The sequence below is a fragment of the Ahaetulla prasina genome, chromosome 4, assembly GCF_028640845.1.
Source record: "Ahaetulla prasina isolate Xishuangbanna chromosome 4, ASM2864084v1, whole genome shotgun sequence".
In the NCBI taxonomy this organism is placed as follows: Eukaryota; Metazoa; Chordata; class Lepidosauria; order Squamata; family Colubridae; genus Ahaetulla; species Ahaetulla prasina.
Window position 1 is genome coordinate 36632223 of NC_080542.1, and position 72089 is coordinate 36704311.

The following is a 72089-nucleotide window of genomic DNA, read 5'->3' on the forward strand; positions in this document are numbered from 1 at the left end:
TTACTCACCCTTTCCCAGGGGAGTGGTCAGCTGTTTTGGTTTGTTGCTCTTTCTTTTTCTAGATGTAAAGATAAGGTTGCCCGCTGGCTTATCTACTGGCTGCTTTTGTGGCAAACTTTATACAGGAGATCCATGCTTTGGCTCAGGGGTATCAAACTGGCAGCCTGCAGGTGTCAAGCTCAGGCCATGCCCACCCCAGCTCCGAGAAGGGAAAAATGTCACAAAACGCCACGTGACTGCAACTGACGGCGTGAGTTTGACACCTGTGCTTTAGCTAGTTGTCATTTGACTGGTTTTACAAAGACCTCTTTCAAAGAGTCCAATTTGATTTTAAGTGTTAGCCAACAAGTCAAAGATAGAACTGTTTGAGCTGCCAGAACAGCTGGTTAGAAAACCAGTTACATTTTTGTTCTTTTAGTTTATCAGGTAGGTATTCACACCCTCATCCTGTAATAACCACCAGTATGCTTGATGGGCGAGAGTTCTCTTCCACTGAAGAGGAGTGGTCTGTAAGCTGTTGACTTTCAATCTCTGCTTCTAAAGCATCATATCCAATGGAGGAATTTGAGGGAGTAAGAATACCTAGAGGAGTTGACTTTCAACCTATTGACTTTCAACTGTTTTGTCAGCTTGGCTCTAGCTTGCCTTGCAGAATGTGTACAGTATCTCTTCTTTCTTTTTCGCATGAGGATTAGTAAAGTCCTGGAGTTTTCTCAGCTCTTTTTAAATGTTGAGGCTTTCCATAAGGCAGCAGAAGTGTGGTATTTACAACAATAGATTAAAAATATGGTGATAAAAGAGATACTTTTCCAGAAAAGCTTTCTGCCATTTTAGCTTCTTCCTCATGGGTAAGGAATGATCCAGCCCTGAGGTTTACAAGAGATGGCAAGCTGGCTGGAGATTGTTGCATTCAGAATGCATCACATCTGAGAAGTGCTAAGTTGGAGGAAGTTGTTCTAGCATCTGATGGCTGCCCAGGCACTGAGAGTTCATCTCTGTTTAAAAAGTCAAAATATTTCACCGTTTTTATTGTGATAGAAAAATTCAACTCCTCCTGCTGCACATGTTTTTTATTAGGATTTGGCAAGTCAGTTTCAATGAATAGAGGCAGATGGGTCCTTCTTTTTGCCGTGTGATTTTCTTAGGCACAAGACGCTGCATTTTCAGGTTGATGGGGGAAATTAAAATATTCATCTCTTCAGCTCTGCAGCTAATTGAACCGTGCTAAGGAGAGGCTCTTATGCAGTCTTGTACTTGGTGAGGAATTGTGAAGCAAGCAATATGGGAAGTCCTCGACTTACATCCACAATTGAGCCCAAAATTTCTATTGCTAAGCAAGACAGTTGTTAAGTGAGTTTTGCCCCATTTTATGACTTTCCTGCCACAGTTGTTAAGTGAATCACTGTAGCTGCAAAGATAGCAATGCAGTTGTTAAGTGAATCTAGCTTCCCCATTGACTTTGTTTGTCAGACGGTCACAGAAGTTGATCACATGACCCCCTGAAACCATCATAAACACATGCAAGTTACTTAGCACCCAAATTTTGATCACATGACCATGAATGCTGCAACAATTGTAATTGTGAAAAACAGTCATGTCACTTTTTCAGTGCTGTTGTAATTTTGAACAGTCACTAAATGAATGGTTGTAAGTCAAGGACTACCTGTAATTATCAAAGTCATTTTGGAAAACAGACTGTGGAGTTTATTTTCAATATGGGGCAAAATCTAAAGTGAGCAGGACAAGCTGAGCAAAGTTGGCATTTATAAAATCTGTGATCTCTGGTTTCTTCGGCAGCAAAGGGAGTGTATACACTGGGGGATGCATCACGTTGGAAACTAAAGATTGAAGAAGATGAAAAGGTGTTTCGAAGGTATCGGGCTGCAATGCTTTCTTAAGGTGAGCACTATTCTTAGAAAACTTGGGGTAGAAAAGAAAATCCTCAGAATCATCGGATACTGTATTGACGTACTGTGAAATAACACTGTGGAACAGGGTGGCCACAGGCTCTGTGGTTCAGTTTAACTACACACCCTTGCCACTTAAAAGCTATAGGCCACGCCACTTCATTGATTAGACCTCATCAACCAATGGGAAGCAGCAGAGGTAAGAAAATCAAGAGGGACGTGTTTGGAGGTGATGTGGAAGGCGGCGCAGCCCATCTGGCAAGTCATAAAAATTCCACCTACATCAGGCAGAAAACTTGCAAATGCAAAACCTTCTTCTAAAATTAAACTGAAACTTCAAAATCTCAGGCAATCCATATTCAATATCAGTGCAAATAACTGCTTAAAGTTGCCCATTATCCTAACCACCTTTCCTCCAATCCTCCATATATTCCAAAATTCGCTGGTACCCTATCACTGCCTCTTTGTTACAAGCAAGAATTCCAAGGACATAAATTGCCTTGATCAGGAAAGGATGTGACCAGGATTAAAAGAAACTTAAACACTGATCCCCTGTGCTGAATACTTAAGCCTCTTAAGGTCAAGAACTGAAGATACGTGAGGAGAAAACATGATGTCCTACTTGGACTTAGAGTGGGCACAAAACAGTAATAGGCAATGATGAAGTAGTTCACTTGGAATTACTTGAAATCTCAATTTTATTACAACAGAGCTAAGCGACTTCATCATAAATGTGAAAATCATTAATAATTACAGATCTTAATGGCATTGGACAGGGAGGTAAAAATCATCACATCTTCAAAAAGTTGTAATGCACCAAAGTTACTAGTCTTTGTGAATGCAAACACCTCAAAGCATTCTAATCCTTTCAGGGAGTAAAGGTTATAAAATAGAACGTAAAAGTAGCAAATTCCATAATTTGTCACCATTCCTTCTTTTTTTTCCCATGAACCAAGACTGAAAATAAGGGCATATCAAAGATAGAATGTCAGGTTTTTTTAAGCATAGTCATACATTCTTTGCTTTGGTTAGGGCCAAATAGAGGTATCATCTATTTGTGCATGAAAAGGATCTTCTGCTATGGATGCACCTGCCTATGTACTCAACATCTCATCCTTTGCCTGCTGTTTGTGGCACCTCAGAACACCTGAAGATAGTTTATGGTTCAGGTAGGAAGGGGAGGGTACACCAAGGTTGGAGCCGAAAATATGCAGAAATATTTTTGAACACTGTTTTGCCATCAAGGGGAAAGCATTCAGTTCTTATGTTTGCTGGAAGTGGCATTGTAACAGTCATCGCAGCCAGGGAGATGTGTGGATGTCAGTTCCCAGAATTCTCAGGAATGACTGGGAAATTCTGGGAGTTGTCAAGATAAGGAAGGCAATCAGGTTGGGCATGGGCTGCATTGTCAGAAGGGCAAAGCAACATAAATGCTGTAGCTGGCTTTCCATTAACCAAACCTCCTTTTGTTGCAGGATGGGCCAATGGCGGCCACACAAAGCCAAAAGTACCTCCTGGTCTTTGACTTTGATGAGACCATTGTAAATGAGAATAGTGATGATTCTGTCGTCCAGGCTGCTCCTGAGAAAAAGCTGCCAGAGTCCATACGCCAAACCTTCCGGGAAGGCTTCTACAATGAGTACATGCAGCGGGTTTTGAAATATCTGGGGGATCAAGGGGTAAAGATGGCCGACTTCAAAGCAGTCTATGAAAAGATTCCCTTCTCTCCTGGCATGCAGGAGCTCTTCCAGTTCCTCTCTAAGCACCAGAACCGCTTTGAGATTATCCTCATCTCTGATGCCAACATGTTCGGCATTGAATGTTCTTTGAAGGCCGCAGGGGTTTACTCCCTCTTCCGTAAAGTATTCAGTAACCCTTCTAGTTTTGACAAGACAGGCTACTTCATCTTGGGCCCTTACCATTCACACAACTGCCCACGGTGCCCTTCAAATATGTGCAAACAGAAGATCCTGACTGAATACCTGGAAGAAAGAGCTCAGGAGGGAAACAAATTTGAGAGAATCTTCTATGTGGGAGATGGAGCCAATGACTTCTGCCCTTCCATGGCAATGAAGTCCAGTGATGTTGCCTTCCCAAGGAAGAGCTATCCCATGCATCAGCTCATCCAGGAAATAGAGAAAAACCAATCTGGGGCTTACCGGGCTACTGTAGTCCCTTGGGACTCTGCCATAGAGGTTTGTTCCCACCTCCAAGAAGTTCTCAAGGAAACATCCTGAGGGAAAGACTTGGCAGAAGCAGCAATTCTCCTTGATTTATCTGGCATATAGTGTGGAAAGATCTCAGCAATTAACCTTGCACTGCCTCATGCTTGGCTTCTGCTCTGTTTCCCCCTCCCTCTCCCTTTCTCTCATTGTGCACAGTCTGTCTCTGGATCTCCCCTTCTTTTGATCTCGAAATAAGGGCTCTCTATGCAGTTTGGCAGTCCATTCCAGGAAGGGTGGGTGGGTGCCTGCCGCCTCATATGCTTTGCTTGCCTATGAAGAAAATGCTACTGCATTTCTAAAAAATTGCTTATCCATTTTGGGGATACAGAAAAGGCTTATCTCTGCTACCAAAGCATATAGAAGCAGTCATGGGTCCTGCCTCATTGAAGATGACAATAAAGTCATCTGCTGTAGATCTAAATGGGGCAGAATTATGTGTCTGCTAGATCAGGTTTTGTTTAATCTATGATTTACCTACTCAGCCCGGTTCGGCTGAGGTCATATACTATTAAGCCATAAACCACGGTTCACAAACCACAGTGGCTGGATTCACACATCAAAACAAAGCAAGTGAAATGTAAAATAAACTCTTTATCTATATCTTCAAAAACTATGCTCAAAAGGTAAAAAAAATACTACAAGGTAATTTAAATGTATCATTGTTGCTGGGCAGGACATAATCATCTAATTGACCCCAAAATACTGATTTCTTTAAGGGCTCATTTTATTGCTGAGATCAATGCTCAATGGATATACTTCCTCAATCTGCTGCTCTCCAAATGTTTGGCTTCCATAATTCTCAGTCAACATAGCCAATAACTAGGGATTTCAAGAGCTAAACATGTGCTGGACATTGTACTTCCTTTTAAGGTGCCAGACTGGCACAGTGACTTTTTAGCCAAGCAAATTGTAAGAGAAAACAAGAGAAAACTCTTGCTATAGTAGCATGTTGATCAGTCACCTAGAAGGAGAGGTCTCCAACCTTGCAACTTTAAGGAGATCTCAGCAAAGCTGGCTGAGGAATTCTGGGAGTTGGTCCACAAGTCTTAAAATTGCCGTGGTTGGAGACCCCGGACCTAGAACACAGGTCCCCAACCTTCAGCTGCAGCCTACTACCAGGCCTTGAGGCTTTCGGAACTGGGCTGCGGAAGTAGTGGGGGAGTGTGGAATCCTCCCCCTCCCTCTCCCTCCACTGCCACTCAGCAAAGCTGAAAAGGTTGGGGGAACTCTGATCTAGAAGAGCCTCAAGGAAGCATATCAGCTGTTCCAAAAGAAACAGCTTCCTAAATGAGGCATGTGGTGCTGCCTATTTGATGTATTGAAACAAGAAAAAGAAGTATTTTAGATGTGTAGAGCAGGGGTCTGAGTGAGGAATTCTGGTAGTTGAAGCCCACAAGTTACAAAGTTGCCAAGATTGGAGACCCCTGGTGTCGGGAACATGTTAAAAACAATTATTGGTGATGATAATCGATGTACAGCATGGCCCTTCAAATGTTGCTATGCTACACCTTATGATGGGCTTGTTAGTTGGGGTTGCTTGCAGTTATAATTCAGCAGTAACTGGATAACCACAATTCCTGATCCCTGACTTTAGAAATGTAGAAAGTAGGAGACTACAAGAAACGACATGAAAAAAATCTGCTATTTCTATATGTATTTCCCATTCATCCATAATTATCCTCTAATTTCAGATCTAACTTTGGACTTCTTTTTCTCTGTTCTATTCAAATAATACTGCATATGCTCCCTGATAAATTGGAGGCAGAGGGAGGAAGAGAAATGGTCTTCTGGAGAAAATAATTCACTCACTTCCCAGCTTGTTAACAAGATGTCCAGGCTGAATGATGGTGCTACATCATGGCTTCCTAAAAATGATTCAGGGAGCTTTATAAGAGTGAATATGTTAACTATGCTAAACTCTATATTTCATGTTTTGCTCAGGAAAAGGAACACAATCAATATGAGATTAGTGACATTACGGAGCTATGGGATCAAGATTAGAAAGAGAAGTCAGTGGCACATGTTCATCCAGACAAACTACAGTCATAACACTGCCACAACAGAACACACAACAGTTATGCACTAAATTACAACAGTTGACACAACCACAAGACACCTAGATTATGCCTTTTCTCTGTGCAACACTGGAACAGGTTTCCACTGAATTTGTTACTTAGATACACGTTTATTGCTGCCAGAATAATTTCCATTTATTAAAATTGAGCATTTGACTTTTCTCTCCCAAGGTGTTGTACCCCAAAACTCCAGCATGGACTTCTCCTTGGCTTGAAATGTGCTTGCCATCTCGGATTCCATAACCAAACCAGCAGACTGTCTGCCCATATCTTCTTTTAAAATGTTTATTTGTAATCCTCTCTTGGTCTGTATTCTCTGCAAATATTCCATATTCTTTTGGGTTGTATTCCTTTCTGCTTGTTATTTTTGGAATTTAAAGCCATGGCAACTCTTTTATAAGCACACACACACACACATCCTACAAGAAATACCTAGCTAATATTTAAATGTTAAGTTATCTTTTGTATACTCAGCTGACACAAATTGCTTATAAAATATATTCAAATATCTATTTCATGATTCCTGTATTTTCTAGAGTCTTGAACGTGTGAAATCTCTATGATGGGGAAGGCTTTCCTCTCTTTCATTTAAAGTCCTACCAGTGAGCTGCTGTTTTTCCTCATAAATTAGCTTTATTATCTCCTTTGATCTGAGAATGGCAGATGGTTGTTCCTCTCAGTTATCCCTCAGTTTTTTTCCACTTGATGTGATTTCCTCTTATGGCAAAATAAAGGGAATTAAAAAGTGGGTCTAAGTTGGAGATTTGAGGATGCACATGACTACCTATCTTGGCAAACCAAGAGACATGTGGAGTGTAATTAAAGTGCGGTACAGTATTCAGACTGACCGCTCAGAGCTTGGTTTAGGGGGAGAGAAAAAACTGTCTCTGTTGGTGATCAAATACAGCTCTGTTTGAATTTTCCAGAGCTTTTTGTGACAAACATTTGTAATGGCTGAACAGGAGACAAATGTATCTACACAACAAAGCACCACCCTTGGAGAAACCAATTATATAATTCCAATTGGAAAGTTTCAACACTTCCTCCCTTTTGTTTTTCCTCAGTCACAAATTAGGAAGTGCTTTATAGTCATATTCACCCCACCCTCCTAATATTCTACACATTTCCCAGTATATAAACAACATTTTTTTAAAAACAAAAAAGCAAAAACGCAGCTAAAGGCAGGATAATAATATCCTGATGGTGGCGACTTGGAATGGTTGGCAACGTTGGTGAACTATTTGAAGCTCAATAATTTGTTATTCAACTTTTTGTCTATTTTAAAAGCAGGTGACAGTGCTTAGGTTGTGCATGCTTAGTCCTTTGGTGGGAAATCACCAGGTCTAGACTGTATTGGGAAGTCAGAAGACATGGAAGGCAGCAGTTGCAAGAAATATCCATAACTATATCTACAAAGCTATAAGGAGTTGCTCTTAACCCAGAGAATTTTACCTTTTATTTCTTTCCTGACTGCCCCTCCCTCCCCAAAAACTGTAGATGATCATGCTGTCTTTGTTCAATTGTTTGCTGCTGAAATAGGTGGTATAATTTTGGGATGCAAATAAGATTTTAGGAACGGACAGAGAGGGGCAGTAGCTGCTATGGAGTTAAACTACAAAATAGCATCACCTGCTGGCATATTGAAAAACCACACAAAACCTTCAAGGATATTTTACTGCATGTTTATTTTCTGTACAATAGTAGAAAGTTTGTTGCTAGGTTCATTTACTTATTCATCACATTTATCAAACATGGGCAAAACCCGACCTCAGAATTCTAAGCAATCACTGTTTTTGTAAGAAATTAGCCCTGATGGGCTCTTTATTAACTGCTGGGCAAGATTTTAGGCTTTGTGAAGCATTACAGAAAAAGAAGAACCATAACTCCTGTGTTTATATTGCAATGGATTTAGGGAAATTTCCAAAGTACTCTTGACACCTTCCTTTCACTAGCTGGATTTTAGCCCAGTTTAACTAAGTCAGGGGAATACTGATTTCCTGGCAACTTAAACTAGGACATACATAAATTTATTTGTTATATATTTGCAGCCTATCTCCCTGTGGGACTATTCCATGCTTTCCATAAAACTTGTGTTAGGATCCTGTATTTTCTCCCTCTTTCATTCTGCCACATTCATTGCAAAGGTTCAGTGTAGTTCCCTGGGAACAATCCCTCTGCATCACTTGTCACACCCTCACACCAGCCATTTGAGTATTTCCGTGTCACGTAAATAATGACCCCTTCTGTAAATGAGAGTTCATCCTCCTCCTTCTGAACGTAAGGGTAAAGAGTCACAACTGAAAATAACAGGAGGAGAAATAGAATCAGAATCAATGGAACAAATAAAAGGTCAGCTAGCTACATCCTTAGATAACCCAAGGATGCTAAAGAGATAGAATGGAAGATGAGGGGGAATACAATCAGTAGGTTTACACCTTATACCATTCATTACTATAGCCAAATTCACTAAGGCAAATGGAATAGAAGTGCATAGATTGACTGCTATTGAAAAAGGCTGGATGGAAATGATTGTTTATGCTAATTAAGATGGAAGGTAATCCTACCTATCTCTTCCCCAAGATTTACTATAGTTTTGGAAAAAGTATCACTTCATTCTCAGCTGAGCTGAGTTCTCCATTGGGTCCATGGGAAAATCCAGGTTGGGTTACTCTAGCCTCGTAGTTCTATTGACTGAGTTGAAATTCTGAGGACACACCTCCCTGCTTACTGTCCCCAATTTTTCAACTCAGTCTCAACTCTTTGGACACTTATTTAAGTTCTGAGAGCTTTTGAGAAACATTTTGGATTAAAATCCCTGGAGAAGTTCTTTTTTAATGTATGGATTTGACTTTGTTCTGTGTATAATAAACCATCATGAACCATTACTGGCTAGGAGTACAAGGCAACAAGAATGCCTCCTAATATTTTTGGTGCCTTGGCATTTCAACATCTATGGTTAGGACAGTTTTCAGCAATTCACATATATTTACTAAGGTACCTTTCTCCAGGTAGGTGTCTGGAGCCCACGACAATTTTTCTGGGGGTGGTGGAGGTGGCAGAAGAGGAGGCTTCAGGTGACCACAGTTGGAATTGTCCAGGGATGGTGGTAGAGGAAAAGTTGGAAAATCAAGATCTGCAAACAAATATGGTGCCTGCTTCACATATAAGCGAGTCAAGTGTCTCATCTCCTTGGTGTTCTGTAATTGAGCCCTTATAGTTTGCTAAATAAGACCTAATTGATCAGGTCACATAAGTCAATCAAACAAATCACTTCTAGCATGGTGTAATTTATGAAGTCATGGACTATATGCTAAGCCATTCCATTCCCAAGATCACTGGATATTATTCCCATGCTTCCTAGCTGACATTTATTAATGGGTTGTATATGCCAACTCGTTAGGGGCTTGAGACACTTTAATTTATTTTCCTAGTTCTTTAAACCAGGAGTCTCCAACCTTGTCAACTTTAAGATTTGTGGACTTCAACTCCCAGAATTCCTCAGCCAGCATTGCTGGCTGAGGAATTCTGGGAGTTGAAGTCCACAAGTCTTAAAGTTGACAAGGTTGGAGACCCCTGCGTTAAAAAGCTTTTACCTGTCTCAGGGTAAGGCAGAGGAAGAACATCTTCCACTTGAACAGGAGGAGGTGGCAAAAAATCTGTTTGAGAAGGGAGAAGAAAACCATCTGCTTCCAGTGGCGGCAGCGGCGGCGGTGGTGGATCTGGTTCAGAAGGCACTTTTATACTGGTGCTGTTCAAAGCTTCTGGGAGGTTACTATGACATTTAAACAAGGACAGGTTTCAGAAGAACATTTGTTGAAAAGGCAGTGGAAAAGGAAGGAAAATAGCCATGCCCCTTGTGTTAAAATAATAATAGACTTGTAATTCTGGAATGGGATAGCTTCAGTTCCCGTAATCCATCATCACTGGCTTGCTATCACAGCTGATGAGAACTGGAACCCAACAACATCTAGAGGGAGACATTTTGTCCGTCTCTGTACATAGAAAAACACCATACAGGAAACAGTCTGAGATAGCACATTACCTCATATTCTTGCTTGGTGATACTGTTTTTTTCCCTTCAGGCTATTTGTTACATAAAGGGGAGGATTAAGGACAATGTGTACAATCAAAGTAAATAGATTTGTCTCTCCTTGATAAAGGAAGAGGTAATGGTTTCTTGTAATAAAGGTACAGTTCAAAGTGCTATTCAATAACTGTTACCTAGCGCCATAATAGGGAATTTGGGAAGAAATCCAAAATAATGAAATGAAAATATTTGTCACGTGTGGTGCAAAACTTACCACATGCTTTAGAACAATTCTTTGTAATTTTCATGTGAAATAAAAAGATGTTTGACACAACAATTTGTCTTAATGTTCCTGGATCATGAAATCTTGCTTTTCAGTTATGTTTAATTGCTTGTAATAGTAATTACTTTTCCCACTAGGTTGTTCTTTACATCAGGGGTCTCCAACCTTGGTCCCTTTAAGCTGGCTGAGGAACTCTGGGAGTTTAAGTCCACAAGTCTTAAAGGGACCAAGGTTGGAGACCCCTGCTTTACATCTCTACTCTGTGCTGGAAAGAAGCGGGGTGGGGGAAGATCTCCTAAAGGTACCTTATGGACGATAAAGATGAAGCTGATGAGAGTTGGCCTTCGGGGATGAGCGGTGGCAGAATTGCTTCTAGGACCTTCTGGCTCCTTCTAAAATTAAAATTAAAAAAAGTCATATCTGGATTTCCCACACCTGCCTGCATCAATACAACTTCCCTTTAAGAATTGCTTCTCAGATATGAGAAATTTTATTTTTAAAGTAAGTTTTAAAGGTTATTCACATATTAACACCCTAATTGTCCACATCCCAGCCCTCAAAAGCATGTTTTCTTTATTTCTAATATCATCATCACATCCCATGTGACTCTTGGAAGCCACTTTATAAAAAACATTTATTAATGTTTTTTTGCATTAAAAAAACTCCCAAAAACAATACCAACAAAAAAAAAACCCACCACCTTGTCTGCCTGAACCCAGAGACTTGAGAAATTCTTGCATTTTGACTGGGTGGTTTATGTAACAGAAACAGATGAGTCATTTAATACCCACAGCCAACCACATCAATTCATTCCACAATCAGAATGAACGGCGAAGACTCAGGTGATGACCTGTAGATCATTTTATTATCAAATCTATTTTCACAGGCCTGAGCCCATCATTCCACACACAAGCAGTGTTTCCATGGAAGCTTTAATTCTGCACAAATAACTGGTTCTTTGAGTATATAATAGAAGAATATCATGCCCATCCATTCCAATGCCTAAGATTCTAACTCCTAAAAAAGAGTCTGATAAGAGAGAATATAACATCAGTATTTCTAACCATATCATTTTGGACAAGCAAAAACATGTTAAAGGATGTTATTCTACTTCTGAATAAATCAACCCATTTTTTTATGCAAAGCATTTGGGCTGTGGATGCCTATTAAACGTAATTTAAATTATTTTTTTAAATAGTATTTAATTAATTGTCAAACTAATATCTGAATTATAAATAGATTAAATTATATCATTATAATTGAAATAATATTCACATATGTCCTTTGAACTGGTGGGCACACCAATGCAGCCCAGTCTTTTAAGAAATATTCCTGACTGACCCACAGTATAGTTGTTCATTGTGTTGATAAGGCATACATTTATATTATAGTTCTATGTGTTCTCATTTATGTACTAATTTGGAAGGAATGATTAGAGAGCAGAATGGCCACCCATCCTAAAGAAGGATGTCAAGATGTTTATCTGCAACAGATATCTTCAGGCAAGAGTTGAAAATTGGCTTGATGGCGGATGGAGCAGCGTGATACACGTAAACCCCACCCCCTTGGTGATCCAAATGTTGAAAAGGGGCGGGACTTGCATCACCTTGCTGAGCTTCACCTCTTGCAGATGTTGCTAGAATCTGCTGCAGGGCTGCTTACTTCAAAGTCCCCTGATTGCTTTGCCTTTAAATCAGATATAATATTTTTTTCAAATAAAACAGGGTTAGATGCCTCCATTGCTGAGGTAACTTTTCTTATCTTCTTTGTGTAGAGTTTATATATTTGTTTTAATATTTTTTTATCCACTTGCTGTACAGTGTCCGGAGCTGTTTTTAGTGAGATGGGCTGTTATATAAATTTGATCAATAAATAAAATAAATTGTCAACAATAAAATAGCATTGATTAGATGATTATCCTGCACAAGTAGTATAAATGGCCATAGCAGCCTTAACTCAGTGCTATTGCTCCTGATATTAGCTGATCCATTCTCACCCAAGGATTCCAGGTGACAGCCCAGCCGAGGACTTGATTGATCGCCTTGACAGAGTTCCCGTTTTGGCCAGTTGTGTGCTTTGATCCTAAAGGAGAGAGATTACAAGTACAAGATGAAAAATCTGCAAGAACAAGTTGGTGTAGTACATAGAAATCTTCCAAAACAATGGCTGCTTTATCAGTTGGATTCTGTTCTTTTTTTGCTGGTAGCTTGCCATAATATCCTGAATTTCACACTAAAAGATGTATCCGAGCACTTCACATAGTGATGAGCCCCTGCTGCTCCAGAAAGTCTAAAGTCTAAACTTGCACTGTTACATGCGATATGACTTTTTCCCTCTTCACTAAACTGGCCGTGGGCATGGCCAGTGTGCGATGCATCCAGCCTGTGGGCTGCAAGTTTGACATCCCTGGTCTAAAGTAAGCAGATGATAAGCTTCTTTGTGGCAAATACTAAATTTTCAGAATTTCTAGACAGAAAGAGTGATATTATTGAACCGCCAGGAAGCAAAAAAGCTGCAGAGCTTCTGTAAGGAAGTGTTAAAAGCCAGGAGGCATTTGGCATTATTAAGATGAGGTTCTTATGCTTAAGAAAGAGAAAAATCCTTGAACCATTTATTGAATTCCATCATAGTGCCAAGATAAGGGCTCGGGAAGCATTTGTTCATGAATCTCTCTCTCTCTCTCTCTCTCTCTCTCTCTCTCTCTCTCTCTCTCTCTCTCTCTCTCTCTCTCTCTCTCTCTCTCTCTCTCTCTCTCTCTCTCTTTCACACACACACACACACACTCCTTGGCATTTGTTGGCAAGACTGTGTCTCCAAATCTGGAGGTCTTGTATCACACAAAGTCTTATCAGCATCGAGTTCTTATTATCAGAGCCCTGATGTATTTAGTTAGACACATCATCAGAATGGCCATTTACCTTGCTTTACGGTGCACTGTGGTATGGGAAGAGACCTCAAGGTCATCGGTGCAAGCCCTACAAAGATACTGTGAAGGAAACCCTACACCACTGCGACATTCAGTCAGGGGAACTAGAAACTGAAGCTGCTGAAAGAAGCCACTAGAGCGCTCTGTGCTATGAAGTTCTCACTGGCTTTGAAGACAGGTGCCACCAAAACTGATTGAAAACTGTGAGTAGAATAACAGAATAACACCCATGGCTTTTATAACAATGGACTTCCAGTGCTCTTGTTTTGCTAGAGTCTGCCCTTTCAGATTGGAATTGCAAACCATCTCTATGTCCACAGATGTACTGCACAACAGTTCAAAGGGCTACCTTCATAACTCAAAATGAGAAGTGATAGGACAAAGTATTTATTATCATCCACTGTCTCCTACTTTCTTCATGCCTATGTCTGGTAAATAGGGTTGTACAAAGCTTTGAAATAGTTAGGATCAAATCACCTGTTGAAATAAATTTGCAATTCTAAGCAACTTTTAAGTGACAAATCAAGTCAATTGGCTTCAGAGCAATTTGTAGACTTTGATACACATTGTAGAATTAATGTCTTTTGTGCTTCTCCTGGGGTTATTACAGTCAATAGGTACTTTTGCAAGTTTACTTCCATATATGGAGGATGCTGAGGACAGCTGAATGGCATAAAGCAGTCCTAGATACAGATAACCAGCAGGAATACAATTTGTCACTTCATTAAACTCAGTGCTAGGATTTAAGGCTAACATTGCTTTCGGTTTCATTTATTTTCTCAGTTCTCAAGTCCTAAGTCTGCTTTTTCTTGCATGCAGTATCCTGACCTTGACAACATAAGCCAACATTAAAATTTAGCTCTTAGCACTTACAATGTTGTCTCAAGACAATACCAGTTGTCTACAATTTTGTCTCAAGACAATATCACAATTCAGTACCTACATTTATGTCACATCTTAGATTTAACTTTGAATTAGTTACATGTATACAATTCAAGAATGAGAGAACAGGTACCAAGCTAGGACTTAAAGGAACTGCTCTATATGTTATTTGTTTTAAAAACCAAGAAGTGGCAAATCTACGGATACCAAATTTTTGTGTGCCAGCCTCTTTCTCCTTGGCTGCCTATTTCTGTGGCATTTTCTTTCACTGTGTCAGCATCACCTTGCTGTCCTTGCCTACATAGAGCATTGCCAGCAAGCCACACAACCAAGTCAAAAATACAGATCAAGACTTATTCCTAGGAGGGGCCAAGCTGGCTATCTTATTATGCCATCTCTCTTGGTACTCCACAAAATCCAGTGAACAGAGGTAGCAAATCTATACCAATCCACAAAGGCAACCCGGTGATCATACTTCAATGTTAACCAAACTTGGATTCCAGAAAACTAAAAAGGCTTCACTTTTTGAATGTATTTAAAGGTATTTTATTTAGTGGAACAGTTTCTCCATTAATTCAGAACAACATAAGTCTCATCCAGGCTGCTGCTTCAGTGTTCTTTCCTCCCAACCTTGACTCAGCAGAAAATTGTGCTGACATCAATTGCGTTTTGGCAGGATGTTCTTTTTCACAACAATATCTCTTTTAGGAATGTGTTATTTCAATCTGTTTTGTGGTGCAGATCACTCAAGTGGCTGGAATTACCATTGGGGTGGGCACAGGAAGCAGGTAAGTATTTTCTTTGCCAGACCAAGTTGCAATGGGCACAAAGGTGCAATGTCTAATGACAATGAGGGGGAGGGGCAGAAGCAGTCATTGGCTATATAATTCCCAGACTCATCACTAAGGTATTCCAGAGACTCCATGTGGCAAGGTTTGTTCTGGGATAAGAAGGAATGTCCTCCTTCCACACTAGAACTTCTCAAAATAACACTAATTTGCCTGAGAATGAGATGAAAGCAACATTATGTGATTATGTCCCTTAGAAACTAGTTAGCAACTGATTGTAGCAACTGAGATGAGAGGATAAGCCTTTATGGGCAATTTGGATGAAGATATGTTTCTCATCAATATTATCTCTCAAAACAGTCCAAGTCAAATTGGTTTGCTTTCAAACCTGGAACTACAAATGCCTTTTGCCTTATCTGAATCTCAAGTCTCCAATTCAAGTTGAATTAGGCCTGCTGGTGAATGCCATTTTTTTTATAAGTGTCACAAATAAAATAAATATTTCTGTTCTATTTTAAAGTATAAAGTTATTCATTAAAATGTAGTCCTCTGCTTTTCTGAAATTGGCTCCAGTTAATGTAAATGCATCATCAATGTTTACCTACATGAATATAGCAAAGGGGAAGAATGTAGCCTGCGACCTAACCACAGCACATAAAACTGGTTTCTCTCTATCTCAGGTGCATTTTTCTTCATGTTAAATTAGAGTCCTTGCCCTTTCTTTAAGATTTCATTAGTCTACCTACCCATAGGAGTTGCCATTATCTGCTAAGCCACTGACTTATTGCACCTGGTTTAATGGTCTTTTCCTTCTTTCCAACAATGATGTGCAATTACTAAGTTAGCAGCTTTCTTTCCATATAGATGATTATTTATTTATTTATTGTCTTTCTCCAGCTGCTCTGCTAGCAGCATTGAAGCATTGCTTATCATCAGGGCAAATTAAAATGCCACAAACCCTTTGAGTGGAAGCAAGAGTTTCAAATGATGAAAATGCTACTGGGAAATGAGAAAGAAGGGTGGCGAGAAAGAGGTTGTGCTCTGCTTCCTCTCTGTTCAAAATGTCTCTGTCTCATTGGTTTTAGGCACATGTGGTTTCCAGTTCAGTCTCAATGCTCAACCTCAGTTACCAAATACAGCCCCACTTTTTTCCTTCAGACTAGTTTGCAAAATGGGGAGGAAGAAAAGACAGCTTATTTTGCAACTTAGATATCTATTCAGGCCACAATATTTGGGAGTCCTATGATCCTGATTTAGAGCTGTAGACCAGCTTATGGGGAGGAGAAAAAAGAAGAAATGTTTGAAATATATAGAAATATATGTGGAGGATTAATAGGTTATGAGGGGTTAATCATAGTCTTTAAAATTTCATGACTAAAATCAGTCCCTTGCTCCTTATTTTAGGAAATCATTATTGACTGATAATCCTATATGGAAATTTTAAACAATAAACTGGTGCAAATTTTTATGATGATAAAACATTTTAAAAACTTTTTCCATATCAAGATCATCCAACAAATTCCACAAGAATGATTATGATTATTATTTGTAAACTGCCCCAAGTAATACATTTTGATAGGCAACATAGAAATTTGATAGAAGAGAGAAAGGGAAGGGGAAGAGAAAGAGGGAGGGGGAGGGAGGGAGAGAGATAATGGATAATGGATGGAGAGAGAGAGAGTAGATCTTCTCCATTCTTTTTTGCCTGTGGAAAATTATCTAGAGAGGAATGGCTTCCTGAGCATACAATCACTCTTTACAAAGGAGAATGAATCTAGTACAGTCAGTGTTTGTAGTTTTTGATGGAAGAGGCAGCACGATGCCTATGGACCCCAATGCACCTGCAGGTATGCTCCTGGATGTCTACTAAGTTTTTTCTCTCATGATTTAGATTTATAGAAACCTAACATTTTATCTTCCAAAATTGCTTTTGGGCTTCATAAGAGCTCCAAAGGCCTTCTTCAAAAATAAACTGGTGTCTGGCTACAACTATGTGGTATGTTTGGGAGTGTGTCCATCTGCCAAAGTAAAAGACAAGCCAGAATGGTAGAGAATATTTGGTAGGGGGAATTGATGAGGAATTACATCATTAATCGGTGTTTTTAAATTGTCCGTGCCCATAAAAGCAGCCATTTTGGAAAAGGGATGGCCTCTAATAGTAGCCATTTTGTGCCAGCATCCATGATTTGGATTCAAAGTCTTCTTGTACTGAGTGTCTCAATAAGTTGCCTAGCCCTGTTCTAAATTTTTATGCTTTTTCTTATTATGCCTAAGTTTTTTTTTTCTTTTGTGTTGAAGGAGGAAGAGAGTAATGGCTTAGTAGCACATACGTTTTTCCACAGAGGAAGTGCTTGGAGACACACTGTCTCTTGTTTAATTTTTATGTCTATGTAAGTCATCAAATTCTTGGGTGGGGAAAGAATCTTCTTCATTACTAGAGCAAAGCTGCACCACATGGGTCAGCATACCCAAATTTATTAATAAAAAGACCTAGTTACATGCCTTATTTCTGCTGATGCTTAGCAGATCTGATGCTAAATCAGGCATACACTTTCAAAGTCGTCTTCTGTGGACAACTGCCAAATTTCTTTAATATTCTTAAAGCCACATATTTGTTGGTGGTCACATACATGTTCCCTCCACAGTTTCCTCTGAGAGGAAATTTCACTAAATTGGATAAAGCAGATCTGTCTTCTGCAACTTGGAGAGTAAGAGAAGCCATTTGTTTTTTCATGGTCTAAGGATTATTCTTCTTCCCATTTAAAGGATTCAGAAAATAAACTTGACAGAAACCAATATTTTGCTATAATACAGTCCATAAAAGTTCTACAAAGCTAATTGAGCCTAGTACTGATATTGTAAGTTCAGCCTTAAGGGAAGGACAGAATGTCCTTCAAGTAAATATGTAGAAAAAACTTAGAAAAATGTGTCAGGACAGGAATCTTCCCAAAGAGGTACCAAAATTAGAAGGACAGACTAGAAGGAAAGACTGGTTGGATCACCATATATATGAGAACATGTTTTTTTTAAACTTGGAAACTTTAAGATGTATGGACTTCAACTCCCAGAATTCCCCAATCAGCATGGGGAACTAAAAAGCCCAATAAAAGAAGTCACATTAAAACATTATCATGGTAGAAAAAAAGAGACAAATAACTGACATCTGTGGAATTAGTGCCTTCTTCAGAATAGATTTCCAGGTGTCTTTGATGTTGTTACTTTACAAATGCAATATCTCTGTTCATTTATCAGTTATGATTTTTTATGACTCAGCAGCCCAGGGTATGAGCACAACTTTCAAAACTGTTTTACTATTATTCCCACAATCCCTTGCACAGGCTGTACTTATTAGAGTCAATAGGATGTCCCAAATCTGGGAGTCTTGTCTTTCTTAACAGAGGGGAGGACTAAAGCATCTCCCTTTTTAATTGAAGAGTGTCCCTTTCTTACCTTGATCCCATGGCCAATGTCATCCAGAATGCTGAAGTCCAGTGGTTTCCTGTAATAGGGCTGCAAAGGCTCAAGTTTCTTTGGGTAGATGATTTTCTGATAGGAAGGAAATGTCTTGCAAACAGTAAGCATCCCAATTTCACGACGGGACACTTTCTCCTTATGCATTTCTATCACCTGCAACAGAAAGATATCATGAGAAAGGAGAGACATGTCTGGCAGGACATAATGGTAAGCATCAGCAGCTGATTTCCCAAGGGAGTTAACATGCAGCACTAAACAACAGAGCTGGCTGAAATGTAACAGGAAGAACGAAGTTCACATCATTAGATCAGATGGAATTCACAGCTATACTGGTACTACTCTTCCAGGACTTCTTCTTCTCATAATTAGTGAACACATTTGGCAAGTGTAGATAGAGAAGTATGCAATATGAATTAACTAGGGAGAACCCAAAGATTTGCAAAAAGCAACAAGAAAATTCCCGCCTGAATTTCAAATGATATCTGTGCACTTCAACATAGTCTACAGTCCTCCACAGGTGCCTCGTGTTGGCTGTTCACAACTTTGGTATGGAGAGTAAACACCAACATGTCAGCTTATCCCAAATAATTCTCAAATAATATTTTTATGGGAGAAAAAAGGGGCAGAGCCTGTGGTGGAAAGGTTACAACTGAAGGATAACCTTGTTTGATTTATTGTGAAATTCCATGAGCAAAGCAAAATTACTTCAAGAGCAGTAGCCAGAGAATGGATTCCTGCATTTGATTATTTCCCCTCCCATTCCTTAATCCTTTTCTACTGTTAGATCACCCTTTCCATCCTTTTATTCCAGTTGTAATAAAAGCTATAACTCTCAGAAGACCAGTCTGTTTGGGAACTCTGGGGATTGTGCCCCATCATATTTGGAAAGTCTGAGAAGACTTGACTACATGCTGGAGAATCCATTGTTTTGTTTAAAACTCAATGGAGCATGTAGAAATTATTAGTATAATAATATTACAAATTATAAGCAATATTGACAGCCAGTTTGATGTAATAGGAGTTTTAGTCCCAACTTGGACACAAGCTGAGTAATCTTGAGCTAGTCACTATTTCTCAGCCCTTGAAAGAAAGTAATGTCAAGAAAACTGTAGGGCCGTTTTGGAAATGATTCAAAAAGAGAGAGATCCATTGATAATCTGATGAATGTTCAATCATTTTCAGAGCAAAACTGAACTTAGCTTTGGGAGCAAGTCAAACAAATAAAGCATGCAGAGCCAGCACAAAGATTATATTTGATTTAATTTGCATTAACATTGATACAATGTAGTTCCTCTGATTACTTGCCCTGAATTTAATTATTCCCTGCATTCCTTTCATAGTACATATTCCAATTCAGCATCAAGGGTTACTGAGAACGCTAATCAATTCTTAGGAGAGGCAAAGATTGGCTATCTCAGTGCTATCCAACCCTGATGGAATATATAGTCAGTGGTGGGATTCAGCCAGTTTGCACCACTTCGGGAGAACTGGTTGTTAACTTTCTGAGAAGTTTGGTGAACTGATTGTTGGAAGAAATCATTAGGGCATAGAACCGGTTGTTGAATTATTTGAATCCCATCATTGCATATAGTCCTTCAGCTTATAAAATAGGTTATGCCGGAAGGAACTTGTTTTTGATCCAGCAAAACATTTCTTACATTCCTAAGTAAGAATGTACATTCATCATCATCAGTTTGAGCTCATGAATGTGAGCTATTGCTTGTTAAAAAAAAATGAGAAAATTCTATTAATAACAAAACAGGATTATAGCACCTAGGACTGAAATCTGGCCATTATTTCATGATTTGAGGTTAAATACTAATGAGATTGCATCAAACTGCAAACCAAGGAAATTGGGAAGCAGTGAGAACATCCTAGGGGCTGATTTTAATATCTCTGAGGAAGGCAGAGAAAGGAGCCCTTTAGGTAGGGTTTCAAGCATATTCTCACTTTGCAATAACCAATATACCATTTGTTTGGTTAAGCATATTGTGTGAGCCTCACCCTTGTTATTTGCAACTAAAGGCTTATGGCTTGACATGTTACGCAAAATGTGGTTCTGTGCACTATGTGAACTCAGCTACTTGTTGATTGTCAATGCAAACAATACTGTGAGGGATGGGATCAGGTCTCATTTGGTAGAAAGAAACTTCTCTTTTCTGTTGTTTAAATTGATTTGAACCAGAGATGACTGCTCTGTAGTTCCTCTCCTACCACCAGCTTCCCATCTCTCGGGGTGTGGGTGGGGCATCTAAATTGTTCTATCATTACACACCACATTATTTGGCCATCATAAATGATAGCATTGTATCTAGTTCTGCTTGAAACGCCATCTGAATTAGGAAGTGAACCTTCAGGTTGGAAAACAAGGAAAGGATCCCACACTGGGTTGAACTTCAACCTTGAGTTTTTCAACATTTCACTTACTTTCTATCTGCTGAACTGAAAGAAAATATTTGTGGCTGCCAAATCATCACTTAAGTGCACAATCCTCAGATTATGAGCATGATAATCTGGGAGAAACAATGTAAACCTAGAAGAGCCAAAAACCAGTGTCTTCCTTTATGAACACAAATTTATTCTAAAATGGGGGGGGGGAGGGAAGATTTGTCAAGAGCTGCAGGCAAAAGAAAATCATATGTGATTGATGCACAATTTTTACAAAGCAAAATTTGAGACCCAGTTTCAACAAACTCAAACTGCAGTTTGACCATTGAAGTTATTCTCTCCCAACAAACACAGACACAGACACACTCAGAGACACAGACACACAGACACACACACACACACACACACACAGTACACAACTCCCTTGGTTATATAAAACTATAAATGTTTTGGAAATATAAAGCAAGTGAAATAGTACAGATGATTAATCCATTCCACTTATGCTTCCTGATCATGTGTTCTATTTTATTTTGTTTTTGTTCTTACTCTTAGGAAACAGGAAAACCATCAAGCAGGTCTCTAGTCAGTCCAGTAACAGGAAAAGGGATCTGATATCTGCTGGGAACAGGCATTCCATCTTTACTCACTTTCAATAAGAAGTGGAGGGAGAAGGAGAGAAAGGAATCCTTTGGTTCAAAAAATCCAGAGATGTGTCTGCTTTGTGAGCTTAGCTGTGAGCTGACTCAGAGGGCAAGGAAAGTCCCTGAAAGAAATGGACAATGCAGCTTCTGTTCTCCATATATTCACCAATTTACCAGTTCTCCAGGTGTGGCAGTCACACCTCTTACAATTCCCCAGTAACTAAGCTTGTGAATGATGGGACTGTAATCCGAGACATTTGGAGGGGCATTATGTAAGGGAAGATTTGTATTTAATTTAATCAATTTACTTGATGACCTTATTGGTCTTCTTAAGCCACAGCAAGTTTAGTATAGACAATATAATTAAAAGAATAGATAAAATATAAATCCAACAGAAAGCAATCCAACAATAGTAAACAAACCACTTATATTGGGGAAATAACCATACAATTAAATGGCATGCAAACAAATATTACAAGGCCAAACACAAAATAACTTGTCCCCGGACCTACTGATATTAATCTTACAATTGCCTGTCATCTACATTACATGTGATTTGAGGACCCATTGGACATTCAGGCTTACCATATATATTTACAATGTTCAAGTGTAATTATGTAAGGATTTGAGCTGTTTCTTTTGCTAAGATAACTTTTGTTTATTCTCTTGCAAGCATATTAGGCAGATATCTGAATGGAAAAAATGAGAACTCGGAAAATACCAGATTGAAGATACCAGACTGAACTCGGGAGATACTGAACTGAACTAGTGAATAGCTTGTCAAAGCCTCCAGCTTTGGTATCTCCCAACAATGCCAAAATACTTACAAAAAGAGAGATTGGAGATTTACCTTCAATACTGCAAGCTTGGATGTTACAAAGCTAATATAAATATAGGAAGTGGTTGCAGAAGGAATCAATAAATGTGAACAAGACTTCTCATGCCAACCATAGAAGCTACCAACATGATCAGAATTTTAAAAAAATGATCCAACCCCAAATTTATCTTCCACATGGTATCTTCAAAGTGTCTGCTGAAGCAGGATTCTTGCTTACCTGTTCAATGGAACAAACGTTGGCTTCCACTTGTTGGAGATGGGTGGTCTGCAAATCAAATATTTTGAGGATGTTTCTGGCTAGGTTATTGATTTGATAGGTCACGCTGGCTAATGACTGAACTGTGAAAGTCATAGTTTCCTCTAGGGCTTTTCGTTTATCTTGAGCCTATAAGTTATAAAAGAACATGAAGAGGATGAAAGACAATTATTCAAGATAGCAGAACAATAGAAGCATATGAAACTGAATTCCTGCCGATTACTCCTCAAGTGTGACATGTATCAGAAAGGGAGGGCAGAACTTTAGCTGGATGGCCCAGTTTATAACTGATATTAAGCTGTGAAAAACTTAAAGTTATGTCTCCAACATATAGCCCAGTAATCTTAGATGGGCTGAAGTAGGGTTCTTATAGCCCCAGGCTGCAGGTCCAGTCAGTTATGTTGGATAGAAAGTATGACAGTTGTATTCCATTTGGAAGTCGCAAAGCTGAAAGAGACTTTAAACCATAACCATCATTATAAAGTGTTCTTATTGGTATAATACCATTCATTATTTAATGACTCCCAGTCTTCGGTCAACATATATTCTCCTGTCTATCATTACATTGTCATATTGCCTGGAAAAATAAAACAATAATTTGTTTGTCCAATTCTGTGTGATAGCACTCCTAATCTGAAGAGAGCAGTTATTTCTAACCACTACTATAGAGTAGCTGGCTCACACAAACACTAACTTCTAAATTCTAACCTGTCTTAATAAAATATAATTCCTATGTTCATATCATATGCTGTACATGTTTTCTACATTATTTGTATTATTATAAATAAGGATTATTAGGGATTTGCATGATCATCTGATTCCACAACATGTCCAGTCTCCACAGAGGGGACAAGTAGAGGGGGAGTGATGAATGATGCTGACACCTTATCTTTCATACTTATCTGTGATATTGCAATGGAATATGAAAGGCTGCTGTGATGACATCACGACACACAGTGCAATATTTTGGCATCATTGTGATTAACTGTAGATGCAACAGAATGCAGTATGGTCTCACATATATTCCAGCAAATATAGTATTGCACTATATATGTAGTAGACCAAAGATCGGTTCGCTCCTATCTGGGATGGTTGCCCTCTTCTACAGAGCATGTCGCTTTAGGAGGGACACATAGGGAGTGGTGAGAAAAGAAAGAGATACCCATCTAGCCAACCAGATCAGCCAAATCAACCCTGGCAATCAATGTGGTGACAGATATTCCAGCCATTAGTTACATATCATGGCCAGGACATGTTTTCTTTGTATCATCATCTCTCCATCAATTTGCAGGCCTTCCCATATTTCAATTAAATCTAATGGGAAGACATTAAGAGACAACTGCTCCAATGGAAACTTGCAGTAGCAATGTTACTATTACTGCTACGAGAAAGAATTCTGTTCTTGAAAAATGTTTGGGAAATTTCTTTTCCCCTCCTGATCTCATATACAATTTCATTGACTACAAACATGTCCAGTCTCACCATATCTCTGACATCAATACAATTGAACGTGTCCAGAAATATTTTACAAGAAGAGTTCTCCATTCCTCTGTAAACAACAAAATACCTTATCCCACTAGACTTGAAATCCTGGGCTTGGAAAACTTGGAACTCCGTCGCCTTTGACAAGACCTAAGTTTAACTCATAGAATCATCTATTGTAATGTCCTTCCTGTCAAAGACTACTTCAGCTTTAATTGCAATAATACAAGAGCAACCAATAGATTTAAACTTAATGTCAACCGCTTTAATCTAGATTGCAGAAAATATGACTTCTGTAACAGAATCATCAGTGCTTGGAATACTTTACCTGACTCTGTGGTCTCTTCTCATAATCCTAAAAGCTTTAACCAAAAACTTTCTACTATTGACCTCACCCCATTCCTAAGAGGACCATAAGGGGCGTGCATAAGCGCACAAACGTGCCTACCGTTCCTGTCCTATTGTTTTTCTTTTCTTCTTCATATATATATATATATATATATATATATATATATATATATATATATATATATATATATATATATATATATATGCTTATACCTTTATATACTATATAACCTATCTGTATGATAGTTACATATATTGTTGTGACAAAAATAAATAAATAAAATAAATAAAATAAACAGAGAATTTCAAAAGATCATTTATGCTCAGCAATACTTTATGTATTTATAAACCGCAGGAAATTCCTTTCTATCAGGCCTTGAGCAAACTATTTCAATATTACCTATAACATCTTTCTCCAACTTGGCATCCATTAGCTTGGGCAGACATCCAGGAATCAAAATCTTTTAATTCTGAGAGTTATGGCAATAATACAGTGATATTACCGAAAGAGGCAATGCCAAAAATTTTATCTAATTTTGGGATGGGACAGGAAAAAGCAAAATAGACACACAAAAATGCTCATTTCAGTCTTTATTTTTTATTTTTTAAAAATCAAGATGTTGCATTGCTGAAATTTGTGATTTGTCACCAAACTTGGCAGTACATCTTTGAGTCACAATTCTGGAAACTATATTAGCCACAGAAAGAAGGTGGTAAAAACTACAATTTTCCCACACTTGCTTTAGGTGTTTTCAGTTCCTCCTTCACTGCCATCAGGCTCCCCAATTTATATTAGCAGTAGAGAGCACTGAAAGTCTCAACTCCACATTGACCACTTCCCATATAGATTCAAGATGTTCATCAGTATGCTTGCTCATTTTCCCCTGCACACATCTTCAGCTGCCTAAGAACCTAGCCCAGGCATATCATTGCCCCAGCCAGGGTACTCCAGAGTTTCTCTCTGTGCTAGCTCAAGCTAGTCTGTACTTGACTTCTCTCCCACTGTAACTCACCTGCTCATAGTTGCTGTCACAATAATCTGCCACTTTGAGAAGGTTGCTATAGTTCTCTTGTAGAATATCTCTTGCAGACGGTATGGAGTCCTGCATCAGCTGCTGAAACTCAGACATGTCGCCACTTAGCTGTACTGGGTTCACCACTTCCTTCTTATAGCAGACAGTTTCAGCAGAGAAGTTTCAAACAGTCTGGCTGGAAACTATTTTATACTTGATTTGGCTCCAGTGACAATGCTGATCCCTCCCCTTTTGCTCACCAAGAGAACATCCTGCTGATATCTGGAAATTTATTGTAAAAGATGCCCCAAAAAATGGTGCCACTTATCCATCTCTGAATTACAACTACTTTCCTTCTTGAGATTTTGAAAATCTACTCGCTTACTGAGTAGAAAAGTGATGATAATGAACTGGGGAATGTTGGAAGGGAAGAACTGGCAGAATTGTTAAGAGGAAATCAGTATTTTTAGACCTAAGGTTATTCTACTGACTTCTCTTACAACAGCACCTGAAAGGTCAATTCTGTCCATATTATTTACAATATATATTTCAAATTATCTTGGGAATACTACTGAACCCAAGCTGAAGCAAACTCAGAAAGTCCATTGTTGGTTTATTTATAATTGAAAGCTGCTGGTAGTTCATAGCAAGTCTTCCCTCTTTGTCCTCCATGACCTGGATCTAGGTCACTCTTTTGGACATTCTTCAGTTTTCTCATACTTTTAAACACTGTAGTTTCAGTGGCTCCATCTAAGAGTAAAGATCCAATACAGATAATTCTCGATTTACAACAGTCCATTTAGTGACCATTCAAAGTTACAACACTAAAAGTTGGCATGTCTATTTTTCACACTTATGACCATTGTAGCATTTCAGTGGCAGAGGTGGGTTTCAGCAGGTTTTGACCAGTTCTGGAGAGCCAGTAGCAGAAATTTTGAGTAGTTCGGAGAACCAGTAGTAAAAATTCTGACTGGTCCCACCCCCATCTATTCTCTGCCTCCTGAGTCCCAGCTGATCAGGAGGAAATGGGGATTTTGCAGTAAGCTTCCCCTGGATAGGGGAGGGAATGGAGATTTTACAATCCTTCTCCTAGAGTGGGGTGAGAATAGAGATTTTACAGTATTCTTCTCATGCCACGCCCACCAATCCATGCCATGTCCACCAAGCCACACCCATAGAACTGGTAGTAAAAAAATTTGAAACTCACCACTGTTCAGTGGTCATGTGATCAAAATTCAGAGGCTCAGCAACTGACTCATATTTATGACAGTTGCAGTATCCTGGGATCATGTGATCACCTTATGTGACCTAACAAGCGAAGATTCACTTAACAACCCTGTTATTAAATTAACAACGGAAGTGATTCACTTAATAAATGTGGCAAGAAAGTACACAAAATGGAGCAAAATTTACTTAATAAATATCTCACTTAGCAATAGAAATTTTGTGCTCAATTGTGGTTGTAAGTCAAGGACTATCTGTATAAATATCTGTTTTTGGTCTTTAGAACTATGCAACGCAAGACTCCATTTTACCTTTTTTTATATCCTCTTTCTTATTTCCATCTTCCTTGGGTAAGTTGGGCAACCTCACAGTTATTTTGGGTTATGTTATCTACTCCCTTAATCTCTTCAGTTTAAAAAGCTTTTTGGGATGTGGTCACCAAAATGTGGATTGAGTAACCTAACAATGCTTAATATTTTTAAAAAAGATTTTTTTAAAAACCAGTCCAGGTATAATGAAAAAAAGGAACCATGACTGAATGAAGATGTAAAATATGATCCTTAGCAAATCATATTTTATATTTACATATTGTTTTATGGGTTTTTAGCTAATTGAATTTCTCCTTTAGCAATTTTCCAGGGGACAGGATGGCACTTTGAAAATTGGTCTGGTGTTCTGGTGACTGTAAATTGATTTTTAATATGTTGTTATAATTTGTGATTCTATTGTGTAAAGATCTGGACATTGTTTTTGACATTCTGCTTTTTAAATTGTGTTTAATTGGTTGTTATGCACTGGGCTATAAATAAACACTGTTATTGCAATTATTGTTTTTCCTGTTGTTGACATTTACAAATCATTGGGTAATATAATGTTTCTATATTCTAAGATCAATGACTGACAAGTCAAAATTCTGTATCTTACCACCATGATAGATTTGGAAGGAAGATTTTAAAAAGAGGCCATTGTATTTAAATTTAGTTAGTGTAGACTTGGATAAAATAGATACAGATTCTGTATCCAGGGTAAGGTCATTAAAGCCAATGAAATTTAAATTAGTCACATTTAAAACCTACTGATTTCACTGCAGAGACATATAGTGTAAGGTTTTAATTGTATGGTGTCAACTGCAGTGGTGGAATTCAATTTTTTTTATTATCAGTTCTGTGGGTGTGGCTTGGTGGGCGTGGCTTGGTGGTCATGTGACTGGGTGGGCATGGCCAACTCAATGTCACTCATGATGAGGGGCGCTTCATCTCGCCTGGCCTCTTGTGACCATGGGGATGCTGCAGTCATAAGTCACTTTTTTCAGTGCCTTTGTAACTTTGAATGGTCACTAAATGAAGTGTTTTAAGTCAAGGATTACCTGTACAAAAATACAAAAAGCTTTTTTGCTTGCAAAAAGCTGCTCTAAATACCAATCATTAGATTAGAAATACCTGCAAGCCGGAGTTACAAATCAGGCAGGGTGCCAGAGCACCTTGAGGAATTAAAATAATTAAAATGCAATGAAAACTATCAACAGCCAACTCTTGCTCTTAAAGTGGAACCCTTTAGCAGAGAGGTCATTTAAGCTCTCCAGAAAGAGCACATCCAGGAGAAACAATCCTTAGATCTATTTGCACCACTTAAAGATACCATCTGGTCTTATTCACCTCATAAAATATCCTAAGGAAATCATCCAGATTTAAGGAAAAATCACATGCCCCCCAGAAAGGCACTAAAAAAATCAGTGCCAAGCTTGCATCCTGCCTCTTGGAAGTACACCCCAAAAGGACAGGACTAAGAACCACTAAAGAGTGAAGGAAGACCCCCTCCCTAGATAGAAAAAGAAACCATGAGGCAGGAAAAAATTCAAACACAATACAAATAATTAAATCACAACAATCCTTTTAAAACTAAAACTCAAGCTCATTGTCAGAGCTCACACCCAGGCAAGCTCAAATGTAAACACTTTTATTTATTTATTTATTTATTTATTTGATTTTTATACCGCCCTTCTCCCGAAGGACTCAGGGCGGTGTACAGGCAGAATAAAACAAGCAATACAAAATACAATTAAAATGCAATTTAAAAAACTTATTAAATTAGCCTGAGAATTTAAAAAATTACCTTACACTAAAAACCCCATTTAAAATTAATAAAAATTTACCATTAAAATTCAATTCAAGCCAGCCCCGCGCGAATAAAAAGGTGTGTCTTCAGTTCGCGGCGGAAAGTCCGAAGGTCAGGTATTTGGCGTAAGCCTGGGGGAAGCTCGTTCCAGAGTGTGGGAGCCCCCACAGAGAAGGCCCTTCCCCTGGGGGCCGCCAGCCGACATTGTTTGGCGGACGGCACCCTGAGAAGTCCCTCTCTGTGAGAGCGTACGGGTCGGTGGGAGGCATGTGGTAACAGCAGGCGGTCCCGTAAGTACCCGGGCCCTAAGCCATGGAGCGCTTTAAAGATCGTAACCAACACCTTAAAGTGCACCCGGAAGGCCACAGGTAGCCAGTGCAGTCTGCGCAGGAGCAGTGTTACATTGGAGCTACGCGGAGCTCCCTCTATCACCCGCGCAGCTGCATTCTGGACTAACTGAAGCCTCCGAGTGCACTTCAGGGGGAGCCCCATGTAGAGAGCATTACAATAATCCAAGCGAGAGGTAACGAGCGCATGAGTGACTGTGCACAAGGCATCCCGATCAAGGAAGGGGCGCAACTGCCGAACCAGGCAAACCTGGTGGAAGGCCCTCCTGGAGACGGCCGTCAAATGATCTTCAAACGACAGTCGATCATCCAGGAGGACACCCAAGTTGCGCACCCTGTCCTTTGGGGCCAATAACTTGCCTCCAACAGTCAACTGCAGCTGCAGTTGACTGAATCGAGATGCCGGCATCCACAGCCACTCCGTCTTGGAGGGATTAAGCTTGAGCCTGTTTCTCCCCATCCAGACCCGTACGGCTTCCAAACACCGGGACAGCACTTCAACAACTTCATTGGGGTGGCCCGGGGTGGAAAAGTACAGCTGGGTGTCATCAGCGTACTGTTGATATCTCACCCCGAAGCCACTGATGATCTCACCCAACGGCTTCATGTAGATGTTGAACAGCAGGGGCGAGAGAATCGACCCCTGCGGTACCCCACAAGTGAGGCACCTCGCGGCCGACCTCTGCCCCCCTGTCAACACCCTCTGCGTCCGGTCGGAGACATAGGAGGAGAACCACCGATACGGTGCCTCCCACTCCCAATCCCCAACCGGCGCAGCAAGATACCATGGTCGATGGTATCAAAAGCCGCTGAGAGGTCTAATAGGACCAGGGCAGAGGTACCCCTGTCCCTGGCCCGCCAGAGATCATCCACCAATGCGACCAAAGCTGTCTCCGTGCTGTATCCGGGTCGAAAGCCGGACTGGAACGGGTCTAGATAGACGGCTTCATCCAGGTATTGGGGTAGCTGTCGCGCCACAGCACTCTCTACAACCTTCGCAACGAAGCGAAGGTTGGAGACTGGATGATAATTTCCCAAAATAGCTGGGTCCAGGGAGGGCTTCTTGAGGAGGGGTCTCACCACCGCCTCTTTCAAAGCGGCAGGGAAAACCCCTTCCAGCAAAGAAGCATTGATAATCCTCTGGAGCCAGCCTCGTGTCACCTCCTGAGTGGCCAGTACCAGCCAGGAAGGACACGGGTCCAGTAAACATGTCGTGGCGTGAAGCCTCCCCAACAACCTGTCCACGTCCTCGGGAGCCACAGAGATAAGCCACTTGAGATAAGCCTAACTATTAAAGAAAGCAATTAACCTAGAATGAAGTAAAGGAGTGAACACAGTAACTGTTGCTTGTTAAACCAATTATCAAAACAAATACACCCAGAACTAGCCAGATTTCTGAAGTTGCTTCTTTTCAGGAACAGAGATTAACCTTTTTCCTTCCAAACAAAGCTGAACAGGGAAAATTATCCCATCAATAAACACAGGATTAAACTTCACCAAGCACAGAATTAAACCTCACCAAAAACCAGTTTTAGACCAAAACTCAGAAACTCATGTTTGAATGTCAATCTTTCCAGCTAGCCAAGAAGTCTTGCTGAATGTCACTCATCTTGGTTCCTTGTCATTAAAACTTCTTTCCGGCAGCTCTGCTTTATTATTCAATTATTTCTTCAAAGTGCTGATTACTGCATCCCGGCTGGAAGAACTCCAACAGAGGAGTATTTCCTCCCAACAGCAGTGTAAAAAGCTTAAAACAACACTTCCCCTTTAAGAAAGTCAAGCCCCAATAAAGTACCAGCAAAGAAAAAAAAACTCCAGAGAAGCTCAGACTACAGTAAGTCTAGGCGTACTGCCAAGAATGTAATAAGGTTTAACGGAGAGGCAGTTTCTGTAAACAGGGCAATAAAGATTAGGCTAGAAACAACACTAGAATGCCTTCCTTACAGGATTAGCCCTGTAAAGTGGAAAAAAACAAAAGGAGATTTCTTCTAACAACCAGTTCTCCGAACTGCTTAGAAAATTAACTACCGGTTCTAGTGAAGAGGTGCGAACTGGTAGAATCTCACCTCTGGTCAACTGCCATCTTAACTTTTTTATACATACCATCACTATACAGAAGCTTCTGCTGTTTCAGTGGCTCTGGCCAAAGTGTTCTATTCATATTCTTTTTGTTATGCGAAGATTCTCAACTGCGGACCTTCTTGCCCTGCGAGATTCCCCTCTCTCGCAGGTTTGGCCCTCCACACTATCGAGGGCCCACCTTGAGGACGGGTTTTGGAACCCCGAGAGTTGGCATGCTAAATCTAGGAGACTTAGGGGATTTTTAACTAATTGTTTTAATAGATTTTTTAAGGGGAGTTTTAATGGGGATTTTAAGGGTTGGGAGGGGGGGGAGGGTTGAGATGGGTGGGGGGGAAAACCCACCGGGGAGGGTGGGAGGGTATGCCCAGTCCCAGTGCGTGCTCACGGCTCTATTTTATCGGGTCCGAAGACAGGGGGGGAGGGGGATGTTCAGAGCGTAGAGTATTATTCCATCTGTACGGTAAGTGGGAGAGGCAGATATGGTGGAGGCAGGGGGCCGTATCGTTCCCTGGGAGCACGTGCTCGATGTTTAAAGGCGATCACGTGCTCCGGCCCCTCAGTCCTTACTCGTTCCCCGGTTGGCCAGGATCCCCAGAGCTTGGGTCTTCGGCTGATGCTGTGCAATGCCCGGTCCATGGTAAATAAGGCTCCCTTGATTTATGATCTCATACAGAGGGAGTCCGCGGACTTTACGGGCATTACAGAGACCTGGTTGGGCACAGAGGGGGGAGTTCCCCTGGTTGAACTGTGCCCTCCGGGTTTTCGCGCATTTCATCAGCCGAGGGCCCAAGGTAGGGGTGGGGGGGTGGCGGTTGTGATTAAAGAAAGTCTAGAGCCGAGGGAGTCCACTGTGCCTCAGATATCTGGTTGTGAATCCCTCCTTGTGAAGTGGGGTCATAGGAATCAGATGGGTCTGTTGATCACGTACCTGGCTCCTTGCTGCATGACTACAGCCCTGCCTGAGCTGCTGGAGGTGCTTGCCGGGGTGGCAGTTGAGACTCCCAGACTTCTGGTCATGGGGGATTTCAACTTGCCATCGGCCGGCTTGTCATCGACGGTAGCTCAGGAGTTCCAGGCTTCCATGACGGCCATGGACCTGATTCAAGTAATTGATGGCCCTACACACATGGGGGGAGGCACACTAGATCTGATTTTTATCTCTGGACAGTGGATTAATGATCTGGTATTAGGAGATTTAGTAACGGAACCGGTGTCATGGTCAGATCATTTTCTCCTTCGCCTGGACTTTCAGACCGCCGCTCACCACCGCAGGGAGACAGAGCCAATGCGTTGGTTCCGTCCCAGGCGCCTGATGGACCCGGAGAGGTTCCGGACGGAGCTTGGGCCGTTTCCTGAGGATCTTGCCCATGGCACGACTGAAGAACTAGTTGCGGCCTGGGAGCGGGCCGCGGCTGGGGCTTTGGACCGTGTCGTGCCTTTGCGGCCTCTGACCCGGTGTAGATCTCACTTGGCTCCCTGGTTCTCTGAGGAGCTGAGGGTGATGAAACGCCGGAGAAGACACCTAGAGAGTACCTGGAGGTCTAGCCGTTCCGAGGCTGATCGGACACTAGTGAGTTCTTTTACTAAGACCTACCTAGTGGCAATGAGGGAGGCGAAACGTTCCTACGTTTCCACCCTCATTGCATCGGCAGATAACCGCCCGGCCACCCTGTTTCGGGTGACCCGCTCCCTCCTTCAACAGGGGGGGCGGGATGACCCCCTGCAGGGAGGTGCCGAGGAGTTTAACGGTTATCTATACGATAAAATCGTTCAGCTTCGGGATAGTTTAGACCAAAATTGCGATGATCCAAGTGGGATGGCAGAGGCATGTCTTGTTGAGGTTATTTGGGATGAGTTTGAGACTGTGGCTCTCGAGGACGTGGACAGGTTACTGGGGAGGCTACATGCGACCACATGTTTACTGGACCCGTGTCCTTCCTGGCTGGTGCTGGCTACTCAGGAAGTGACACGAGGCTGGCTCCGGGGAATTAGAAATGATTCATTGTTGGAAGGGGTTTTCCCCGCCGCCTTGAAAGAGGCGGTGGTGAGACCCCTCCTCAAGAAGCCTTCCCTGGACCCAGCTATTTTGGGAAATTATCGCCCCCAGTCTCCAACCTTCGCTTTCTGGCGAAGGTTGTAGAGAGTGTGGTTGCATGGCAGCTTCCCCGGTACCTGGATGAAGCTGTCTATCTAGACCCGTTCCAGTCCGGCTTCCAGTCCAGTCACAGTACGGAGACAGCTTTGGTCGCGTTGGTGGATGACCTCTGGAGGGCCAGGGATAGGGGTTGTTCCTCTGCCCTGGTCCTATTAGATCTCTCAGCGGCTTTCGATACCATCGACCATGGTATCTTGCTGCACCGGTTGGAGGGGTTGGGAGTGGGAGGCACTGTTTATCGGTGGTTCTCCTCCTATCTCTCCGACCGGTCGCAGACGGTGTTGACAGGGGGGCAGAGGTCGACCGCGAGGCGCCTTACTTGTGGGGTGCCACAGGGGTCGATTCTCTCACCCCTCCTGTTCAACATCTACATGAAGCCGCTGGGTGAGGTCATCAGTGGTTTCGGGGTGAGTTATCATCTGTACGCTGATGACACTCAGCTGTACTTTTCCACCCCGGACCACCCCAACAAAGCTGTCGAAGTGCTGTCCCGGTGTCTGGAGGCCGTACGGGTCTGGATGGGGAGAAACAGACTCAAGCTCAATCCCTCCAAGACGGAGTGGCTGTGGATGCCGGCACCCCGGTACAGTCAGCTGCAGCCGCAGCTGGCTGTGGGGGGCGAGTTATTGGCCCCAACGGAGAGGGTGCGCAATTTGGGTGTCCTCTTGGATGGGCGGCTGTCGTTTGACGACCATTTTGCGGCCGTCTCCAAGAGGGCCTTCCACCAAGTACGCTTGGTGCGCCAGTTGCGCCCCTTCCTTGACCGGGATGCCTTATGCACGGTCACTCATGCCCTTGTCACTTCCCGCTTGGACTATTGCAATGCTCTCTACATGGGGCTGCCCTTGAAGTGCACCCGGAGGCTGCAGTTAGTCCAGAATGCAGCTGCGCGGGTAATAGTGGGAGCAACTCGTTGCTCCCATGTAACACCAATCCTGCGCAGTTTGCACTGGCTTCCTGTGGTCTTTCGGGTGCGCTTCAAGATTTTGGTTACCACCTTCAAAGCACTCCATGGCTTAGGACCCGGGTACTTACGGGACCGCCTGCTGTTACCTTATGCCTCCCACCGACCCGTACGCTCACACAGAGAGGGCCTTCTCCGGGTGCCGTCCGCCAAGCAATGTCGGTTGGCGGCCCCCAGGGGAAGGGCCTTCTCTGTAGGAGCTCCTACGCTTTGGAATGAACTTCCCCCTGGCTTACGTCAAGTGCCTGATCTTCGGACCTTTCGCCGTGAGCTGAAAACGCACCTATTTATTCAAGCGGGACTGGACTGAAATTTTACTGGGGTTATTTATATTTTAAGATTTAAATTTGTTTTAAAATTTGGGCCACATTATAATATGCTTTTTAATTTTCTCTTAATGTTTATATATTGAATTTTACTTGGCTGTACACCACCCTGAGTCCTTCGGGAGAAGGGCGGTATAAAAATCGAAATAAATAAAATAAATAAATAAATAGAACTGGGCTGGCAAACCCAGAGGCAAGATAGGCTAACAGTCTTCTCCAAAAACACTACACTACTAACCAGAGCTTACAAAACATTTGCTAGACCAATTCTTGAATACAGCTCACCTGTCTGGAACCCATACCACATTTCAGACATCAATACAATTGAACGTGTCCAGAAATATTTTACAAGAAGAGTTCTCCACTCCTCTGAATACAACAAAATACCTTATCCCACCAGACTTGAAATCCTGGGTTTAGAAAATTTAGAACTATGCCGCCTTCGACATGACCTGAGTTTAACTCATAGAATCATCTATTACAATGTCCTTCCTGTTAAAGACTACTTCAGCTTCAATTGCAACAATACATGAGCATACAATAGATTTAAGCTTAATGTTAACCGCTCCAAACTTGATTGCAGAAAATATGACTTCAGTAACAGAGTTGTTAATACTTGGAATACACTACCTGATTCTGTGGTCTCTTCCCAAAATCCCCAAAGCTTCAACCAAAAACTGTCTACTATTGACCTCACCTGTTCTGTCCCCGTCCCCACTTCACAGAGCAAACACCAAGACGCATGTCTCCCAGTCTTTTTATATGCTACAGACCTGATTTTTTTCAATTGAGGAAATACTTGGCAGTGACCATGCAAAGGCCCGCCAAGTGCTGGGTCTGTTATCTTGTATCCAACGTCCGTTGCCAAAACTCACAGAAAAAGTCTGTTAACCCTCCAACAACCGAGCTGCAGTGCACCCTTGGTAGCTTTTTTGTCCATCACAAGGGCCACATGGCAGCTCCACCCTGTAGGGTGTAGCTCAGTGACTCAGCAATCTCTGAGCCTGCCACACCTTTTCCTCTGTTGTGCACGCTTATCTTTACATCGCTGCCTCGGATCAATCCAGGATTGATTATCAGCAGCTGGGACTTGAGGCATTGCCAGGGAGGAGGAGGGTGCGGGAGAGGGAGGTCTTGTCATCTGCTCCTCCTGGCCTGCAGCTGGAACTTGGGGTGGTGCCAGCGAGGAGGGTCCTGGCGAGGGAGGCCTCGCTGGCTTTTCTCCCTCACTTTCTGAGTCACTCTCCTCCATGGGAACAGGCTCGAGGGCTGGAGTCACAACATCACCCCATTCCTAAGAGGTCTGTAAGGGGCGTGCATAAGAGCACAAGCATGCCTGCCGTTCCTGTCCTATTGTTTCCTTTCATTATATCCAATTAATATAGTTATTACATACTCATGCTTATATATATACTTATATATTGTATAGTTATTTCATGCTTATGCTTATATATACTGTGTGACAAAATAAATAAATAAAATAAATAGAAAGTTTAACAAAGCTTTATTTCTAACAGTCAAAGTTAATGGTGGACCCACTCTATGCTAACAATGTGCAAGTGAGCAGGCTTCTTTTCTTTTGACAGCTCTTATATAGCCAAGCTGTCAACTAGTGGCCCAATCAGCGAGCATTCATTTCCCGCCGTATGCTTGCCAGTTGTTCAGCCAATCATGAACGCTTCCACCTCAACAGGTTGCTGGGGGCAATGCAACACTCCTTTCCTCCTGGATGGTGCAGGCGTAATCAGCTAGATATGCCAGTCATCTGCGGCTCGTCCCCGATCTATGCAGTTCTGTAGAAGTGGTTGGATTGGTTGGATCTATTGTCAGTGGAACTTCTGGACACACGACACCGGCTCTGGTGGACGTATGGATGGCGGGGACGTTGGAGAAACAGTTGGTAAGTCCTCTTGTCAGGTTGGCACTGGTTGGTGATCTTAGGTATTGGTTGTCGTTCGCCTCTTCGACCACCTGTTTGTTGTCTGTGTTTGGGGTGTTGCTGCAGGCCCCACCCAACTGTGACTCTAGTGTGGGGAACTGGCAAATCCTCAACTGGTCAATATGCTTCCACATACGGCCGTCCCTTAGTTCTACTCTATATGAATAAGGGCCTGTCACTTCTGCTACTAGCCTGGGCATCCATTTTGGGTCCCCTCAAAAGTTCTTTGCATACACCAATCGCCTTTCTGGAATGACCTGGCCCCACCAGAGGAATCTACTGGTCTTTCCTCAGAATAACTAGGGTGCATGCAATCTAGGTCTATTCATAGCTGCCGTCCCACTAGCAGTTCAGCTGGGCTACGGAGAGAACTTGGGCAAGGCGTGGTATGTTGGGCAAGGAAATAAGTGGTGATTTTATTCTGCCAGTTTCCATGGCCCATTTTGCTCAGGGCATCTTTAGTTGAGTGCATGGCTCATTCTGCAAGGCCATTCCCAGCAGAATGATAGGGAGCCACCAGAGCATGTCTGATGGCATGCCTGGCCAAAAAGGTTTGGAACGGCTCAGAAGTTAGTTGTGGCCCATTATCAGACACAATGGTGTCTGGCAGGCCGTGGGTCACAAATAATCACTGCAAGCTTTCATCACTGCCTCGGATGTGGTAGCGGACATGAGCATGGCCTCGACCCACTTCGAATAGGCTGTTCTGTTTCCCCCTCCCAACACTCCAAACAAAAAGTCAGTCAAAGGCCTTCTTCAAGTTTATTTACACTTGGCTGGATTTCTTCTGGCACAGAGATGTTCTGGCCACATCTCCCCACGTGCCTGCCAAAATCTCTGGAGATAACTAGAAAATTATAGATAAAGCAAGAATCACTCACGAACAGATTCTTCCATCCCTGAAACAGTTTGCCCGTGCAAATTCACTGCTTTGTCCAACACAAAAAACCAAGAAGCTCCACCTCTTGCTTTTATCCCCTGTGGGTGTCGCTCCGTGACTCATCATTCCCTGAGCCTGTCCCAAAGCTTCCTCTGCTCCACGCGTCGGTCACGTCTGTGCAGTCTCGCATCAAGCCAAGATTGTTCTTGGGGTGCTGCCAAATCAGAAGAAGGCCCAGGGGAATCAGGCCTTGCCAGCTCCTCCTCCTCACTCTCTGAATCATCCTCCTCCAGGAGTCCAAATCCGGGAACCTGGGTCACAACATAGGCATCCACAATGACCATGAAGTTCCGCCCTTGGTATGGCCTGGCGAAGTGCATGCGGAGCCTTGACCATGGTGTTTTGGGGGTTTCCCATTCTCTGATGGGGGCCTTTGGGGGAGCTGTTTGAGCCTATTGGCACTTAGGACAGCTGGATACCCACTTCATAATGTCCTGGTCTAGCTCTGGCCACCACATGTAGCTACAGGCCAGTCCCTTCATTCTCACTATCCCCGGGTGCCCTTTATGCAACACTTTTAACACGGGCTCTTACAACTCCAAGGGAACCACAACTCTCAAGCCCCATAGCAGACAGCCCCTTTGTACTGAAAGTTCATGTTGTCTCATGACATAGGTTCGAAATTGGATGCCCTGCAATCTTAGAGGCCAACCCCTTTTTCACAGTCCAGGACCTGGGTTAGGGTGTGGTCTTTAACAGTAAACCTCGCAATATCAATCAAGGTGATAGGCAGGCGCTGGTCATCGATCAAAAAGATGGACAACGCAAGGGTAGGGTCCTGCACAGCCGCCAATTGGAGGAAGTGGTTGAGGGCGTCAGCATGACCCACATACTTGCTGGGACGATAGGTCAGCTTGTAATTATAAGCTACCAGAAACACGGTCCAATGTGTCATCCTGGGGGACAGAATCTGAGGAGTCTGATGGTCCCTGGATAAGATTCCCAATAGGGGCTTATGGTCAATCACTAACTGGATGAGCCAGCCATAAATGTAGTCATGAAATTTCTTAACCCTGGCCACCACAGCTAAGGCCTCTTTATCAGTCTGGCTGTAATGTCTCTCCGCCTGGGACAGCGTTCTGGAGAAATACGCTATGGGTGCCTCTATCCCATTGGGCAGTAATCGCAGCAGTCGATGTAGTGGCTCAGCAACGGTGGCTTTGTTTGGCAGGAACATATTATAAAAATTCAGCAAGCCCAAGAATGCCTGAAATTCCAACTTTTTAGAAGGTGTTGGCGTGTCTCGTATCACCCTGGTCTTGGATGGGGTCGGGTGTATTCCATGCGCATCCAGTAGGAATCTTAGGAACTTGACCTGAGGCACTCCTATTTGGCATTTAGTTTTCTTCAGCTTGAGGCCAGATTTTGAAATCAGGTGAGCACAACTCATAGGCAGCATGCTAGTTCCTCCTTAGTTGCAGCAGATAGGAGCATGTCATCGAAGTACGGCATCATGCCTGGGATGCCCTGCAGAAGCCTTTCCATAAAGCTCTGAAAAATGTCAGGAGCCATGCAGACCCCAAATTGCAGGCAACGGCATTTAAAGGCTCCTCGATGGGTGACTATCATCTGAGCCTGAGCCAAAGCCTCATCGACAGGAAGTTGCTGGTAGGCTTGCGTTAGGTCTAACTTGGCAAACAATTTTCCGCGGCCCAATGAGTACAGTAAATGGTATACCACAGGAACAGGATAGGGGTTGGCCTGCATGGCCCGGTTCAATGTGCATTTATAGTCTCCACAGAGATGAACCAATCCATCAGGCTTGATGGGAATGACTATGGGCGTTTCCCATCTCACATGATCCACAGGTTCCAATAAGCTCTGTGCCAGCAGCTTGTCAATCTCCAAGTCTACCTTGGCTCGCAGTGCAAAAGGCACTGCTTTAAGGCAGATGGGAGCCACCTGTGTTAAAGGACACAGGGGTTCCTCTATATTGATCTAGATCTTCATTGAATACATCAGCAAATTCAGTCATCAGATCTATTAACCTGTCAGGGATGACAGCATGAATTCTTGCAATGCTTAGTCCTAAGGAATTGAACCAGTCTAATCCTAATAGACTGGATAAGGTTCCCTCTATCACAATGAGTTTCAGAAATCCTTTAAAGTTCTTGTAGGCTACCTTAAATTTTCCATAGCCAGCCACCTTGGTAAACTCATAGCCAGACATAACAAGGTGAGAGGCATCGTTTGGACATTGAAGGCAGTAACTTTTTAAGGGTACCCCAGGAAATGAGAGTGAGGGATGAGCCAGTGTCAATTTCCATTTTAAATGGCTGTCCATTAATGGTTAGAGTGATGTAAACTTTTTTCCTCAAATCATTGCAGGCATGGTCAATCATTGTTTCAGGGGGACAAAGCTCCCGATATATAGTGAAGCATTCTTCACTTTTTATCTCTGCCTGCCTGCCTGCCCTGTAACCCTGTCTGTGCATATGTTCTTCCTGTGGGGGACAAGGAGGAGAACCCCTGGCTGGCTGAGGGGCCCAACAAACTCTTGCCAGATGTCCCTTTTTTCCGCAGCACCTAGACTGCCTTTTTAAATTTGCAGTCAAATCTGTGATGGTTTCCTCCACATCCTCTGCAGGGAAATTGTGTTTTCTTTCCTAACCTGTCCCCACTTTTCTTTTGGGTTGCCTTCATGTGACTAATAGCTTCCACTTCTTCGTCAGAGTCAGTCCCTTCCTCAATCATCTTCCTTGCTGTAGGGGAGCTAATTGATTTTTGGATTTCAGGGGCTGATTGGTGTGACAATTTCAATGCTATGGCCTCCTCCAGACCTGATTGCAGGGTCACATCTGCCCTGGCTAAGAGACGGTGTTGTAACCAGCCATCTCTGACCCCACACACTAACTGGTCCAACTGCTCCTCTAAATGGTCCCTAAAATCACAATAGAAGGCAGCAGTTCGTAAAGCTGCCATGTATTGATTTATAGTTTCCCCCTCTGTCTGATAACATTGTCTAAAATTGTAGTGCCTAGCTATTTTGGAGGGCATAGAGGCATAATCTTCCCTCAACATTGCTAGCAGAATTTCCCAAGAGACGTCTTGGATCTTCTGAGGTGCTAAAAGAGCCCTAGCTGTCTCAAACATATCATGGCCACAAATACTGAGGAAAACAGCTTGCCCAGTAATAGGATTCCCCGGTAATCCCTTGTAATCATTGGCCACCATAAAGCAATCAACGTGATCCAAAAAAGAGTCCCAAGTTTCCGTTGCCTGGTTAAATGGTGCAAAAGTAGACAGGGTTGCCATCTTCTCACTGAGGGAGTGCCCCGGTATTTAATGTGCGACGTCTCATCGCCTCAGTCTGCTCTTAGTGACTGCTCTTTTGTTTGCTAGTGACTTGCTTATGCCTGTGGCCTCCTTCTGTATCCCACCTTTGTCACCAATTCATAGAACTGGGCTGGCAAGGATGGAGGCAGGACAAGCTAACAGTTTAACAAAGCTTTACTTTGCTAACAGTCAAAGCTAACAGTGAACCCGCTCTGTGCTAACAACGTACGAGCAAGCAGGCTTCTTTTCTTTTGATGGCTTTTATATGGCCGAGCTGTCAACTAGTGGCCCAATCAGCGAGCATTCATTTCCTGCCATATGCTTGCTGGTGGTTCAGCCAATCAGGAACGTTTCTCTACAGGCTGCTGCGGGAAACAAAACACTAAGTATAAATAGCAAAGTTGTGAAGGCGAGAATTCATTATTTGTTTTTGACAAAGAATCTCAAAATACCTTTGGCAAGATTCAATCAGGTCTATTAACTAGAATAGAATAGAATTTTATTGGCCAAGTGTGATTGGACACACAAGGAATTTGTCTTGGTGCATATGCTCTCAGTGTACATAACTATATATATATAACTATAGCTTCTGAGAGAAGGAATGATGTCTGAATGATTAAAAAAGCATATTTTGCAAACTGAAAGGAGGAGGAATCTTGGACAGACTTCATATTAGGCATTGCTATAAATATCTCTAGAAACTCCCTCTCACCACATTCAGTAACAGCAGAATCTTCACAGACTTAGGATGGCTAAGAGGCTAAAAGGAGTTTATTTACTATAGACAAAAATAAATGTAGCAAGGCTGACTGCTGCACGAATACGAAATTATACACACAGTACACATTTGGTTGGATTCTTGTTTTTCCACAATCTGTATACACAAACTTCATACATACATACATACATACATACATACATACATACATACATACATACTTCAGTGCACAAGTATATAGATGCAGGATTTGCACTGTGATCTCTTTAAATGTATCTTTGTTCTGTCATTATGGCTAGCTTGGGGTGCCTATAGCTCCCATATTTAAATCTTGGGGTTTATCTGCTCCACATTTATATATCTTGACTGATAATCATTCGCTCTTGCTTTGTAGTTTCAGTCATCATACCTACTGTCCTACTCAGATGATTTCTTTTTCATGCTAGCAGAACCAAACAGTTACATTTAAAGGTGAAAAGTTTGAATTGATTACACTGAAGGTATCACTAGTTCTTGAATTATGACTGATCACTTAATTTCTATTCAAAGTTACAACATTTTAAAAAATATCTATTTACAACCTGTTCTTGTAATTATAACTGGCATGCACACTAGGACCCCTGATCATGTGATAGCATTTTGGGTGTTTGGCAACTGGCTCACATTTGCAGCATTCCATAGTCACATGATTGTGATTTCCAATGTTTTTGTCTGTTTCTGGTTTTTGTTGGCTTCTGGCAGAAAACACGAAATGGACATCTTGGATTTTCTTAACAACTATCTGATTTACTTAATGATTGCAGTGACTCGGACATCCGGGTGGCGCCACCTTTCTCGCTGAGTGCTAATTTATGGCACTCCGCCCTGGATATGGTAAAAGCCGGTGAAAACAGCAACAAACAGCTGTTCCTGGCTTCAATTTCTCTCTCTGGTTGAAAGAGAGAGAAAGAGCAGGGGGGGATAGTGGTAGATTCCCCTAGGGGCTTTGTCTTTGTTATGCAAAGTCCTGAAAGGTCGAATCCCACTGAATCCTCCTTTAATCTCCAGTATTCACTGCACTCCTGCAAAAGCAGGAAAAGAGGAAGGTGTCCACTTCTGCTAACAATTGATTTCTTTTTGTGGATTTTTAAAAGCAGACGGAAGAAGCATGAGTGAACAATTATTGGTTTGCAAGTATTTTTGATTTCCTGACTTCCACCTTTTTAAAAAAAAAGAGAATTCCCCCCCCCTTCTTTTAATTGTTTAAAATGGCGTTTGAGAGAAACTGAAAGCAGAGCGATAAATGAAAGGGAGCCTTCCTGCGGAATCGAAACTGAATGGAGATTTTATCTTATTGTGTTGGACTGTGGATTGTTGGATTATATTACGTTGTTTAAGTATTTCACAAGGGGATTCTCAGCAGGAATTTTGTCATGAAGGTTCTTTCAGAAGAATGGATTCGTGACTTTATACAGGACTACACAGAAAGAATGTATTTAATTATTCAAAAATACGAATTGATAAAAAATGGGGACGTTTTGGATGAGAGCTTGGAGGAAATTAACCAGTGCAATCATTTGGAAAATGGAATGGAGGAGATACAAACAAAAGTGGATAAATATGAAGATATGATCGTGAATAAACAAGTTGATGTAAAGAAGTTTTCTTTAAATAGTTTGGATGAAATGCCTGAATTTGTGCTACAGGAGGCTGTCTCCCGAACCAAAAAAACTCACAGGGTTAATGTTTTCCAAGAGTTCTCTTTTTGGACTGATGGAATATACGGCAGTAATTTGTGGATTCTTGGACATAAGGAACTACTAGGAAATATTGTGACTGACTTTTCAAAAGGAGTAATGAAGGAAAGACAGAGATTAATGCATCAAAAAAAATGGCAAGAGACAAAAGTATTATCCTTGAAACAAGGTTTTTTTAAAATATTAACAGACAAAAATATTAGTGTCCCAGAAAGACAATATGTGAGGAAGATCTGGAAGAAATGGGTTGATTATATGTTTTATATCTATCATAAAAGACTAGATATTTGGATCTATACTGGATTTTGACGAGGAAGGACTAAAGTTGAATAGATATTGTAATTTTCTGTATTGAAATTTTATAATGTGTTGCACTGAATTTTAAATAGAATATTCTCAAAGATCTTATGTAAGAAAGACCTGGGGGGGAAATTATATGGTTACAGAAGCTATAAGGGAGATATTTTTTGAATTGGATTGGATTTTTATGCTTTAGCTGGTTTTAAATACTTTAGGATTAATTTGTTCTATTGATTTATATATTTTATTACTGTTAATTGTTAATTTTTTTAATATATTTTTTTTATTTTTTGAAGGATTTTGGTTATGTTAGGAGGAAGTCAGAGCTAGGGAGGGAAAATTGGTACAATAGCTTTGGGGAAAAATTTTCTTAGCATATGTTTGTTTTATTTTTAACTATACCTTGTGCTTGTTCCGGGAAGTCAGGGGGGAGGGGGGAGGGTATTAGTGAAGGGAGGGGGGTTGGGGGGAAAGGGAGGGGATTTTTTTTTTTTTTTGGTAAAACTTTTTGAATAAAAAAAAAATGATTGCAGTGACTCGTTTTATTCCTACGAATCTAAAAATGGTTGTAAAACTGAGTCTGTGGTACCTCAACTTATTAGCACAATGAATTACAACAAAATTTCTGGGGACCATTGTGTTCATGAATCGAGGGCTATCTGTAACATCAGTGAAGATTTCCTTTGAAGAAAATCTGTATGTTTACTTCCTGGGACATACTATATTGTACTCAGACATGGGAAGGATGCAGACTTAGGTTAGTCTAGGTTGCACAGAATAGTGTGAATATGCTTAAAACTGGGCTCTTGTTACGGTTTTGACATGGTCCACTGAATGGAAGTGTCCTTTTCATTGACAGGAAATGCTGCATGTGACACAGTTCTAATTAATCTTAATAATTTAAGCTATGTCTTCTTTATTTTATTAAAAGCTTTATGTGAAGCCTTGACTGATCAAAACTATGATGGCAACAGAAGTCAATATCTAAGAGTCCACAGGGTCTGACTATGACCACAGCATATGCAAGGTTGGACTATAAAAGGAATAAGTAGTAAGTTATAGAAATTAACTGTATAAATGAAAGAAGGATATGCTCCATGTTTGTGAATCTAAGACCAAATATAAGATACAGTGGTTCTGAATATAGGTGTTCTGATCTGGTGGAGTGGATGCAGGAATGTGAACGTGTAGGTTTAATTATAAAACAGAATATAATAGGGTTTGGAAGGGACCTTGGAGGTTTTCTAGTTCAATCTCCTGCTTAAATAGGAGACCACACACCATTTCAGATAAATGGCTGTACAATCTCTTCTTAAAATCTTCTAGTGACAGAGCACCTACAATTTTGGGAAACAAACCATTCTACTGGTTAATTATTCTCACTGTTTGGAACTTTATCCTTAATTCTAGAAAGAGTTAAAATATAAAGCAGGGCATCAGCATTGATTAAATGTGGTTTTTCTTTGGGTAACAATATCAAGCCCTTTCCTCAAACAGGAACATTTAAATTTGACCTTTCCGATAAATGGTTTTGACTAATGAAAGAAAAGGTTCAGGAAGCACTTTTATAAAGTACTAATTGTGTAATCTGTGTGCGTATGAAAGTAAGAAACCACAATGTGATGATAGTTGCAAATCCAGTGAATAATATAGCAGTATGAATAACAGTGATTATTTGATGAGCAAAAAGGAGACAAAATTTTGCTGAAATGAAGGAGAGAGTAAATCAAAGAGTGGAATGGAAACAAATAGTTTATATCTTAGTGTCCAAGGAAGAATGGATGAAAAGTATGCTAGAAAATTGTGAGATTTTGACAATAGGTATTAGAACTGGAAAAGTTTAGGAATATTAAGCTGGGTTGTTTATGGTGTGGCTATGTGACTTGTTTAACATAAGTGTGAACTTTTTATGTATCTGACAAAAAAAAACCAAGAGTGAATGCAAAAGCTACAGAGAAATTAGACTGTTACTCATTCAAAGGGTAAACAATGAGTACATTTTGGGAAGTGTAATAGGGTTTTGTGCCAGACAGGGTTATATAGGCCAGCTTTTGACTCTTCCGTAAAAATACTTCAAAGAAAAAAAGAAAATGTGTTGATTTATATAAAATGTATATGTTTTAAGTATAAAATATTTTGCACATACATAGAGTTGGTGGTTAGTTGCTCAATGTAGTAACAATAAAATATGGCAGAGGTAACACATGTGAAAATGAATGGAATGCCTAGCAAGTTTTTCAAGAGTGAGCATTTACCCCAAGAGTGATGTCCTGTTGGTTGTCTATGGACAAAAAGAATGCTTATAGTGACATTAGAAGTATGTTAGTTGGGGACCTCAATGCACATTTACACAGCTGATACCTGCCCTTTTGTTGGTTAAGAACCCATATAATCTGTGGTCAATGTTGGATAGATTTTATGATGACACAAAGGATAAAGAAAGATGTTATAAATAGTGATGATGCATAGCATTAATCTCCTCCTCCTCCTCCACCTCCTCCTCCTCCTCCTCCTCCTCTTAACTTCTCTGGCTTACTATAATTCTTCCCCTTTTTTAGTGCTTTGCATAATACAGCTGTCTTGAAAGAGAATATTAGCAAAATTTGTATTCTGCTAACATCCCAGTTTCAACAACGATAGCAAACTATCACTTTCCTCTAGCAAAACCATATTTAAAGCATAATCTTCATTTTGTGGTGCTGGCTATAAAATTGAATCAAAGAGTCCATTGGCTAAATGGGGAAATATTTGAAAAGGGATGAAACAAAATAGAGGTACTAAATTATGTCTTTTGATAAGGTTGTTACATCATCATAATAAATTAACTGCTTTGTACTTAACATCCATTTTAATTAGCATCTGTCAGATTTGAGAACATACATGCTAGCCTGTATCTTAATGGTGTTGATGTCTCTGGACAAGTTTCTAGGATTCAGATCTCCATTTAGAAAGAAAAGCTACGGCTGTCTTAAAAGAGCAATGGAGATTTACTGCATTTTGTTGGAAACTATAAACACTCCCAACTAAAAATAGGCTCCATCCACTCATAAAAACAGTAAGTCCAGCATCAAAAGCTGCTGAGAACTACTCTTTCTTTGTAAGAAATAAGAAATCACCTTTCATGAAATCTATATTATTAAATTAGCCATTGAATATCACTGCTGAGATAAACTGAGACCATGATTTTGCCCAGGTTCTAACAATATAGATTTATGATGTGCTGTAGTCTCCTGTCATTAAGTAAGGAATTACGTCCATGTAAAGTTTTAATTTCAGTAAAAAAAAAGTTAAGGTACTTTGGATATTATATTACTGATAAAATAGAAGTAGTATGGTTGGTCAAAACATGGGGAATGCATTATGCATCCTGATACCTATTTAGCTCTCTTCACATTAAGCCACTAAGTACCTTTAGAAGACTAATGCCGGAGAGAAGCTATGTCACAAATTTAACCTGAATTTGACCTTCATCCAACTAGGACACAGGAATAGCTTTTTCTCACTTGCTCTTCCCCCCATACACACACACACTCCTTATACACACAAGTATACACAATGACTGGAAGCACTCCCACCTAAATGTAATTATGTTGTGACAGTGTATGATAATTGAATTGGTAATATAAATGCAGTATTCCTGGCTGAAAGGTCATTTTCTAATGTATTCCAAGAGTCAATCCTGGCAATAGATTTGGGATACATAAACAATCTCTATCATACCAGATAGCAGCACCTAACTGAGCTTGGTTAATCTAAGTAGGGTCAGATTGGCTAACTATCTGAATGGAATATCATCACTAAATTGTAGAGCTATAGATTAAATTGGAAAGCCATAATCCATTGCCAAAGAAGGCAAGAATAAATAATTTATGTATTGCTAGCAAAAAACCCACAAGGAAGCATCCACTCAGCTTATAAGAATTGAACCTGAATTGATGGATGCTTCATTCTCACACTGTACATTAATATAGCGAATCACTAATTTTCCTAGAGGAAGCAGGATGAATGTCTAAAAAAATTTGTAAACTCATCGGTCAAGCTCATTCAATGGCCATGGAACCTCTCAGGGAATCAAACTTGCCATCTAATTTTTCATTATTTAGAACATATGATTGTTTATTTTTCTGATGAGTACTGATCAACTTTCCCAAATATGCCATCTGTCTGAGCTTACTTTGAGGTTAATTCTGAACACCTGACCTGTTCCAATATGCTGAGCCTATTACCAGATTAAGGACAGAATACAGTCAGTACCAAAATGAGCTCCTATCTAATTACAAAGACATTTTTGAGCAGGACAGTGGAGGTGGCAGAAGATCTTGTCTCACCAGCTAAGGCAAATGTATATCTAAGGCATCCTGATTATTTGGAAGAAAAACCACTTCAGAAGAGGTAAGTTTAATTTTCTTTCACAGAATGGAAAAGCTCATTCAAATTTATAGCAATTTACTCTGTACACATTTATTGGCTAGAAACCTAATTTATTTCAAAAGAAATTTGCCGATAAATAAGTGTTATGTGGGAATATATATTTGTGCTGCAAATTCATACAATGCAATATGTATACCAAAACATTTTTATACTCAGATTTGGTGATGGAAAAACAAAATCCTTTTACAGAAACATGAAAGGAACATGATAGTAGTAAATTACAGATATATACTCGTATGTGCCTCCCACCTGCATTATCAAGATGAGCGTGCATCAAAGGTACCAACACTTCATCCCAACATAACACAAAAGTCAAATCACAACATGTATTGTCAAGGGAAAAGGTTCACAGTGTAACATAGAACACCTGAATTTAAATTTTCAGTCAGTTCTAGTGTACCTTATTAAATCCACTTAGTCTGGATTCAACATTATGAAAAGAATGTGATACTGGCCTTCTGTATTAAGGAACATATTCCTCAAATAATTGATGTAATAGATTTGCACAAATATTAGCATCTGGGCAGAGCTTGATGCTACTCTTATGATTTCCAGGGATTTGTTAAGAATGGTTAAATCTTTATTCCTTTATATGTGGTGAGCAGTATGTTGATGATAATCCCATATAATAAGTATGAATTCTGAAAAGTAAATGCTCCACTGGGATTATTTATCAATTATTGTTCAATCGATCTTGCTGTTAGCTACCCTTGTTATAAATGTTGTTGGCATTGGCACAAGGAATACTGGCTGATTTAGTTGGTTCAGGCAGACTGCGATCAATGTTTACCATTGGCGTCCAAATGATAAAATTCACTAAAGGAAAAATAGCATGTTATGGATGCAACACTTAACAGCAACAATTCTTAGCAGAAGAAGTGAAAACAGTGTAAATGGTTCCCTCTTATCTACCTTCCAGATTGAAATTCAATTCAATACCCACCTTTCACTTCTTGGGTGTTCATTCTGCCTTTGTTTTTCCAGTTCTTTAGTTCAAGAAGTGCTTTTCACGTTGATTTATCAGAAATCCCTTGGTCATAACTCACAAGATCTCTGCCACTCCCTGGATTCAAAACTTGGAATATTTGGTCTGCTGCCAGGGCATACCGGTAATTCTGGGACATATGAAGACATTGTACCTAAATTTAGCCATGGGTTACTTTTGCTGCCAAGTAATTTCAGGGTGCTTATGAACAGGGAAGGGATAACCAGAGATTGTTTTGCATCGAGACTTTCATTGACATGTAGCTCGACCTTTGCTGCAAAGGATTCTGGGAAATATTGTTATATCCCAAAGTAATCTGCTAGTTGTAAAGATGAGGGAAAGAGAATTGTGCATATTGCTCTGAAATCTTGGGAAGATGGAATGAAATAAAAATATTAATCAGCAGCAAACTTAGTTATACTTAGAGAAAAACCACTGAAATTAGTGGAACAAATCAATCATGGCTAATATTCCCACAGATTTCTGGAATTCTTTAAACACAGATCTGGGCATTTTATGGCCCTAGGCCACAACTGGCCCTTTGGCTGGCCCTATCTGGTCTGTATCAGGTCAATCAGAAATTAGAAATCAAATGTAAATAAGCACATTACAGGGAGTGGATGAAATTGAGTCAGCTCCCTCAGTCAACTAGTGACTGTGGGAGGGTGAGGAGAGAAAGGACTCTCTGTGCCTGCACAATGTTCCCTCCTCACCTGGAACAGCCTGATGAGTTCATGGAGTTTAAGAACATCAAGTCATGTTACATTGGTTTGGCCACCCACAACAGTCCCTGTTTCTCACGTAGCTCCTTGGAAAATTAATTGCCCAACCCTGTTGAAACAAGATTAATGTCTAATAACTAAGTCCTGTAGGAGAACAGCAGGAAGAACTAGAGGGCAGTGTAAAATCTATCATCAATTTAGAGTCCTTGCATTGTTACAAGAAATCCAAGTTCAGCCCCCTTTGACTAGCACCAATTTAGTGCTGACCATTAGTCGATCAGATTCCTGTGTGCAGGCTTTAATAAATCATGTATGCTGCAACCCATATGAACGGTCCTAATTTTCTGAGCCTGATAATTCCCACTATGGAGATCCTATTCCTAAAATACAATTTGAAAGCCAGTGCTCTAAAATAGGCATCTAACACAAAAGTTCTAACACATATTCTAGCAACTAAACTCTTGAAAACCTTACAGAGGCTATGAGTTACAGGATGGTTTAATAACCATCTCCATATAGAATGCAAGACGTTCTAAAGTATTGTCCCTGATTGGGTGGGCAATAACTTTTCAATGATACTTCAGACAACCACAGTCTTTAAACTGTGTAAACGCCACATTTCAAACTACAGTATGAACTACCATTTCTGCAAAGCTCTCAACATATGCTGTACTGAGTTCAACAAAAATCTAGACATCAAAGCAGAATTCACCTCTGGCTGTGCATTCACAAAGAGAAATTAAGGGGCGTGCATAAGAGCACAAAAGTGCCTACCGTTCCTGTCCTATTGTTCTCTTCATTATATCAAATTAATATAGTTGATGCATATATTTTTTTACTTATATATATATATATATATATACATATTTTCTTCAAGATGCGTTGTTTTATCTATGACAATTGTTTATGTATACTGTTGTGACAAAAAGAAATAATAATAAAAAAGAAATAAAAGGGATAGAAAAAGTCTATGGAGATTATTAGTTATCTAGGTCACAGTTAGCTGAAAGGTGCTTTTTCAAAAAGCAACAGGACTTGTTTTTGCCTTGATGAAGATGCTTCATTTCTCATCCAAGAACTGAAGAAGCTTTTTGGATGAGAAGCAAAATTTCTTCCACAATGAAGAAACAAAGCCATTGACTTTTGAAAAAGCATAATTCAGAAAAAGGATGGAAAGAGTAAAAAACAGCTGATTTGTACTTGAAACAATTTGGGTCTAAAATTGAGACACAGTGAATCTCAAAGTCTAACTTCATTTTGTTTGATGACCTTGAATAAAGTCTGCTTTACCTTCATTGTCATCCTCAGTCTTCAAAATACCGATAAGGCTTACCTTCTGTCCAGAGGGCTGGAGAGCTTAATTCATTAGCAAAATAAATCGCTTTGGATCTTATAGATGGAAAAAGTATTGTGAAGGGCAACTTCTCACCTACTTCCAAATAGCAACATGACAATAAAAATGTTATTCCTGATTTGTTTTACAAAAACAGGTCAATGTTCCTTGAGGTAAAAATATACCTGTGTGTAGATCTGTGTATTCCCATTCCCCTGCTTAAGAAGATAACAAATAACATGTATTCACCCCTACACATATAAAGCCATAAAGCATCCTTCCCCAACCTGGAACTTCTGAAATTTGTAGGATTTTGACCACTATTTTTATTTTTGGTTCCCACAGTCAGTTTTGTTGGCTGACAATTGGTGTCTAACATATACTGAATGCACTAGATTGGTAACAATTGAAATGAAAAAAAGGTCTTCCTAATTAACTTCCCTAGAGTTAAAGGGGTAAAATCTCTAAAAACTCAAGCTCAACTCTCTGGCTTAAGGGTCACATGCTTTTTAAAAACAGAATTGAACTTATTTGCCATTGTTTTCTTCCAGAAAGTTTTTCTTTTTCACTACAGTGGTGGGATTTCTTGGTAGGTATGAACTAATTTGCAGATTTATTAAACTGGCAAATAGCTTTTTAATAAACTTTATTAAAATTCTACATCTAAAGAAACATTTAAAAATAAAAAACATACAAAAACATAAATTTGCAAATGCAAAACTAAAGAACTTTTTAAAAAGCATATAGTCTACTTCTACTTTTTGCTTTTCTCATGGATCAGTAATCATTTCTTATTCTTTTATACTATTATAATTTTTTTAAGTTTTTCCATTATCTTCCTTTATTTAATCTATAAAAACCTTTATCATCAAATTATTTTTCTCTGCTTTTATAATAAAATCCATAAATGGACTCCAGTCTTTAAACAGAAGCCTTTGTAGAATTCTCTCATTAGATAGCTCAATTTTGTCATCTCTTCAAGTTCTTAATTTTAAATATCCAATCTTTTATTTATCAATTTCACAAATTGCTTTGCAATATGTCCCTGCAGTATTTCAAAATAAGGTGATTCAAATTATTTAAGCCACCAGTATCAAAGGAAAGGGATTTTTTATCTGGCTTGGAGCATCATATTCTCATGGAAAGATAACTGGAAAAGACTTACTGAGTTTAGGCTGAAGTTGTTTTTTTTAAATAAGAGCTAATAAAATAGCTTGATCTTTTTAGGTCTAAGTTTGGTTACCACCTTTAAAGCGCTCCATGGCTTAGGACCCGGGTACTTACGAGACCGCCTGCTGTTACCCTATGCCTCCCACCGACCCGTACGCTCTCACAGAGAAGGTCTACTCAGGGTGCCGTCCGCCAAACAATGTCGGCTGGCGGCCCCCAGGAGTAGGGCCTTCTCTGTTGGAGCATCGACGCTCTGGAATGAACTTCCCCCTGGCCTACGTCAAGTGCCTGATCTTCGGACCTTCCGTCGTGAGCTAAAAACATATTTATTTATTCAAGCAGGACTGGCATAATGTTTTAATAGTTTTAATCTTAAACTGGGTTTTTATTGGGTTTTTAAAATCTTTTATAATTTTAAATTTAAACTTTTAATTATCAGCCTTTTGTAATATGCTAGGTTTTAATTGTTGGTTTTAATTGTATTTGTACTGTGTTTTATTTTTGGCTGTACACCGCCCTGAGTCCTTCGGGAGAAGGGCGGTATAAAAATTCAATAAATAATAAATAATAATAAGTTTTTGGCCTGAGGCTGCACCAATTCTGCCTCGGAACTCAATGCTTTTTCCTGTATTGTGAAAACGGGATTCTTTTTTCACTTCATGTGATTCCTCACACAAAGATATTGTGATCATGATCATTGGATAAATTGTACAAAATTGTACCTATACTTAGAATGTTCACTCTTGCCCATGAAACGTCTTTCTATAGAGTACTTGTATTTAACATCACAACCAGTTTAAACCCCATGTTCAGCCTCAAAATTCATAGAAAACCTTTCTAGAGGTCCATAAATTAACCTCTCTTTATGCAAACAGCTCTTGAGTTTTACAGTATACTTCTTGCTTTGTTCAGAAAATTTCCTGTTTTGTTTTGTGTTTCAGTAAGAGTCCTTCCCCTTCTTCTTCATGAATTGAAATAAGCAAAAAGTCACCAAGTTTGTGATAATCTCTCTCTCTCTCTCTCTCTCTTTCCTTAAGTGTTTGCTTATTTATTTTCTCACCTACTTATCATCATCCTCTGGATTTATTTCAGTTTTGTTTCAATTAACTAATAAAATACTAAAGCATAAAAATCAATCAAAAAACTAATAATGACAAAACAATATACAAGCAGAAAATTAAACATTAGTGGAGGTCATTTAAAAAATTAAAACTAATCGGGATGAGAACCATCTTTGAAGGATCCAGAAGGTTCAGATTACCTTGTGGAATACCTTTTTTTCTAATAGATTTCTGCTAAAATGCATCCAGAAGAGATCTTAGAGTCCTGGTAGGTTAATATAGAAGGAAAGAATCTTTTTAAAAATATAATTAGCCTCAAGTCACTTAGGACTTCAGATTAGGACCAGCATTTTGAATTAAACTAAAAATAAAAACAGTCTTGTGATATGATTGAAACATCCAGACTCATACAATAATTTTGCTGCTAGTTTGCTTACTTTAAACTCATCTTTCATTTGGGAGCTCATGGCTTTGTTCATGATGTCCCCGTTCTCTATTTTTGCTCACAACACCCATAGTAGATCGGTTGAAAAAGTCACTGGCTCAAGATTATTCAATGCAGGGTAACTGAAAGGGACTAGAATCTGGATTTCTCTTGTCATAAGCCAATATTTGAGTATTTCTGAGATCAATCTTTTAAAAGAAACTCCTTAGGATTCTTAAGAGATTCTGAATTCTGCTGGATGGTTCAGACAATTCCCTAAAGTGAAGAATTAAATATTAAATTATTTTAAATCGTAGATTAGGACTACAAGTAAGCCATATGATGATTTCTTGGGTTTTGGCTCATTGTAGTGTCCAAGCATATCACTCAAATGAAAAAAAAATGCCTGAAATCCTAACTCTTTCATTGACCCTACCACATTATTGTCACTTAACTCTGTTACTCTCAGAGGCTGCAAAATTACATTCTGAAAGTACGATGATTGGACACAAAACATCTGCCAGTCCATGTTAATCAGAGTAGCATGTGGCAGTAACAGGACTTTGGATAAGCCTCTTAACTATAGAACTGATTTAATACAGATTTCTTTTAATAAGATTGAAAATCCTAACTGTCAAGATTGAATTACGGCCTTGAAATAAACACATATTGCTCCTGGGCTGAGGCCCAAAATATATCAGATAGTAAGTTAGATGCAGGTTACCAGGTTATTAAAAGTGAAATGAAACATCATTGACGTCTTTTTACCTTTACCACTCCTAGGAAGAATACAATAAGCTTTCTTGCCTCTTTGATCTTCTAGTTCTGTCAGTGCTGCCAAATTAGGCTCTAATACTATCAGTTAGAACTCAGTGTACAACAGTTCATTTTTTCCTCCTTAATAAAATTTATTTAGCGGTTAAAAAGATTGAAGGAGCAGCAGGAAATTACCTTAAGCTTAAAACTGGGAGCAGTCTTAGTCTGGACTTTCTCAAATAACTTCATGAAAATAGCTAGATATTCAAGAATGAAAGATAAGAGCCATCACTCTGTCCTCTTAGTTTTTTTTTAATCATAGGGAAAAGAAAAAGGATATTTACAACAGAACACTACAATCTCGGAACTGCATAATGGACATCTCTCCTGGAATTAATCCTAGACTCGATTTTTGCTTCTGAGGATCAGTAGCTCATGATTCCTTGGATCTTGGGGCTGATATCCTTTGGCTCTGAAGGATCATCCAGAGAGTAAGCAAATGATAAAGGCCAGGAAGCACACCATCAAAAAACAGAAGTGGACATGTTGATAACTTCACTGCTTTTTGCTTTAAACATGTATTATTATTCTTTCCTCCAGTATTATTCCTCCCATAAGAGACACATGGGAATCCGGGGGGTGGGGGTGGGGGCTGAAGCTAGAGGTCAACCAGATTTACGTCTGTTTAACTGTGATCAATTTAATAAACATAATTGACTGTGTTTGTAGTTGATTGACAGATGGCTTGTTTCTGCCTGGAGACTTAATATGGATTGATATTTGTATTACAGGGCATAATGGCTCAGGATATGAGTGAGAAGGAGCTAAAACAAATGGAATTAGATCAACTGAAGAAGGAAGTGAAGCTTGAAAGACAAATGGTAATGGGTTTCAGGTGTACTTCTACTACAAAAATCGGTGCTTCTGCATCAACAGTCCTTCAGAAGTGTTAGTCTATGTAGCTTTGTGTTATGCCAGCTAAAAGTTATAGGAACCGATGGGTTGATTTTCTCTTGTTCCTCCAGTTGGTGTCAGTATAGTTATACATTCTGAAATGCAGAATATTACATTGTCAGAGGGAAAAGAAAATCAAATAAAAAAATATAAGAGACAAGTGACTAAAAAGTTAACTTGCAGAAGGCAAGCTGAAATAATTAACAGTGGTGCAGGAATATCATACAGTGTTGTAGTTTCCATGTTTCAATTGTGTCTTTGCAGGGCATTGTATGAAATATTGCTTATCATTCCAATGATTTTTCACTGAAATAACTATGCTAAATTTTCATATTTAAAACATATTTAAAACACAAAATTGCGTTAAGACAACATAAATATCTTTGCAAGCAAATGGAATCCCCAACAAATAGAGTCCACAACAGTTTTAATCACAGGGCACATCTAGAAAGTTCTATGCTATCAACTACCCTGGATTGGCTAGGACAGTCAAGTTTCAGAGAGAGGAACCAGTTTATCTGAATCAGGCTGATACAGGCTTAATATATAACAGGGGTCCTCAAACTATGCCCCATGGGCCAGATACAGCCTGCTGAAGCCAGTAATCTGGCCAGTGCAGGACCACGAGGCTGCTCCGCCCACATCGCCCCACCTACCCATCGGCCCCCGCCCACCTTCTGGAGGCCAAGGAGGCCAAAAATGGGCTCATTTTTGGCCTCCATGGCCTACAGAGGGAGGGAGGGAGGGAGGGAGACACACACACACACAAACACACACACACACACACACACACACACACACAAACAGAAGTCCCTCTCTCACACAGACACAAAGGCAGCCATATCCCTTCACTAACCTGCTTTCCACCCCCAGGAGCAAAACGAATTAAAGTTTAATTTATGTGTATCATTTAATGGACTGCTAAATTGGCCATGCTCACCCAGTCACTAGCAACACTCATCCAGCCGGTCCAGCCCCTCAAAGTCTGAGGGACTGTGAATTGGCCCCCTGTTTAAAAAGTTTGAGGACCTCTGATATATACTTTTCAAGTTGTTGGTATTAAAGAAGGAACAAGGAAGCCATCCTGTGAAAAAATGAGGAAAAATATTATTAGCACAGAGCAGGAAAAAAAATGAAATTCACATTGTTCCACAGTTTCAAATATCTTTTTATCTTCCTTTGTTCCTCAGTTCTAAGGAATAACTGAGGAACATCCTGCTCCTCAGGAACAGGGTAAATTATGGCATCAGCTAGTCAGACTGCAAGGTTAAGTTATTGTGCAAACATAATTTGCAAATACCATTTAGAGGTTGTAAATTAGAAATCAAAAGTTCAGGAAATGAAACACTTTTTTCCCCCACATAGATCTCCAAGACAGCAAAAGAACTCAGAACCTTTATAGAAACTATGGCTGCAGAAGATCCTTTATTAAAAGGAGTTCCAGAGGACAAGAACCCATTCAAGGAGAAGGGAGGTTGTACTATAAGCTGACCCTGGCCCCACCCAAGAGAAGATCTTTGCTGCTCTCTTTATATGCTACTTAGTACTGTATGAATTAGGTTTACCTTATACAATGAATCTAAATCAAGATTGGGGAAAATTTGGGCCCAAAGGGTGCGGGGTGGGGGCTGGTAGTCAGTTACATTAGAAGGTCCTTAGAAATTTTCTGGAGGAGGGAATTTAATCATGCCTCAGAAAAAAGGAACCAGAACAAATCCATGACATAGATAGATAGATAGATAGACAGATAGATAGATAAAAAGAGGGTGGGGAGGGGGGGAGAGAGTGAGAGCGAGGAAATCTCTTTTAGGACTTAAATCTAATTGTTATTTTTGTAAGTAGGTAGTCTTTATAAGGCATGTATTTCCTGAAGTGGTCTAGGCAGAGGTGGACTAGATGATCTCCAGAATATATTACTCTTCTATATTCTCTATTCCATGATTTATTTATTTTTAATTGGATGGTTTGTTTTTTGCAGGAAAAATGATGCAGGCTTGAAAAAGAAACAGAATAGAAAAAAGATTATTATTAAAGATTTCTCTTTCCTTCCATTCTGCCAAGTGGCTACCTGGAAGGCTTTAGAAATATGATTTATTTGGTTATTCATTTGTATTACACTATTTTGGTGGTGGTTATTTTTAGAAACTTACATTTGTAACTTAACTTAGTTTTCCCATTTGCAACTGATTAAGTATTACTTTATTGTCAGATGTTAAAAACAAGCATCTCTCAAGCAATGTATCTTTAAGATTGCAGAATTCAGGTCCCTAACATGAGGCTGAGGAATTCTGACAGTTGACGTGCACACATCTGGAGGTTGCTAAGGTTGAGAAACACTGGTCTAAACTGCCGTCTTCGTATGCAAGAAAGTCTCACCACAAAGCAAGTTGGGCTAAGAAAAGCAGACTCTCCATAACCGAAACACACTATACGAAATGATGTTATGGTGAAAAAGTCCAGATTGATGGATAGTGAGATGGCATCATATAAATTTAAGTAAATAAATTAAATTAAAATAATGGATTGTTTCTTGGCTTTCTTTTATTACCATAACTACTTCTCAAAATATGCTGGGAGCTATATCACCTGTTCTTAATGCTCAGCTATTCACATTTTTGTAGCAAAATCTCAATTCTGATGTTTACTACAGAAAATTTGCTTTGAGAAGAAGCTATTTGAAAAGGCTAAACTGCAAATGGAAATCATCTGCTATTCTCCAAGTTGAGTTTTGCCATGTTCCTACCAAGTTAACTTTTAATCTGGTTGTTACTTTTACTTCTCAGATCTTACTGCAGATAGGATATTCATCTACTCCTAAGACAAAAGAATTGCAAAGCATTAAGAAAAGTAATGATAGATAGATGATTAGATAGACAGATAGATAGATAGATAGATAGATCTATTATCAAGAGCAGATATTAGATTATGTCATTACATATTAAATAATAAATAATAATAAATGTTTAGTTCCATATCTAGCTTTTACAAACCATATTATGAAATACAGATATGACTCGCTAATAACTTTAAATTTAAAAAATACACATTTTTCATGAAGCACTGAAATACCCTGTTTTATTATTATTCATTTGGTGGAAACTCATACAAGCATTGTAGAAGGCATTATTATAAGGCATGAAGACTGCAAGGAAAAAGAGAAATTCTGAGCTGGTTTTGACAAGAAAATCATGCTGCTACTTTCAAAATTCACTTATTTCACTTAAGAAGCAGAATGGCTAAGTAAATCTACTTAATTCCATATTTTAAAGTTTGATTTGACCACCTGAGCATTAATCCAAAAAGTTCAATCCTAAACATAGCCTGTATGAAGTGTGAAGGCTCCAAAAGCATTTCCAGGGTGTAGAAAAGTTAGTGCCAGGAAACACACATTTTTTTTCTTATACTCAATTTATCTTACCTTATTGATTTATTTATAATACTTATAAATAAATATAACTTATATAAATATAATCTGTTAAAAAACAGATTATAAACACTTCCCTAGGATATACCATGACTGCAGCTCCAAATTCCAGACTTGCTGTTAAGCCAGATATGACAATTACTTCAGGAAGCAGATTCTGGCAAGAGGAAACCAGGCAGCAAACAAGAAAAAGGAGTGTATTACAATTGAGTGGTATTGGCTGCCATCTTGACTTTTTTGAATCCTTGTGGTTACCTCTGAAAGAGGCAATTGCATTATTTCCCCACGTCAATCTCCCTCCTTAAAGGACAGAGTGTTCACCTCATAAACAAACAAGTTTGAGAAAGTCATCTTCTGTGCCTGTACCGAGGGTGCCCTTTGCTTTTGTTAAGGATAATCTGGGTTCACAACCGAGGTTGTGGACTGTTGAGCAAAGTGCCCTACACATGAAAACGACTGAGACTGGTTGTATACAATAACAGTCACTTGCAGACAAACTGGGGTTTGATACTCCTTTACTTTTAGGGAAAAGGCAAAGTCATAGTCCAACAACAATTCCAGGTCATACATATATAAAGCCAGTCAGGGATATTACAAAGTCTTCTCACCAACATAGACTTGTACAACAAACAAGGTCTTCTTTCAGTAAAACACAGTTCAATTCACAACAGTCAGTATCTTGAGGAATCAGTAACTAGCCATGATCAAGCAACGATCATAAAGCTCAAATATACAGTAGCAGCATGTCATTAGGTTACAATGCTGTAACATCCCTGTAAATTCCCCAACAAGCCATAATTTAGTAATCCTTTTATACATTGGCTACAGAGCTATTTTATTATTTAATATTATTTAATATATATTTAAATAAATAAATAAATAAATAAATAAATAAATAAATAAATAAATAAATAGTTAGTTCTGAAAAACAGCAGACTTGATTACAGACCATTCTCACTTCTTGATTGCCTTGAACAACAGCCATTCAGTTATAATATTGATGAAAAAATGCTCACATTTACAATCTTTGCAGTAGCTCTCTTTTGCTGTCCTGTATTTGCCATTATAGCCTGTTAGTATAGTCACAGTTTTCATTTAACAACTGCTTTACTTAACAACCAATTTGCCAGTTTACACAGGTATATCCTCCAGGCCAAAGTACTCTGGCAGAATTGAATAAACACTTTTATAGAACTGAATTTCTAAATCTTTCTAGTTTCATTTTGAATACAAACAACCTTTATTGACAAAGCAGAAACAGAGATCACAAGAAGAACTTTTTAGTGATTGTAATTAGATAGAATTGGATTGTCAGAAAGTGAACAAATTATGATGTGTTTTTAAATAAACTTTCAAAATTGAAAAGGAGATTAGGGTATGGACGGCAAAGTGGTTGAATCTAGAAAATTGGTATATTTTCCATAAATGCAAATCCAGTCTTTCACATTATTTTGTTATATTATTCAAATTATTCAAATTTCAGATTATTTTGGGTGACCTAAACAAAAGCAGACTTAAGGAAAGAGCTATCAAAATATTTTCAGCATATCAAGAGGCAAAAATACTTTAGACCATTGCTAAACAACATTAAAAGATTCTTATCGGTCTTTACCACAAGCAGCAGTGGGACGCTCTGATCACAGCAGTGGGACGCTCTGATCACAGATCTACCTGCTTATAGACAAAGACTGAAAATCATTAAACCAACAATTAAACCACTGAGGACTTGAACTGAAGAGGCAAAGCTAAAAATACAAGCATGCCTTTATTACACTGATTGGAATGTTTTTGAAGATACCTCTGTAGACTTGGATGAACTCACAGATACTGATCACAACAAAATACCTTATGCCACCAGACTTGAAATCCTGGGTTTAGAAAATTTAGAACTCCGCCATGTTCGGCATGATCTGAGTATAATTCATAAAATCATTTGCTATAATGTCCTCCCTGTCGAAGACTACTTCAGCTTCAGTCGCAACAATACATGAGCATACAATAGATTTAAACTTAATGTGAACCGCTCCAATCTTGATTGTAGAAAATATGACTTCAGTAACAGAGTTGTTAATGCCTGGAATGCACTACCTGACTCTGTGGTCTCTTCCCAAAATCCCCAAAGCTTTAACCAAAGGCTATCTACTATTGACCTCACCCCATTCCTAAGAGGTCTGTAAGGGGCATGCATAAGAGCACCAGCGTGCCTACCGTTCCTGTCCTAATGTTCCCTTTGATTGTATCCAATTCGTATGGTTATTTCATGCTTATACTTATATATACTGTTGTGCTTGACAAATAAATAAATAAATAGATAAATAAATAAAACATCATATGTCAGCTTTTGTGAAGACCTATGTATGCCGAAACTCGCCAATATACAGTAACAATAAACCTTGGTTCACAGCTAAACTTAAGCAGCTACATCGTTCCAAGAGGAAGCCTGCAGAAAAGGCGATAGAATGCTGTACAATCAGGCCAGAAATGTGTTTCTGGCCTGATACAAGGGAAATCAGAGCAGCAAAAAGAAGCTACTCTGAATCAGTTCTAAACAAATGAACCAGCAAACATGTGGAAAACTCTTAAAAATATCATTGGTTACAGCAAACCTTCTTCCCAAGCTGAAGGAAATCAACAACTGGCATCCAATCTCCATCTCAGACACACCAACAACAGCTAATCCTTCTACAACCTATCCTATCCCATTGGGTCCACCATCTCTGGTGACTATAGAGAATGAGGTACAACGCCTATTTCACAGACAAAAGCCAGGAAAAGCACCAGGTCCAGACAAGATAGTTTCTTCTTGCTTAAAAATTTGTGCTGACCAACTGGCCCCCATCTTCACCTGCGTCTTTAATAAATCACTAGAGATGTGCTATGTTCCTTCTTGCTTCAAATGCTCTACTATTATCCCAGTGCTGAAGAAACCCTCCATTAAGGAACTGAATGACTTTAAACTGATTGCTCTAACATCTCTACTTATGAAGACCTCTGAAAGTCTAGTGCTCGGCCACCTGAGAACTATCACAGACCCACTGTTAGACTCCTTGCAATTTGCCTACCAAGCAAATAGATCAACAGATGATACTGTTAATATGACTCTCCACTACACTCTACAACATCTTGAATCTCCGAAGACCTATGCAAGGGTCCTCTTTGTAGACGTCAGCTCACCGTCATTCCAGATATTCTTCTAACTAAACTAAATCAGCAAGCTGACCACACTTGTAAATGGATCATAAGCTTCCTAACAGACAGGAAGCAGCAGGTGAAGCTAGGCAAAATCACATCAGATACCTATACAATTAGCAAAGAAGCCCCCGAGGGCTGTGTGCTCTCTCAACTTCTCTTCTCTCTATACACCAAAGACTGCATCTCAAAAGATCCCTCTGTTAAAATACTGAAGTTTAAAAAAAACAGTGATTGATCTTACTCAAGACAACAATGAATCTGCATACAGGTGGGAGGTTGAACAATTAGCCTTGTGGGGCAACCAGAATAATCTTGAACTAAATACAATCAAAACCGTAGAAATGATGGTGGATTTTAGAAGAAAACCTACCTATACTACCACCTCGTACAATATTAAACAACACAGTATCAACAGTAGAGTCCTTCAAGTTTCTAGGTTCTCTCATATCTCAAGACTTAAAATGGACATCTAACATCAAAAACATCATCAAAAAAGCTCAACAAAGTATGTTCTTTCTGCACAAACTCAGAAAGCTCAAACTGCCCAAAGAGCTGCTAATTCAATTCTACAGAGGAATTATTGAATCTATCATCTGCACCTCCATAACTGTCTGGTTTGGTTCTCAACCAAACAAGACAAACACAGACTTCAGCGGATAATTAGAACTGGAAAAAACAACAACAACCAACCACTACAATCTGTTGCATAAATAAACTGGGCACTCTTTGCATTAAATTCTTCTTCTGTAATCTGTTGGTTTTGAGATATGATTGCTCATTGAGTAATGACTGTGTGTGCCTGGGGTTGTGTTATAAGTTGGGAGATACAGGTCTTTCTGTCATCCACAACTAAGTTAAAAATAAAATCCATTGTTATCTCTCAGGTAACTGAAATGGTAAACCCAAATAGAGAATCACCCAAATCTTGTATTTGGAGGACCAAATCAATCTAAAGTAGTATTTTTCAAACTTGGCATCTTTAAGATATGTGGACTTCAATTTCCAGCATTCCCCAGCCAGCATGCTTGGAACTGCAGTCCACACATCTTAAGTTACCAAGTTTCTCATCGTTCCTATCACTCATCTCCTCCCATTTAGTCATTTACTGCATGACTGTAACTTTGTTGCTTGTATCCTTATGATTTAGTTTCCTTGTACGATTTAGTTTCCTTGTATGCTTATTTGTACCCCATGACTATCATAAGTGCTATACCTTGATTCTTGACAAATGTATCTTGTCTTTTTATGTACACTGAGAGCATATGCACCAGACAAATTCCTTGAGTGTCCAATCACACTTGGCCAATAAAGAATTCTATTCTATTCTATTCTATTCTATTCTATTCTATTCTATTCTATTCTATTCTATTCTATTCTATTCTGTTCTATTCTTTTTGTTCTATTTTTCTGTTCTATTATCCTTGCCTGCCTTACCTATGTATATGAAGTGCTGTACAAATATTTTTTTTTGATTACTTGATGATTAGGTTTGTTTTTTGTGCTTCAAGACCAGAAATCTATTCTTTCAAATCATAATATGGCACAAATGTTTTCCTGATTTTTATTTCAGTTTTTAATGCAGGGTCTTTATTGAGAGATCTCAAATTCTCTAATCACTGAACTGTCATTCTTTATACACTTACTACTCATCTTCATTTCTGTATTAGCATTAAGAGATAAGTAAACAGCCCCTGGCAGCTAGAACAGAATGAATTGACAAGGTGTGTTCACCTTACTCTCTTTGAGGTAGGTTCATTTTTTAAATGAAACAATAGTTTTAAACTCTGATTTAAATAAAAGCATAACTAATCATTCAAATGTTTATTTACCCAAATCCTTTCCTCCCCTACTTCCACTTAAGTACCCAACATTGTAAAATATTTATATACCTGTGTTGTTTGCTTCTTTGATAAATTATTTATTTACCAAATTATTTATTATTTTATATTTTATATAAAATATAAAAATTTATATTTATTTATATTTAAAAAATTATTTATTCTTCTCATCCTTCCTAGTACCTATCTCTTTCCACTATGACTATAACCATGTTGCTTGTATCTTTACAATTTATAGTGTTTTATTTATTTCCTAGTATGATTTGATTGCTTATTAGTAACCTATGACTATCACTAAGTATTGTATCCTGTGATTCTTGATGAATTTTATTCTTCTTTACCTACACTGAGAGTATGGGCACCAAAGACAAATTCCTTGTGTGTCCAATCACACTTGGCCAATAAAGAATTCTATTCTTTCGTAAACCAAATCTGATGTTTAAAAGGACCAGATATTATCAAACGGGAATGACCAGAGTGAGGGGAATGGAGGCTATACAGCATGATTTATTTATTTATTTATTTATTATTTATTTATTTATTTTTGTCACAATAATATACACAAGCATCACACAAAATGATTATATAGTGTATAAACATATATATGAGGAAATATAAGGAAGTATAAGCATATATACATAAGAAAAGAAAAAAACAATAGGACAGGAATGGTAGGCACGTTTGTGCTCTTATGCACGCCCCTTATAGTCCTTTTAGGAATAGGGTTAGGTCAATAGTAGAAAGTTTTTGGTTAAAGCTTTTGGGATTATGAGAAGAGACCACAGAGTCAGGTAATGTGTTCCAAGCACTGATAACTCTGTTACAGAAGTCATATTTTCTGCAATCTAGATTGAAGCGATTAACATTAAGTTTAAATCTGTTGGTTGCTCTTGTATTATTGCGATTGAAACTGAAGTAGTCTTTAACAGGAAGGACATTACAATAGATGATTCTATGAGTTAAACTTAGCTCTTGTGGAAGGTGGCAGAGTTCTAAGTTTTCTAAACCCAGGATTTCAAGTCTGGTGGCATAAGGTATTTTGTTGTGGTCAGTGGAGTGGAGAACTCTTCTTGTAAAATATTTCTGGACACGTTCAATTTTATTGATGTCTGAAATGTGGTATGGGTTCCAGACAGGCGAGCTGTATTCAAGAATTGGCCTAGCAAATGTTTTATATGCTCTGGTTAGTAGTGTAGTGATATCGGCACTTAAGTAAAATGGTAATTTTAAGGAAACTGATACTTGCATAACTGCCTTCCACCCTTCCAAATTTCCCGTTTTGCCCCAATCCTGACATTGCTGCAGAAGTAGTAAAATAAAATAAAATCAAAAATCTGCATCTTAATTCACCAATTCACTTACATAATATAAGAGATTGATATTAAGTTGTCATTTTTTAATGCATCACCGAAAGTTAGATAACAAGGGGGTAGAAGGGAAAAAAAATAAAAAGTTTAGACTGAGACATGCACGTGTCCAAAATATGGAAAATCAGGAACGACAGACTAAACCAGGATGGTTTTTTTTCCTTCACTGTTGAAACGGAAATTGGATTTCCCATTTTAGCCAATAGTTGAACGCAGCTGAATTCATTCTCCGGAGGTGACCAATGAGAATCAGAAAAGTGTTCTTTTGACAGCTCTGCGATTTAGATCCCACCCCCTCGCCCATTCTACGAGGCAAAAGACGTACGCATGCGCAATAGCCACTTATGTTGGTCACAAGCACAAAACGCTTCGCTGCTGTTCTACTCAGGGTGGCATTTTTGCAATTGACAGGTTTCTCTGAAGAGGCTCTCGAAGTTGGAACTCCTAACAAAAATGCCATGCGAGGTCCCACCGAGACTTGAACTCGGATCGCTGGATTCAAAGTCCAGAGTGCTAACCATTACACCATGGGACCTGTTAATTTGGAGGTGAAACGGGAAGCTTTCTGAGTCCTTGCTAGCAGTCTTTTTTTTTTCCCCCAGGACATTGGATTTTTAGGAGCAACCTACCAAGTAACCAAAAGCATCTAGGGGAACAAGCAGCAAAACGTGGACGTGGTTGCCATAGCAGCCGGACCAAACAGAAGCTACCTTTCTCGGGCGCAGACCTGCGACATTGGCTGTTCAGCTGCATTAGCGTTTAGACCACAAGCGTTAATGCCCCGGAGCACATGCCGGCTTGAAACGTGTAATCCAGCTAATCTGGAAGAGGGCCGCGATTGGAAAAAAAGCGAGGAGGGAGATGGAAGCTGCCTTCCAGTTTATTGAAGAAGGCACATTTCTGGGGATACAGTTCTCATCATGGCGAGGCCGATCAGCCTTAAACTAGGAGGAAGGGCAGCACACACCGACGCACAAATGTTAGCCAAGCTGGAGGATCAGCGCAGGACTCGTCCAAGGCGATGGGGCGTTTGATAGTTCTCCATGTATCTCGTCGGAAAAAAAGCTGACTTTTGCTACTGAACCTCTCTTGAATCCAATAAGCTGCTAAGTAATAAGTAGCTGGAAGTTTCCCAATAATGAAATCAGTTTATTACAGCTATATGGCCAGATACGGTAAAATATCCAATTGTAGCCTACTTACATAGATAGATATATTAAAAAGCAATGAGCATGATCCAATGATGAATAAGAACACATATAACAAAATTAATTTTAAAGTATTATTTAAAAAAGATGAATACAGATAATGGTACAATGTCTTGACTTTTAACCATTTGTTTAGCAACCACTTGAAATTGCAGTGATACTAAAAAATGTGATTTAAAATCAGTCCTTCCACTTAGGACTGTTGCAGTATCCCCAGGGTCACATGATAAAAATTCTGGTGTTTGGCTACTGTCATGTATTTATGACAATTGCTATGTCCCTGGGTAGTGTGTGACTGACACTTGCAAGCTTTGCAGACAGCCTGCATCTATGACAAGTAAAGTCAATGGAGGAAGCTGGAATCACTTAATGACTGCATGATTCCCTTAACAACTGCAATAATTTGCTTTTAAAAGATTGTAAAATTCAGTATAACGCACTTAGTAATCCCCTTGCTTAGCAAAAGAAATTCTAGTCCAATTCTAGTTGTAAATTAAGGATTACCTATAATGTACAGATGGTAACACAAAATGGCAAATGGTAGACTATTTTGAGTCCTTGCCCAAAAGGAGTAACAGTAAATAGAAATCCCACTCCCCACCCAAAAATGTATTCAATAAATTTCTTCAATTTCTATCATCCTTACATTGGGAGCAGCATAATAGCATATGGCTTAGAGTTTCTAGTGAGCCAACACCAACACATCACCTGGACATAACTAGAGAAACATATGATTACACTTAAAATGCCCAAGTGGTTTCTCAAGAAGACTTATGACTCGGGCCAAACAAGTTGCAATATGATGGTGCTGGATACACTGCCCATAATTCCAGTTGTTCATGCTGGAGCTGCTGGAAGTGGTACCCAGTTGCTTTTGGAGAGCACCAATTTGGGCTAGCAAGTTAATTTATAAAGTGCAGTTGAAGTTTTATATTGCCGTTTTTGGGCAGAAAAAGGTATTAATATTCTAGAGCTATTTATCAGTCTTTAAAAACATTTAATCTCTTACAAATAGAATTTGGATTACTTGAAAAAATAGAATAGCAGTATGTCCAATTAAAAACATTTTACTTCATAATACAGAGCACGTACTAACAGCTTCTGAAACACATAAATATAGTTGTACAGGGAAGTGTTTTGGAAGATTCCAAACCTAATTTATTTATTTCTATAGTCACTTGGAGAGTATTAATAAGACCAATATTAATAATTAATGTTAAGAGTTGACATTTCATAATTAAATAAATCAATAGTTTCATGCTTTAAAAAATAAATAAAAGAGTGCAATTAATTTATCCAAGATTATCTTCCAAGTTTACTGTGAATGTTTACTAGGTGTCAGCTTTTTAGAAAGGTAATTTAATTCAAAATTCTTTGACACATACTATTTAAATCTGTGCTGCCTTGTCCCATTTCAATCTAATATTCATAATATTATTTTTTATTTTTTATTTTTTTTATTCGCATTTATACCCCACCCTTCTCTGAAGACTCAGGGCGGCTTACACTATGTTAGCAATAGTCTTCATCCTATTTGTATATTTATATACAAAGTCAACTTATTGCCCCCAACAATCTGGGTCCTCATTTTACCTACCTTATAAAGGTGGAAGGCTGAGTCAACCTTGGGCCTGGTGGGACTAGAACCTGCAGTAATTGCAGGCAGCTGTGTTAATAACAGACTGCATTAGTCTGTTGAGCCACAAGAGGCCCTCCCAAATGATATTGTACATGAATCTCCCAAATTGGAAATAGGTTAAGGACAACTACAAAGCTATTTAGAGAACTGGGAATAATATAAGTGGAAAATGAAACTTATTTCTGAATGATTATAGGCTATTATAGGTAGTGTCTAGGAACTAGGCCTGTATTTATTTACATTACCACTTTCTGCCAATAAACTGACAAATTTTTAAAGAATTGACTTCTAGGAACTGAGAAAAGGATAATCATATTACTTATCTCTTTCCATCCTACATATATGGGAAAAAGCTTTCCATATTAAAAAAACAATGTAAAGGGAAAACAGTAGAAAAAAGACAATATGGACAACTGAGAGGGGATATAAATTATTCCTATTTAATTATTTAGTTAGTTTTCTGCTTTCTGAACTACATGACCAAAGAAGATTATAAGGGCCCACATTTATGATTCATTCATATCCAAAATTGGTAATTTTTGTTTAAAATACACTAAAACTCTTACATTTAAAAATCAAGATGATTACAAAAATTGAATGGGTCACCTTTACTTTTGAGAAAGGAAACAAGATGGGAAAGAGGCCACCGTAAAATAACCGTAAAATCATCTGGCCACTGTAAAATAAGCGTGTGAAGAAGAGACACAAATACACAAGGAAATAAATATTGCAGATTTGTTCTTTTCTTGAGAAAAATATATGTGAGTACGTTCATATTCTAATAGTCTCTTTTCAGTCAGTTTTAAAAAGAAAATAGTAAAGGACCACTAAACGACCATTCGTGGTAAATGGTTACAAATACCTCCCTGTTTTATCTAAAATGAAAATGCTTCATTGCCCTTTCTCAAAATAGGTGTTCAACTTCCTTTTGGAAAGTTGGCTGAAGAAGCCTTCTCTGGGCAACTGAAGAAGAGTTTGAAGAAAACTCTTTAAAAATGTCTTCCCTTCTTCTCCTGTTCCTAAGGCAAAAAGGCCAACGTTTCAATGTTGCTGAGGATAGTAAAAATAGCATAATAGTAAGAGATGGCCCCTCAATCAACCAAATTGGTCACAAAAATGCTGCTACAATAAGGAAAGTGGACATGGAGATAAAAGGAATGAGAACAAGTAAACCCTCGCCTCCATTTCACCTCAAGATTTTTTTACCCAACTGCTCAAGATACATCTCTTTTTCCATATAGAAAGAGTGCAGTCTACTGGTTAAGGCATCAGGCTAGAAACCAGACGAGTTCTAGTCCCACCTTAGCCATGAAAGCTGACTTTGGGCCAGTTACTCTCTCTCAGCCCAACTCACTTCACAGGATTGTTGTGGGAAAAACAGAAGGAAAGAGTACTGTGTATATTTCCTGCCTTGAGTTAATTATAGACATAATAGGTGGAATATAAATAAAAAAAATAAGTAAGGAAGTTTACCCCTTATTAACAGGAAAAATGAACAGGTTTGTGAAAGAAAAATAGAATAATTTTTCCAGCACGTTTTTCAGGGGATCCTTTGTTGATTTTCCAGACGGAACATCAATAGTTATAATAATCCTAATTGTGCTTGCTTGTTTCCAATAAGGCGAGCTACATTTTAATGCAAATACAATATTATCAATTACAATCACTAGGCCATTGAGGGAGCTCCTAGGTCAATTTTTCTGACAGTTTATCTTAACTTCTTTCCAAAGGGGCAGTTTCTGAATAATTTATATTAATTATTAGCACTAATACAAATAATTTATCTTTATCTTTATCCCCAACTACTGCTACTGTTTGAAAAGCTTGCATGTGTTATGCTATTTTTCCAGAAAGGACAGGCGTTGAAACTTTTATGTTTAAATGTTTTCAAAACATTCCCCTTCCTGAACAAGCAGCATCAGTGGGAGAAAAATTAATTTTACTTAAACAGTTTACTTCACAATATGGATTCCACTCTTTTAGGCAGAAAGATTCGTACTGAACAGGATTAAAAGGCATATAATAAAAAAAATAATCATACTGTTTTTATAAAGTCCGTAACAGAGAAGGGAAATTGTATAAAAAACATTATATGCTTACTATAATATAATTATAATTATATATATATATATATAATATAATTATAATACTACTATCCTGGACTTTGAAAATGAATCTGCTCAATGGAAAATATAGCTAGTAAGAAGTATGAGGGAAACATTAAGTCGTATCTATAATATTTTTTTAAAAAACGCACTTACAGCCTTTTTAGTGGAAAAAAAGGAGAAATGGATTGCATTTCTAAGAAGGAATATACCTTTTCCCCACTCCCTCAAAATCGATCAAATGAAAATGGGAGAAGGGTTGAGAAGAGGGCCAACAAAACACCTACAGTCACGGAGGTGGGGAGTCATGAAAAATTCTCAAGATCGCCCCTTTTTTAAGCTAAGAAAAATCGGCACGAAAAGCAACAAGGACGACATTCGTTTCCCAGGAAGAGGCTTTTTTGGAGGGTTGGGGAGGAGGGGAAAGGAAGATGATTTTAAAATATATTTTTTTTTTAAAAAAAAGTGGAGCAAACCTTTTCCCACAGAAACAGGCAGAAGTGTGGGAAGGAAAGAAGAAAACCCCAAGAAAGGGAACGATAATGATGACGATGATAGCGATCATTAGGCAGAAATGAATTAAAATGAATCGTGTGTCCCCCACCCACGGAGCCCCTTGTGAGGTTAAAGAGCCAATTAAGTTCCTCGCACGCGCCCCCCACCCCACAAGTAAACCGCGCGAGGGAGGGCCCCTTGGGCGCCCCCCCCCCCGCCTTCACGCGCCTAGAGGCTTCTATGCCTCAAAGTAACCCTGCCTCTGTTCGCTTTTGTTTCGCAGCAGGAGAAAGAAGCAAGCGCAAGTGCAAGCAAAGCGAGCCAGTAGTAAAAGTAAGTAGAACCCACCCCTGAATTAAATACTAAAAATTTGACATTTATCAATTTATTTAATTTTTTTTTTTGAAATTTTTTAAAAAAAATTTTTTTAGACAAACAAACATAAAAACATCTTCAGTACAAATACAGTGTGTCGGTTGGTTGATTACAAATCTTTTGTGCAATTCCAACATATACGTATCATGAATTTATCTAATTTTACATTTTATCAGTCTGATATGTATCCAAATATTTTAATCAATCATTTAATTAACTATAATAATTCATTCTCTCATTTCATATAAAATATTCTAAATTTAACATTTAATCGTATTATGTCATTCATTCCATCATCTTAAATCAATTTGTATTTCAACAATTCTTTCATTATAAAAACCTCTCTCAAATCTTTTTTAACATATTTTTCCCTCTAGCCATTGATAAAATGAATCCCATATCTTATAATATTGTTTATCTTCCTGTTCTCTAATTTCAAACGTCAATTTACTCATTTCTGCACATTCCATTATTTTCTTAATAATTTCATCTTGCGATGGTAATTTCTCACTTTTCCAATTCTTGGCAAACACAATCCTAGCCGCTGTTACTACATTCACAATCAGATATCTCAATTCTCTATTGTAAGTTTCAGGTATGATCCCCAATAAAAAACCTTCTGGTTGAAATTCTATATGCTTTTTTATCGTTTTTCCAACCATGTGTGGATTCTAGTCCAGTATCTTTTAGCTTCTGTGCACGTTCACCACATACGGTAATATGAACCAGGTATCTGATGACATTTCTAACATTTTTCGGATTTATTCTTGAATAAATCCTGAGTATTCTTGTCGGGGGTAGGAACTACCTGTAAAACATCTTATACAAATTCTCTTTACATGCAGTAGACATTGTCATTTTATAATTTTGCATCCACAGTTTCTGCCATACCTCTAAATCAATCCCATGTCCAAAATCCCCCCCCAGCAATCATT

General features: G+C 39.3%; 3 protein-coding genes and 1 non-coding gene across 5 annotated transcripts; 2 read left to right on the forward strand and 2 right to left on the reverse strand.

Annotated features, from left to right (window-relative positions):
- Positions 1–1794: 1794 nt before the first annotated feature.
- On the forward strand, positions 1795–6719 carry PHOSPHO1 (phosphoethanolamine/phosphocholine phosphatase 1). The gene is made up of 2 exons (XM_058183823.1): positions 1795–1899; positions 3383–6719. The coding sequence occupies exons 1-2, from the start codon at positions 1855–1857 to the stop codon at positions 4142–4144; spliced, it is 807 nt and encodes a 268-aa protein (XP_058039806.1). The 5' UTR covers positions 1795–1854; the 3' UTR covers positions 4145–6719.
- A 1154-nt stretch (positions 6720–7873) lies between these two features.
- On the reverse strand, positions 7874–25848 carry ABI3 (ABI family member 3). Of its 2 annotated transcripts, none has more exons than XM_058183822.1 (8): positions 25554–25848; positions 22672–22839; positions 18564–18740; positions 12514–12599; positions 10823–10909; positions 9801–9979; positions 9206–9275; positions 7874–8504 (listed from the first exon to the last, which is right to left on the reverse strand). In XM_058183822.1, exons 1-8 carry the CDS (start codon positions 25668–25670, stop codon positions 8465–8467), a joined length of 924 nt encoding a protein of 307 aa, XP_058039805.1. In that variant the 5' UTR covers positions 25671–25848; the 3' UTR covers positions 7874–8464. The 2 variants fall into 2 exon arrangements, with proteins under 2 accessions (XP_058039805.1, XP_058039804.1); XM_058183821.1 differs by having other exon boundaries at positions 9206–9340; positions 25554–25841.
- Positions 25849–47975: 22127 nt separating this feature from the next.
- GNGT2 (G protein subunit gamma transducin 2) lies at positions 47976–57077 on the forward strand. The gene is made up of 3 exons (XM_058182240.1): positions 47976–48067; positions 55349–55438; positions 56877–57077. The coding sequence occupies exons 2-3, from the start codon at positions 55355–55357 to the stop codon at positions 57000–57002; spliced, it is 210 nt and encodes a 69-aa protein (XP_058038223.1). The 5' UTR covers positions 47976–48067; positions 55349–55354; the 3' UTR covers positions 57003–57077.
- An 8718-nt stretch (positions 57078–65795) lies between these two features.
- On the reverse strand, positions 65796–65867 carry TRNAQ-UUG (transfer RNA glutamine (anticodon UUG)). The gene has a single exon. It is a non-coding gene; the product is annotated as a tRNA-Gln (tRNA).
- Positions 65868–72089: the final 6222 nt, after the last annotated feature.

Bases quoted from the DNA above. Each gene is read 5' to 3' on its own strand.
- PHOSPHO1 (XM_058183823.1), top strand. From the start codon at position 1,855: ATGAAAAGGTGTTTCGAAGGTATCGGGCTGCAATGCTTTCTTAAG. The intron at 1,900-3,382 runs GTGAGCACTATT...CTTTTGTTGCAG, and splicing joins GGCTGCAATGCTTTCTTAAG to GATGGGCCAATGGCGGCCAC.
- ABI3 (XM_058183821.1), bottom strand. From the start codon at position 25,670: ATGTCTGAGTTTCAGCAGCTGATGCAGGACTCCATACCGTCTGCAAGA. The intron at 22,840-25,553 runs GTGAGTTACAGT...TATAACTTATAG, and splicing joins GTGACAGCAACTATGAGCAG to GCTCAAGATAAACGAAAAGC. The intron at 8,505-9,205 runs GTACCTTAGTAA...TGTTATTTTCAG, and splicing joins AGACACCTACCTGGAGAAAG to TTGTGACTCTTTACCCTTAC.
- GNGT2 (XM_058182240.1), top strand. From the start codon at position 55,355: ATGGCTCAGGATATGAGTGAGAAGGAGCTAAAACAAATGGAATTAGAT. The intron at 55,439-56,876 runs GTAATGGGTTTC...TCCCCCACATAG, and splicing joins TGAAGCTTGAAAGACAAATG to ATCTCCAAGACAGCAAAAGA.